General features: G+C 39.8%; 1 protein-coding gene across 3 annotated transcripts; it reads left to right on the plus strand.

Moving 5' to 3' along the window:
• The first annotated feature begins 19,450 nt into the window (after positions 1-19,450).
• LOC122758167 (splicing factor SWAP) lies at positions 19,451-56,782 on the plus strand. 3 transcript variants are annotated; one of them, XM_044012127.1, is made up of 19 exons: positions 19,451-19,813; positions 21,293-21,456; positions 23,080-23,211; positions 24,966-25,042; positions 26,788-27,013; positions 27,184-27,284; positions 27,782-27,938; positions 30,424-30,676; positions 30,962-31,114; positions 31,271-31,364; positions 35,997-36,081; positions 36,869-36,972; positions 37,076-37,205; positions 40,504-40,700; positions 45,066-45,490; positions 46,828-46,953; positions 47,420-47,557; positions 50,290-50,362; positions 56,101-56,782. In XM_044012127.1, exons 1-19 carry the CDS (start codon positions 19,623-19,625, stop codon positions 56,164-56,166), a joined length of 2,892 nt encoding a protein of 963 aa, XP_043868062.1. In that variant the 5' UTR covers positions 19,451-19,622; the 3' UTR covers positions 56,167-56,782. The 3 variants fall into 3 exon arrangements, with proteins under 3 accessions (XP_043868062.1, XP_043868064.1, XP_043868065.1); XM_044012130.1 differs by having other exon boundaries at positions 19,751-20,872; XM_044012129.1 differs by lacking the exon at positions 47,420-47,557.
• The last annotated feature ends 15,307 nt before the right edge of the window (positions 56,783-72,089 follow it).

Consider the following 72,089-nt stretch of genomic DNA (forward strand, 5'->3'; position numbering starts at 1 on the left):
GCACTTTGGAACAGTAAAGCCCTCGGTCAGGCTTGCGTTTCGACTGAGAACAGTACCTTTACTTGGTCGGGGGGTGCGCGCTGTGCCCGATGTCAACGAGATACGTAGCATGACATCGTACTGGTGCGCCGACAACAAACAACGGCATTGAACGCAAAACAGCTTCTCCCGTACCATACAATACCATTACTCTGGTACACAAAGGGAAGGATGTGGTACTGAAGTAATTGTTATTCAGTTAGTTATTGAGGTCTATTCCTAATGGAAACACTCAAAAATACTTATACTGTACCCTACCCAACCGTTCCACTTGGTGGAAATGAGCTATTAGGGTTGATAAGTCTTTGGGGACTCCATTGTCATTTAGTACACACCAAATGGTGTCAATATCAAGGCATTGATTAACATACTGAAGGCTATTTACCAGTGTTTTGATTTTCATGGATAACGGCTAGGCTAGTAGCTATGCTAATGGCTGGGAAAAGAATTTGCGTCAGTGCAGTGCAAGAAAAATTAATTTGCATTTTCACCCCCACCCTTGTATTCTCACTAATGATGATCAGAGCCAAAGCAGATAAAAACCCATGTGCAATTGCAGAGTCATTTGACCCAGGAGTGAATGCAGATTAAAAACATTGTCATTGGTCAAAAACCTGTATTGTTGATTAAGTGTTTTTGCCAGTTTATCTTAAAAGTTGAGTTTGAGTTTTGGATGGTTAATTTATCTTTTCTCTCAGTTGCATGTTTGTCTTCTACCTCCTCGTTGCTCCGTCTGTCTCTCCTTTGTGGCTCCCTTTGAGATTAAATATGGAAAACTCAGTCTCTGCTTGGTTATCCCTTTGCTGTTCCAGGCTTTATTGTGATCTCAAGTGTTTATTAGCAAAAAAGCTTCTGAGGATGCAGACTTCAATAAAAAGCAGAGGTGGTGGAGCAGTCAGATTGAAAGGTAAATCCTCTTCATTGCAGATTTATGAAGTCAACTTGGTGTGACATTTTAATTACTTGGAAGACAAATCAAAGCACCTCATTTGCAAATGACACATATTCAGTGGCTGCAAAACCAATGCACTAGATTTCATGGAAACAGACGTTTCATCTTATTTGAAATCCTCAGTGTAAAATGTATGGTCACACTAATTGACACATCATGTATTTACAAATATATGCATCTAACCAAGATCATGATAGATTCATTCATTTTTCACTATTCACTGATTTGGAGTCAGTTGATTTTTATTTTGAGACAGTTTTTGTTCTGTCCATAGCCCCAGTTCTTCCTCAGTGGACTTAAAGTAGCTTCAAAGTAACATCTTTCCTGACATCCTACCCATACAAACAAAGTAAAACACAAGAGATATTCTCCTCAGTTAAATAAAAAAGCAGGAGCAGTATGTTGGATTACATAGGGGAGTTAGTTAGAGTACTTCTCTAAGACGACAGATGTCATAAAGAAGTCACTAAACAAAGAGTTTGAGACCAGTCTCCCCAATTAATACTGACCTCCTCTGAAGTGTTTGGCATTTTAAATTATACTGACATGTCACTGATGTAAAAAATGCCTTGTAAAAAGTCTCTCATAAACAATTGTCTGCGCAAGGACTGAAACAACCACTGTAAATTATTCAAAACAACAATTACCCTATTAATCTGTCTGTCTGGCTTTAACTCTAGAGATTATCACAGAGTGGTGTATTATAAGCTCACAATTATTCGTAACAGTTAAGCCCAATTGTCTTTGCGTCTGTGAACTTTGCATCATGTTCGCTGTGTCTTGTGTTCAGTATTTGCAAATTGTGGTCCTTCACAGATTCTTGGTCTTTGCTGCATCTGTGAATGATTGCATATCCTTCCACAGTTACGCTGATGACATACCACTTTACGTTCAAATCAAACCACTTCTGATGTTCAATTGTTTGACCGCCATTAAGAGCAGAGTATCTGAAAACTTCACGCAATTTAAGGGTCATAAAACTCCAGGTCATGATCTTGTTTCATCTCAATCTTGTGTAATATTGTTTCCAGAAACACACAATATTTATTCCTTTAGTACTCTTGCCAAAAATATAGAAACCTCTATTACAATTCTGTCATTTAAGGAATGGCAGTCAGCCATAAGAATAATTTATTGACTTTCATCACTTCTGGATACAAATTTGTCAGATCTCTTTACTACTCTCTAAGAGCAGCAACTACTGTGCAATGCTTCGATTCTCGGAGAAAAATAATGTATGTATCCTATTTTTGTCTCAAATTCTTGGCCGTTTCCAAATTTGTTCAACTTTTTAAAGCCACTTCCACATACCCTAAATTGTTGACCATAGCCTACAGAGCCTCACTTTAGGCAACTTCACTTGAAGTAGACTTTTAAAGTTGCCTTCGTCTTACAATTGCACCTTAGCTAAGTCTTTTCCTATTCGTTTTTGGTGAAATACTTTGGTGCTATTAGTACAAGTTTTTATTTTGAAACCATTCCTATATCTGTTGCTTTGTTCTTTTACCTGCACTATTCGTATGTTAAGTTCTATTCTATTGCATAGTTTTCTTCTTGTATACATACTGTATCAGTGGTAATTAACTGTAGTCCATGTACTTCTATTAAAAAATTACAGCCAAGCTGTGCCAGACCTTTGCTGGCACAGCTTGGCAAGATTGGTCCTCTGAAGTGGTAAATTATGGTTTAATACGTCACGGAAGGGACTTAATGATTGTTGCTTGATAGTAGGCCCAATAATTCCGCGCTGGCCAAAGGTAATTTACAAATTAGTCTAAGCTAATTATGTTTCATTTATTTCCACCCGCGATCCTCTTGGCTGTTTTTGGCCAGAACTATGTTTTTGGCCATTGTCTTGCCACTGCCTTGTTGTTTGTTGAACACTTCAAACCTGCCCTACCCCTATCCAGGTCCTCTTGTAAGCTAACAAAATGCTGTGATTGGCAGACTCTTCAATGTAGTTTTCAGATAGCCTAGCATGAGAGCTCGGGTTGTTTCTCTGCATGCTATCATGTAGCTTCCTGGCCGTCATTGCAGCAAGTAGAAAGAATGCTACGAGTCCTCCAACTGAAATGTAGCTATGGGTCTTTTGGCCAACCCATGTGTTGGCAGAGGTAGTTTGCTCAGCGGTCCTGGCGTGTAGCTTACCCAGTAAGTTTGCGTGAGTTAATGTCTAACATGGGAGTCGAAACGAGAAGTACAATGCTGTGTTTTAAGGGAACTGCAGGTGGAAACCTTTAGATGACGACACACCCAAGGTACCAGATTGTGGTTGCTTATACTATCGCTAGGACTGTTCCTGCATATGACCCATAGTTACGTTTCATTGGGGGACAGTCTCCAAGAACCACTTCTTATATGTGGGCAAGCAACATGTAGGGTTTGCAGAATACGACTCAAACTGTAAATACACAATCACTGTCCTCATTGTAGTCCTACGAGAAATAATCAGAAATGGTCCCAAAACAAGCATTCTTTTTAAAGGCGACATAGACCGGAAGCTCCAATTAACGCTGCGTTTGTGTGTGTATCTGCGTCATTACCTCGTTTATGAAACCCTAAAGTTTCAGAACAAACAGTTCAGCCACTGCTGAGAAAATAGGGTTTTATTGTTTTCCTGAGCTCTGCGAAGCGGAATGGCACTTCTGTACGTTCATAGACTTAGACTTAGACTTCCTTTTATTGTCATTGCACAGAAAACACAGCAGTGAAAACTGGCAACGAAATTTCGTTGCTTGGCAGCAGATAAGAAACCAACACATAGCATTGAATTTTGTCACTTATGATGATGATGTCATCAGTAAACCTCACCACTCCACTCACCACCGTAGCGCCTCCTGGTGCGGGCACTAGTCCGGTTGCGTACATTCAACCGCACCGTGCCAGAGGGGGAGCTGTGTATCTGAGAGCTAGCCTACCAATTATGTCACTTCCAGGTACCTGGCCAATCACAGGACAGTGGGAAAGTCTGTAACATCACGTCAGTGAGGAGATATTTTGATCGGCTCGTTTGCAGCGACTAGGAGGTTTTTGACCATGAAAACAAGCTAATACATGTAAGTAGACCTCCATAACTAACATATATGTGCGATACCAGCATTCAATGTCACGTTTAAAAATGATGGCTCGGTTTGACATTTCCATATACAGTACTTGCAGTTGCCACACTAAAACAATAGATAGAAAGTAAGCCTGACAGAGCAGATTGCATGCAATCTAGAACAGACCGACACCCAAACAAGCACCATCATTTTGGAAGCATGGGACAAGGATAAACAATGGCTCAAACACCAGAAGGTGATACTGATGCTGTGCAAACAGATCACACTTAACAGGCAAGACACTGTTACTCAGAGATTTCTTTTCAGAGGGAAACTTTTTGTCCTTATTTTTAATGACACGCATTCTGCCTCATTTTGAAAGTCAACGTTGAAGGCTTTCTAAGTACAAATATTGACTTTTACTGTCCTAAGTGGCCTTTTTAAAAATCCTCCACAAAGCAAGCAAACCCGTTTTGAATGTTTAATGCCATTGCACTTACATCCTGTATGGGACAAAGAGACGTCAATTCCTACTAGATTTATCCAGCTTGAAGCCAATTGACAGATAACTGTCTGAATGTTCCTTTGGATGTATTTCTGCATTCAGTGTTCCAGACAGAAAACCACAAGTGTGTGCAACTACAAATCAAAAGAGTCTGTTGTCTAGGATGTGTATGGTTGAAACTGTCAAAGGATAAAGTTGTGTGGTGTCCTTGTCCTTACCTTGTAAACATCATTTACTGCAACTTTTGAATACATACAGTACAATATTATTGTTTTGGTTTGTGCTGTGCTTTAAAATACTTTTTTTGGTTGGTTGGTTGCTGACAGGGAATTGAACATTTCCTATGTTTTAAAATGATCAATTGATGGATTGATTGATTCATTGTGTGTACATAAACACAATTTGGATTAAATAAACTGGAGTATACCCTTGTCTCTAAAAGAAATGATTTGTGGGCCAATAAACACACTGTAATGTCTGAACCTACCAATATAAAAACATCCAGTGCCTTAATAAACCGCTTATGACAGCACAACAAAGGCCTTGCGATTCAGTTGTGAACAGCGCGATCAGCACAACAAATTCAACATGGGTTGATTAAAAAAGTGCTGGCTTTTTATTAACTGCTATTTGTCCATTATTTTACCATCTCCACACTTTCCCAGAGTTCCAGGAGAATGGTTCTCCTCTGGTTTAATCTTATATTGTGACTGTGAGACTCTCCTCAGCTTTTAGATTCCACATTGTGACACAGATGGCGTCTTACCGCCATCCGTGTTGTTACTGCTGTTTAGTCATTTCAGTAAAGGAGTTAAAACACTTACCATTGCAGTCCAGATGAATCTCAAAGAATGCAACAGCGACAGTTCTGTTTGGAATAAAATCAAACATAGGTCAATCTGAGTTAGTAAGACCATGTGACAGAAAACAAATACAAGTGCGAGCGTTCATAACGGTTGTTCTGCTTAAATGTGTGAATTGAACAGGATGCTAGTGGTGAGTGTGTAGCCAAACAGATGATGAAAGAGCTAAAGCCGCTAAAGCCTTATGCCAGTGTGACACCACTGCTATTCCAGAACTAACCATTTTGGCTGTTTGCTGCTGTTTATGATGTACAATGAAGCTGTGGGAGAAGTTCAGTCTGAAGGACGACATGCTCTCAGTTTCTCGCACTAGTCATGTCCTAGGGGTGTCGATGATGCAGTCAGCTGTTCGTCGGCCTGTCTCATCTGTCCCAGTGGCCTGCAACACGTCTGCCTCATTAGCAAATCATCTCCTTGTTGTCTGTTTAACATGTTTCTGTCTGCCTATTGTTCTCACATCTCCATCACCACCAAGTCTTAAGTCTTCAAAGTCTAATTGTATCACCACCAGTGTCTCAACTTTTGGGGGATTTTTCTATCAAAAATACTCTTATCCTGCTTTAATCTTTAATAAATTTGTTTTTTCTCTTCACTATAGTCTCTGTTGACTCAGTTTTCAGTTGATATTGCACGTGATGTTCACACTTATTGTAACCAGTTATACATGGATGTTCCCCGTATTTAGAGTCAGACTTTCCATTTCTTTTCCAAAGTGAAATGCCTGCATTTTATTTTGTTTACTTCATTAGGTGATAACTGTAACATACACTGGGAGACAGGTAACTGCAGAGAAGGTCCTGTCCAAAATACAGACACTTTATTCAAGAGGGCAGGCAAAGTCATACACAACAAATCAGGCAAGGGTAAGGACAGGAAGTAGGTGTGGACAGGTGGGAAAAAAAACATATAAAGATTATTATTTTGCAGCTCCTGACACGGATTTCTAAATCTATGTAGAGCTGCCACTCACTCTTGTTTGCTAAGGGAAGTGACTCCAGCAGATGCTGCTATCTAACTGTCTCTCACTTATGCGAGTATTCCCCCACCCTTCGATTCCAATAACAGTGGCCGCCGTGTGGGTTGGGGTGTGACTGCTTACGTTTTAGCCTCAAGTATAGTTTGGCATGGGTTATGGGATTTAGAAGTTGTGCAGAGGGGGTTAAGTGGTTTAGAGGTAGCGCCGTGCAGAGTTGACAGTGTCGGTTCTGTGTGTGACATGAATTCAGAAAAGTGTCTGTGAGCATCGATTTGAAAAAAGCATGGGTGGCTGCATCCAGATTTTAATGAAGGAGAATTTGTTTTTGCCTATTACCACACATATCAGCCCACCCATAACTCATGTTATATAACAAGGTAAGAAGTAAACTGTTTTTTCAACATTTCTTGTACCATGTCGCAACTATGACGTTTGCAAAAAGATGAGTGTAAAGATGAGCAGAGGGGGGTTATTTAAAGACCAGCTGGTGTTAATGGTCTTTTATTTGAGTCGTCGAGTATTTTCGCGTCGTCTCAATGGCAACCGCACCGAGATTCCCTTTGCTGTGCACAGTGACTCAAAGTCAGACATTTTCACGAGTTGACAGCCGTCATTTCTCTTCATTTTTCTCTTTCCGCCTTGAGCTGACTTTCTATTCCTTCAGTGTAACTTGAAAGTTACAGCATGCGACCAAGCAAGAGGACCTGAGGGGCGTCACTAATGATGCTTTGCTGCCTCTCCAAGTCTATATCTGTCATAGATGGAATACTCTAGTATTATACATATGGATTCCTCCTAAACCCCCACAACATCAGTCCATTGCTCCACTGATATTGATGTGTCTTGTTTATTCGCTTTGTTACCTAATTTTGAAAAAGTGTGTGGGATGCATAATCTATGTGTGAGTAGAGGAGAGTAGATGGAACACCTTAAGCTGCAACATTTACTTTCAGCCTGTGACAACGCAGAGAAGCAGACACGAAAATCAAACAAGTGTAGTGCGTCTTTAGAGACTTTGTACGTGTGCTATTATAGTTACAGATCCCACAAACACTTGTTCCTTTGGCTGATCAACACCTGCTGCTGCGGTCTCGTCTCTCTGGGTCTCTGGCTTCCACACGGTTGCCTCTTGGCTTCACAAGCACCGTGAGATTTGGCTCTTACAGGGACAGTAATTACAATCTCTGTAATTAGGCAGGTGCATGATTTTTCAGAGAATTTTAATAGCAACACATTTCCCTTTCAATATCTGGAATAAACCTAGGCCATGTTGCCATTCTTGCTGCTGCTGCTGCCGTCCTACTGCAAAATATAAAAAATATGTGTGACTCCCATTCATGAAAAAAAAAAAAAAAAGGGAAACTGAATGTGTTTATTAGACAACTTAATAAACGTGTTTATACAGTAGTACAGCTGCAGAGTCAGGCCTTGAATTGCCTGAGCAGGTGAGTAATCGCTGTGAGCAACAACAAGTTGAATGAATGTTCTGTCACCAAATCATTTTAAGGGCTTTTATGTGAATGGGGATATTTATCTTGTGGTAATTAAAGCCTCACAGTGGTGACATGCATTGAAAGGAGAATTAGATGAACCATGTCACTCGCAGTGACACTTGAAATCACAGCATGAGCAAAACTTTTCTTGGAATACCAATGCACACATGAGCAGATGTAGTAGCACATCAGTGTGTGTGTGTGTGTGTGTTATTCTGTTTCCATGGGAGCAGCCTTGCTGGAATATTTCACTTTGAAATCTTGCCACTCTTAATTTAGGAAGGATGAGCTTTCATGTAGAAAGTATAGTGCAGTTTTGATCAATTCTACCCTTTCGAAGACACACACACACACACACACACACACACACAAAGCAATGACGACAACAACAACACACACATATTTGGAGATCTGTGGTTAAAGCAATGTACATGTAAACAGCTGGCAAGCCTAATAACAAGTATTTGATATGTATTAATAATTCAAAGTGTTTGTGCAATGTCCAATTTTCTTTTATACATTTAAAGGAGCGTTTGGTTTATTGAACATCTCGAGGGCTTCCAAAACTTAAAGAAAAATAATAGTTATCTGCATGGTTTCAGGCTGTTTTTCCACATTTTCTAAAATTACACTAATGCAATATGTGTTATACAGATGTTTCTCACACATTTGCTCATGTCTCTCTTTAGATGATGATCTGATTTTGTTAGCGTGGGTGCACGCGTTCCCGTGCCCTCATTTAGAAAAGCTGTAATTTAAAGCGGTGAATTATTAAGTCTTTCAACTTTTGTCTGAAAAAAACTAAATGTGTAGCAGTAAATAACATTTCCATAACGCCTGGCAAGACGGAGCTGTTTATGAAACTGCTTATGAGACTTAATTACTTGATCATAACCAATTAAAATTCTGCTCTCCATCTCCAGCAAGGAGAGGTGTGTGTGCCTTCCATGAGTTCATTAATGACAACAGAAGGAGCAAATTGACTCATAATTCATCTACTGTTTGTCGGAGGTCTGATATGTCTGGCTTAAAGGAAGATAATGAAACACAACAAGAACAAAACAACAGGACAACAGGAGACACCACACAAGGGCACATTTGTATATATGTCATCATGTTACGAGAGAAATGACAAGTGAGAGGCAGCGAGAGAGAAAAAAAGGAAGATTACATTTTGTACCATGTAATCTCCACATAAGCGTGTTCTGTCACCATTAGTAGACCCTGAGGGCACAAGCTATAAGGCCCAACACTCAGATAGGAACATTTCTCTTCTCTCTCTCTGGGCTCATCTATCAGATCTCATTCTAATGAGGTGTCACATACCACGTTGCTTAATCATCGCGGCCATGTCTTGTTTTCTTTTTTCGTTTTGACAGATAAATGGAAAAAAAAACCCAAAAAGGCAGAACCTTGTTTTTTTTCCAGGTGATTAATTCTGCCACTGCTGCTCACTGTGTAGGGATTTGCTTACTGATTGACTCCCCATAGGCAGCACTGATTATCCAGTGCCGTTTCAATGGTAACTGGTACATTTTTATAGCATACAGCAAATTGTGTGTTTATCACCCTGACTGTAGCAAATAGATGATGCGGGGGGAAAAATCTGGCTGCTCCTTGCACCTCCTGTAGCCCAGAGCAGATGTTACTCCTGCTGCCTGGGACCAGATAATACATCCAGATAGAGCCCGGAGAGAATGTTTGGATTCCCTCAAGCACCCTTGCATTTCCCCGCTCCCCTTCTCTCCTCTCTTCCAAGTCTCATCTGGAGGACTAGTATAATCATATCCACATTGCTGACCAGTTTATATGCGATGCCTTGTCGCATCGCGGCTGATAATTACCCATACACTGTGTAAGGATGGAAAAAGAGAGGGAACCGGGAGCAAGGCAGTGATCTGAGCTTGAGAATGCATGCCTGTCGGAACTGAAGTGAAAAAGTTTTAGTAGCGGGGAAAGCAATCTCAACAATCAGACGTTCAAACATAGTTGCTCTCCATGTCATTTAAAAAGTATAACTTTCGCTGCATCTAAAGAAATACAATTTAAACAATTTAAGGTTTGGTTTTCTGTTGTGTTTATCCGTTTCAATTGTTTTAGCAGTGGTTTCATATGTTTTCTTTATTGGGAAATAAATAAAACCTTCTGCAATTAGCCTAATTACTGCCATCAGTTGGTGGGAGATTCCATGCAGTTGACAGAATTATGAAATCACATGTATAAAAAACGACATTTAGCAAATAGGACAGAAATAATAAAACAGGGCAGCTTCTTATTTTACAATCGCATTAATGACTATCGCTCGATCAGAATGTTATTGGGTGTGCCAGCCAAACCTCCACGGTTATTCAAAATCCAATCAGCGATTTCTGCTGCGTGCATATGATGGATGTACAAACAAATGAATGAATGAAAACAGATTAAATCGTAGTCCCCCGACAAATCCATCTAAGGGACAAACACATTATAGTGACCAAATAAAGACATGATTGTGTATAAAATAAAATGTGATTGCCAGACAGATTGGAGAGAGACGCCAAGCTGGAAGAAGACAAAATGTAAGGAGAAAGGGGAAACAGAGCAATTTGCTTTCTAATTGATTGGATCGGGACGGGGACCTCATTATATTTAAAGTATATGATCAATGTGTGAGAGATACATTGCATCCATCCAATTGTTTCCTTTTAGAATCTTTTACGCCAAAGTACAAAACAAGCTCTCATGCCTGTCACGGGGAGTTGAACCAAATTAATTCTTCAGCTAAATACTCCCTGCAGTAGCAGCTGTGCAAAGACACCATATGCTGACTGCTTAATACAAACAGTGTAATAGAGTGTGGGTAGAAGATAAATCATTTTGTCACTTTCCACAGGTAGGTTATCCAGAGTCATTTGAGGCGGTTTCTTCTTTTCGTCCGTATATTTTGTTCAGTATAGGAGATCAAATTGTTCTGGTGCCTTACACTGTAAAGCTCAATTAGCAAAATCTCAAGTAAATTCACTGGTGGACGTTACCCATGTTTGACTGTAATTAGTTGAGTTTAGTGGTGCACTGTGCAAGATCTTTCTATATTCTCAAGTGCATTAGTGGTCTTTGAATAAACCAAAAGTTGTCCTTCAGCTGATGTTTTAGTTTACATGTAAGCTCACATGCTCTGGCTGGTTTGTCCTTATGGGCTGCAGTAAAATAAAAGAAAGACAAAAAGCAAGACCCTTTGCCTGAAGTGCCGATAAAAGTTAATTCTAATCGTAAAAAACAAACTTTTTTTTATTTCAAAAGAATTATACATTAATACAACATATGCATCTCTAATTTCTGCCAAAAACACACATAAATTGGAATCAATCATTCAGTGTTTGTCTGATAGGACAATGTATGCTGATTGTGTCAACAAATTAGACTGGCACAGCTGTTTTGAACTCAGACTTCCTGTGAAACTTAACTGAATTTAAAAATAAAGCAAGACAACATGACTTAAACAAGTCTGACCTTCTCTACTGTCCACCTTACTTTCAAGACAGCGCTCTTATTACGCTGTAGGCAGCTATGTGTTGGCTCTGTGCACAAGTTTGCAGCATACAAATGAATGGTGATGCTTCCTCTCCTGTTCTCTCTTACACTGGCTGTTGCAGACTTCACCTCAATCACTTTATAACTGTTTCTTTCATTCATTGGATTGAAGTCTCAGCATATGTGGTTTTAGAACACAAAGAAAAGGGATTATTGCAATCATAAAGGTGTCAGAATAAAGATTCAACAAACATGTTGCCTCCTTTCAAGTGCCCCTTGTGTCAGACATTATGCCACTTGTGAGGGCCACGCACACACGGCGTGATCCATAGCTGTCGCCACAGCTAAAAACACGTAGATTGAGATGTAAAGAGAGTGAATGGATTACCGTCTGTGATGTCCAGTGTTTGAAAAATGCCAACCTCCATCCCCTCCGCCGCTCTCGCTGTCACAGACTGTCAGCCCGCCGTTCCATTAGATTCCAAATAGGCCAAAATGAGGTATGAGCTCTTTGCCGTGCCATGACCACAGCTCAGTCAATGCCACTGAGTCATCCTATTCATCTTTTGCACGGAGACTTGCAGTTTCCTCTGGAAATCCTGAACGAGGGGAATTTCACCAGTATCTGTCCACCGCTTTTTTGCTTCGTCCATTTATTGGTTTGTCCCATTTTTCCTTGCATGCAGATAAAGCAAGGCGATAAAGTTTATTTTCTCCTTCATCTTTCAATAATTCAAAAGAAGAAACTAATTTACCATATTTACTGAAGGCGAATAATCAATATTCTACATGTTAATAGTTGGCACTAAATAAAATAATAAACGAAGGCCTTACAATTCTCAACTTGTATCAATTTAATTTAGCACATTAGTGTGCTAACAGTTGCTAAAGTTGCCATTTACAACAGGTGTTTTTTGGGTTTTCTTGCCGTTCTCCTGTCATTACATGAATGTGAAGCATATTGTTATACAGTACATAAACTATAGCAGTACTCTACTAGAAAGAAAGTCACCAATCACCAAAGGTGACCGATTAGCATGTTCGCGCTAGCGGTTAGCACGCTAACCAGCGGCAGGCTAACATGTAATTTTCTGTTGTGTAACACAACAGATAATACACAACTTGTGTTATATTATGTTGGTTAGCTGACATGTTGAATATTATGGCGTGTTTATACTGTTTGGTGTCAAGTCTAACAGGCCAGCTCTCATCAGCTTGCGTTGATTGTGTGTTTGTGCCATGATGCTGTAGTGGTTTTGTCATTGCTGTCACTGTTCCTGATTATTTTTTGTTTATTGTTATTTTCAGACCACATTTATGGTGTATACACACATGCTGAGTTGTAAGTTGCATTAAAGGAAGAACTACTTCATTGGTGTTCTTACTGACACTTACCTGGTCCTCTCAACAGCCACATTATGTATTTGTTCAGTTATTTAACTCAAAACCACAAATGTGCTATCTGATGAACCAAACATTACACAGCAAATATTGACTCTGTGTCTGTCATTAGCGTCACTGAGCGTGCAGTGTTTGCTGTTCTGTTCAGTCACAGATATTTTACATGATTAAATATCTCATGCCTCCAGCTCAGTGAGTTAAATGCCACCGTCTTCAAGGCGTCATGGAAGTCATCTTTATTCTGAAACACTGGTCAGGATAAAATAGGTTTAGCCCTGGACTAATTCAATCCAAGCGTTGCTGTCATGCGGCATTTCAATTACTCATCGGAAAAGGCCATGGACAAAGGTCAATTTACGAGAAGAGGCCTCTCTTGATTACAATATTTGGTCTGTCCTGACCCAAGACGAACTTTAGAGTTGATGATGTTGACCTGCTGTTTTGGATATGAAGCAACTCGTAATATCCAGTCTAGTCTTCATTGTCCCTCTGGGCCTGAATCAGTCAAACCTGGAACCACATCCTGTCAGTCTTCAGTCCATTATAGTAATTACAAATTACTTAACCTTAACACCTGCTGTCTGGTGTGATTTAAGTAGATGCCAAACTACTTGTGTGGATTAAGTCATTGTATTTGGATGACTTTGACTGTGTGAGACATGATAATTCCACACTCGGGCCAGGGACACAAACACCAGACGTCCTCAAGGAAATTATAACTCTTTTATAGCTCTCTATAATTCTCTAAGAGTGTAATTTTAATCAAATAAGAAAATATGACATTGTAGGATGAAGATCATTAACATAGCTTAAGTGTCCTTGCTCAAACTAATGGCCATTGCTTTCCATAACTTAATTGAAGGGCAAATATTGGCTCATAAAAATTAAAATAACTGTATGATAATTATGCCCTTGCAGATTCTATAGCCTCAGACGGGCAGGACTGAGAATCCAGTTAGGTGACAGAAACATCAGTTCATTAACAATTTAACAAACCATTGCGGTGACGATTAATAAGCAAACATACTTTACTCATTAAAAATAACAAATATAAAGTTGGCTGCAAAAGTTAGAGTTGAAAGTGAGAAAACACAAAATTGAAACAGTGGTCCAAGCATGTAGGAAAGGTATGATTATAATGATATTAAAATGAAATAGGGAAAAAAACACATTGGAAGAAACATGTCATATTGAATAGCCATTTTCACACATCCTACGTCTAAATGTGACAATTGTGGCAGAACATGAGGAAAATGATTCAAACAGTCAAATGTTCCCTTCAAGCCACATTAACCTGAAGGCAACAGAAGCCACGTGTGGAACATATTAAACTAGATTAAACAGTGTTTCATGCCTCGACCTGGTGATGACCTAATTCACGTCAGTCTACCGATGACTCATCACTGGAAACTCATTTCAGTTTCATGGCTGCAGTGAGACTTCATGTCATCCTGTGCAGCCACTGAATGTAAATTCTTGATTATGTATTGTAAATAAGGATATGTTTAAAAACAGCGGTGTGTGCATGGGACTTACTGTGAGAACACATGCACTTAATCTTTTATAAATATTGACATAATAGTCTCAACAATCTTCTTATGTGTTGGAGTTAATTGCTTGAGGACAAAAATCACACAAATCACACCTTGAGGAAATCCTTTGGCAGCAAATTCCCAGTGGATTAGCGCAGCCCAGACGCGAGAGAGGGCCATAAATATTCATAAATTAATTTTACACTTTGTTTAACCTCACCTGAAATGTTTCCTCTATGGGAAATAATGAAATAAGCCCAGGGGGTCCCATTGAGCCGCTGACTAATCTCAATAAATCTACTTGCCTCTGCAGTACTTGTCTCACTCCCAAATAACAGTGACAGCTGCAACAAAGGCACATTTCTCCTTGTTGGCTGTTGTCCTGTCCAGCCTGTCAGTCACGGGAAGGATCGCCTGGATTAAATCCACAAGCCTTGTCATGAAAGGCCCATGAGACGCAGGTACTGTATACTGTAGGTGATAAAGAGGCTTTTTTCTAACAGCAGTCAATCATTATATCTAAAAAGAAAACAACCCATGCTCAGTCATAAGGATTTGTTCAGTACACTGCTGGTTTCACTTTGCAGCAGCAGTAAATTCAATTTTCATATTTAGGCAGCGGCGACGTTGATTTTTCCTTACTGCCACCCTTGTGAGTTTTGACATGTTGTGCGAAGCATAACAGGAAAAAAAAAAGCATCTAAATGTGGATAGATTTGCAAATTCTCATCCATGCTGCTGTGTATAGTCGCCTGATGAGGAAAAGAAAAAAGGTTTTGGATTTCACCGAAGGGAAGTGAAAGATTTATGTTATTCTCACAGAAACAAATCTATCTAACGTGACAGTTCAATCCTCACAGAGAAATATTCGCCAGACATCAAAGCAAAGATTTGGAGCTTTCAAAGTTTTTTCTTCATTTCCTGATTGTGAGAGCTGATTGAGCTTTTAAATGTTACTCAATAGACGTCAGCGCTTCTTTTATTTCATGCAAAAGCTCTTTTTGAGAAAATAAGAATAAGTAGGAGGAAGAATACTGTCTTCTTGACCCTCTTTCACTCTTTAGTGAAGAATAATAATAGAGCAACCCTTTTTATTGACCGTTTAAAAAAAAAATTTTCAACCTTTCAAATTTTTGTCATTGAAGCTTTGACCGGCTGAAATGTTCCCATGAATTACAAGTAGTAAAAATACTGAATGACTCGAAACCCTTTTTTTATGTGCCAACAATGACCGACTGTCATTTTTTTTAATGTCCAAATGAATTATGAATTAACCAACAACAAGTAATGCTAATGAGTTGTGCCATTAAACCACCTGTTATCACAATTTGTGATGTCTGTCACTTTTCTCTTATGGCCTTTTACCATTCACTGCTCCTCCCAACTTTCATAAACTACCATAAACAAAGTATATTATTAATAATGATCGGTGTTTTCTTTTTTTGTCTTCTTTTTAAAAAAGACTTAGTAACAGAACATAGTCATCGGTCTGCTCTCTCTTTATCCCAGGACGTTTTACTGCGCTGGACACGTAATTTATGAAGACATCATTAAAAGAGGTTGTTAATTAGCAGTCAGCGCCGACAGCACGATAAATCAGTCATTCCTCGCCGTCATCAGACAGTTTGTTGTCGTGTAGCTTCATGCACATCTTTAATTTTGGCTTATTTTTTATTACACCACAGTGATTAATCTTCGTTAAGTCTGTTTATGCTTTCGCTTGCATATTTTCTGTGAACATTTCCCCCACTCATTTCATGACTTTCATGTTTTATTTAGCGGCAGCCTGTAGTGCAGCACAGTAATGTCCTGCATATTTTATTTCTTTATCCCTGTGCATGTTAACATCTTAACTTCTCTGGTGACTGTTTACATTTAGAATCAGATTCTTTCTGGTGGCTACGGTGCATTTAATGTATATATATATACATATATATACTGTATATATATATATACATACATATATATGTATGTATATATGTATATATATATATATACATATATGTATGTATATATGTATATATATATATATACACATATATATATATATATATATATATATGTTGTTGTATTTGTTGCAAAACCCTAACCCGCTCTGTTCTAGTACTGCACGGTTGCATTAAACAAATAAACCCCCAAAATGAATGTGTAACAGGAAAAAACACAACACAACACAACACTCTCCTTACACTTAATATAAGATGGTGTCGTTACAGCTATTTCATCTCTGACCCACTTGGTACACGCTCTTTCATGAGTGTGTTCGTCTTTGAATCTTTGGAGACTATTTATTTTTACTTTTTTTAATAAAACACATCCAGGGTTTGTAAATAATAAAAGGGGGAGAGAGCAGCTTTGAGGCAACGGGCTACAAAGCTGTTCTTCTGAACCCCTTTTTGTTTCACTGGAGTCAGTGCTGTGTTTCATTAGGCTTAAAGATTGCTCTCATTTCTCATTCTCATTCATTTTCTGTGATGAATAAATGAACATGGTGTTTGTTTGCGCCATAAAGAAATCAAACACACATATACATTGTATGTACTGTACTCACAAAGTCGATATCCTAACATCGGCCTTTAAAAAAGTCATAATTAGTCAAATGTAGTATATATACAGTAGTATAAAGTGGTATTGGTATGAAATGGCTGCAGTCAATTCTTCAATTCTTGACCTATGTTCTTTTTCCTGTTTTATTTTGAAATAATTACCATCTGCTTCCTGTAAAGTTTCCCTCCTCTGTGATTAGCTGATGTGTTTCACCTGTTTATCGTTATCCCTCCACCTGTGTATTTAGCCTGCATGTGTCTGTTGCCAGTAAGTGTCCTTACCCGTACCTAAAGATTAGTTAGCCTTCTGACCTCTTTTGCAGTTTTGTGTCTTTGGAAACCTGATATGTTAGAGACCCAATAAAAGGTGTTTTTTTTTTCCCTGAACGCTGAGACTGTTGTTGAGTTGTGCTTTTGAGTCCACATCCAGTGTTTGTTCAAACTGATACTTTTACATTAGCTAGAGCATTTTTCATGTTTAAAGCTTTTTCTAGTCAAAAAAAAGGGTCAACAGTGTGGTAAAAGTGTGGTAAAGTTATTAAAAAATAATAATAGGAGTCCATTGTCCTGAAAGTACAGTGTAATCACTTGAAAAGCAAAACTATGCCATATAATCCTCTCAAGCAGAGCAAAAAGCTTGAATAATTGAATGAACTTATCAACGATCAACTTACCAATAAAAAATTTGTGTAAAAACCACAGATCATGTTTACACTCATGTCTAAACGTGATTTTGAGTCATATGATTTAAATCAGGGTACTTTTTTAATTGTATTTTATGATATGTGTACAGATTTTACAGCTTTACTTTGTTCCATTTCTCTCTTTACTGTCCCTGTGCGTGAACAAACAGAAAATAAAGTCTCATTAGAAATGTGTGCATCTAAACAGAATGTTTTTTAACTAGCATGGTGCTCATAATTTGGCTGAAGATGTCTAATATATTATCACTCTGTGTCTGAAGTACCACGCCGAGCATGGGAAATAACTAAACTGCTTCCCCTCTTACGATTTTCATGATTCATAGACACTCTGATACTGAAAATGAGATGTCGGTTGGTGACCTTGACAAGGAAAGTACATAATTCTTTAGAGTGAGTGTCCTGGTGTGCTTTTTGAAGCATTACAACAATTAAATGTGATAGTATGAGGTGAACATTGCAGAGAAAAATCTTTTAATAACAATTAAAGGAGGAAAAATGCATAATTAATCAGTAATTGCATGAAAATCATATGAGAGCCTGGCCTGCACAACTCTTCTCTGGTTCTATTCCACCACCTGTGATCCAAATTTAAGAGAATAGTGGTACACAGTGGTATTACCTTTTCTTCACCGCTTCATCACCCACTCATGTCTTTTTTCCTCCAATATGCTTAAATAATCTCCTCCAAAAACAATAGATAAAAGAGTGCTCTTTATTATCTCAAAAACATTTTCAGACATAGAGTAGGCTACATTTAGTTCCATTTAATTACATGGTTTGCAATCCATTGTATTGCCATTTAATGTGCCATAAATATCTGACGTCCATTCAATATTCATAGCATGCATATCTGAACTAATGAAAACAACTTGGATGTTACTGTAAATAGTTTTGCCTGATTAAATTGTCCCTGAATAATAAGTGTTGTATGTGTAGAGATACTGCTGAATTCCACTTTCAATTTACATTTGAATTGGTTGCCCATGATAAACTTTTTGCATGACTAACCATTCATCCATAAATCTTCTACCACTTTATCCTCCATATGAGGGTTGCGGGTGCCAATCCCAGCTGACATAGGATGAAAGACAGGGTCCACCCTGGGGCCACATATACAGACAAAAAAACTGTCCACTCTCACACTCAAATGATGATATTCTCAAATGTCTTATTTTGTCCACAAACCAAAGTTATTTACTTTTAATGAATTCTTTGTTATATGGAGCAAAGAAATCAGAAAATATTCACATGTAAAAAGCTGAAAAATCCTCCATAACTAGCAGGTTTATAAAATCTTTTAATTTGGTTATATACCGCAGCTTAGAACAAAGGCTGTTTAATTAAATGATTACAAAAGAAAAGCCTGGCTTGCATGCAGTGAAAAAGAACCAGAAAGTGGAACACATATTCAAAATCTGAATTAATCTTATATCGTTTGTACATGTTTATCAATTATCTACTAAAGATCTGTATCTATAGGGGACTTTATACAGTATAATGGGCTGCCCCCAAAGTAAGTAAAAATACATGTGAATAATACACCAAAGTTGTTTGAAAAAAAGAAACTTACATGAGCATGCTTATGGATATAATATTCAGTTTCTGCTATTAAACTGTCCTAAATGTTACAGCCTACTCACCTTTCATGCTACAGTAACAGAATAACGTCAAGTAGGGTTAATTCCCCACCAGCACATTCCACACAATCAACGCTTGACCAAACTATAATTCTTATTTCTACTTTTACACTTTGTTCAAATAAATTAAACAAAAATTACACTATAGTGTTAAATACAATGTATATATAATTTTAAATACAAATTTACACTTTGTGGTGGGAAAGAAAATCTGTCGAAAATGCGCACCGGAAAACACAACAGCATTTACCTACTCTCCAACATGGCGGCGGTTTGCACGTAGAATGTTGTGTTTGAGGACAACATAACGGATTATTGCAACGTTTGGACCTCCTGCGAGCAGTTTGGGCTTTCAGAACCGGCCCTGTACCAACATAAACGTTAGATGTTTTAAGATAACCTGGTGACGCGAATATCCTGAAGATGTATCGTCGGGGAGCGCCAAAGAAAAAAAAGCCTGTGAAGAAGGAGCTGAGTGACAGTGATAAATACGCCGACCTCTTGGTGTTCGGATATGCCTGCAAAGTGTTCCGAGACGACGAAAGGGCTCTTTACCACGAACATGGAAAACACCTCATTCCATGGATGGGGGACAAGAGCATCATGATCGATAGGTCGGTTGAACAAACTTAGACCGAAGCATTATGTTAACCATCTATGCTATCCGTTAGCCCCTTTCAAAAATGCAAGGGACCACTTTGGAGTTTGTCTTGCAGAAGCTTGGGAATACCTGCAACTGTCGACAAATGTTTAATCTATGCCTTCCAGTTTGTCTTTGGACGTTCTGAAATGATAACAAATGGTATTTGAAGTTTCTAGTGTAACATGCGAACATGCAAATCCGTGCCAGTCCTAGCTAACAGTAGCCACGATGCTAATCATCGCATTTACAGCTCAATTCAGTGTAACAAATTGCCACACATGCTGAAAATCAGAGGTATAACCTGCTGTATTAAAATGCATTATTTTGTGATGGAGGCCATTTAAACTGGTATCTGAATGTATGTGACAAATTAAGGCCAATAGTTAGCTTTAAGGTGGCTTTGCATCTTTGCATGTTTGCAGAATTTCCTCTGGAAGTTTTTACTCCATGCTCACTTTGTGGTTGAAAATATGGCTGTAAAACCTGATTGTGACGTATTATTTATGAATGACCTGGGATGTTGTAATGCTGTGTGACGTCCAGAGGAAATTCTAACCACGACGAAAGTTACTTTGGTCACAGTGATTCATAATATAGTATGTATGGTGACATATCAATGTCACCCCATCACCATGTTGATGTCAAATTCAATCCGGTCTATTAAAACCTTAAAGGTGTTTTCAGCCTATCTGCAAAGTATTGCTGTTGGTGATTAAGTAATGTTTTATTGCCAATACCCACACAGCTTCTATGTACCAAATGACACACACTTAAAAATAGTACATTTGTCCTTTTTGAATCACCCTGATCTGCAGTGACCTACCTTGTGTTAAATTTGTACAGCTTTGTATGTTTGTCTTTATCACATAACCCAGTTTTTCCCCAGCAAGGTAGGCTAAGGGGTCCTGCCAAACCCCGAATGCCAACCACAGCTCCCCATTTCTTTGTCTTCATGAAGAAACTGCAACTGGGATGTGGCGTAGAGGGATGAACCTTGGAAAATGTCGTCCATTTGGGTTCTTGCGGATAGGTATTTATGTGCTCGGGTTTGTGTGAATGTAACTATCTTTGCAGATGTAGAAGTAATGATGAGTGTACAGGGGGGGGCATTTGAACCCTGTAAGGTAAGAAGCGAGTTGCTTTGTTTGTTTTTCTTTCAAGGTTTGTTGGTTTATAAGAACAAGAGAGAGTTTGCTAGGTATTTAAGAGGACGTTTGACAAGTAAGCCCAGTGACTTATGTAGGGTTGTATTGTTTTTTCAGTATTTTGAGAAATTCTCACAACTTTTAGCTTTATAAATATATTCCCTCGTGACTAGACTAGAGGTAGATCTTTTAATTATTTTACATTTTGGGTTGTAGGTTCCCTTTCATTTGGTAAGTAGGTCCTTGTTGTGTTTAATAAGCTTTGTCAAATTCCCTTCTCTCTAATCCTTTTTATCATTCAACAGATATGATGGGCGGGGTCACTTACATGACCTTTCAGAGTATGACAGCGGATCATGGAATACATCCTACCAGCTGTCGGAAGAAGAGGCCAGGATTGAGGCTCTGTGCGACGAGGAGAGGTACCTTGCTCTGCACTCGGACCTGTTGGAAGAAGAGGCCAGACAAGGTGGGCAGGGTGTCAGTTCTCACTCTTAGCGATGAAAATATTCAAAATTAATTCATATGGGACATCTTTATGTGAATTTGCCCATAATGGGTCCTGCAGATTGATGTTGAACTAAAACTTTTGTTCTTATGTAAACTGTAATCGTAACAGCTCTTCAATCAATTTCATATAAAACAAATGTCTTAAATGACTTGTAGTCAACAAAAAGAATTGGTTAGTCTTGGATGGGTATCAGCAAAGCCCTTATCCACTCATGAGTGCATTAAATATTTGTTGGATGAACAGCAGTCCTAAACCTCATTATTTAATGTCATACTGGTCCTTTAATGCAGCTCTCCCTTACACTTTTTACAGGTTGCAGGGCTGTCAGCATGGTATAGACGCATTGCTGCTTTCAAAATGGAATTCTTCCAAAGTTTATTTCATGAAGTTTATGACTGTCTTTATTACTGATGTTTCATTACACTAACTATTTGAATTATCCAAGTTACCACTTTGTGGTCGCCAGGGTTTCAGGGCAAGTCATGACTAAACATACAGACCACCAGTAATGCTCCTTAACGAATCTGCTGTCAAATTGAACTCCTCTCAAACCACTGACATTGTTGAGTTTATTACCTTTATTACTGATGTCTCATTAAACTAATTAGGTTAATTCCTCAAGTCATAATTTCAGCCTTTGTCTTGCTGTTTTAATGTCACAATGTTCTCAGGCTGTCAGTGTTTGAATTATTGTTCATATAGTTTTTAATATACGATGTGCATCCTGTTTTAATACATGGACTACTATCCAAAGTGCACCAGTACAAATAGCAAAGCTGCAACTTTAGCAGTCACTGCACTTAAAGCTTGGCTTCATCACAAAATCGGATTTTTCAGAGAGACACCTGCTAATTTTCAGCCTCCAACCGTTTTGAAAAGTACTTGCGTTGACTCATATAGTGTAGCTACATCTCAGTCATTTTACTCTGTAATGAAACGGCCTGTTTTGATGACAAAGCACCCTTCAGAAAGACAGACTTAATGGGTTTAATTGAATTAATTACCAGCATTTTAAGTGAAATATGGTGACTTGTGCCCAAACTGACAGCACAGAATGAGCCAGCTAATGATGTGTCATACACACACTGCAGAGGGTTCATCCCCCACCCCAGTTTGCCCTTGAATTTTAGGGCCTGACCCCATTCACTGAAGCTATTACCCATCTGTCCAATCAAGGCACAGCAGGGGAGCATTAGGAACATTAGGAATATTGAGAGTTACAGTGGAAATTTTGTCCTTGCCTCTTTAATAAATATACACTGCAGTTTGCCATGAATTTCAATAGAATATTGGTGGTGTCTGATGCCAAGTCACTATGTATATTTGCATCCGGCAAGTTCTGTTTATGTCTTTTCTGTTAATAAGGGGAAGTCATACAAGTGATTATAGAATGTAATCGAGCACTGAGTGCCAACTTGTGGCCATACATAGTTGGTTTATTAAATTTCTTCCTTTATATACGTATATGTACTTTGATGAACTGCTGTAACTTATCCACGAAAAGAACGTTTTTGACGTCCACTGCAAAAATGACCCTCAACACTGTTAAATTGTTCTGTTGTGTTTTCTTGTTTTGCACAGAGGAGGAGTACAAACGTCTGAGTGAAGCTCTGGCCGATGAAGGCTCCTACACTGCAGTAGGCTACAAATACTGTGCAGACTACTATGACCCGTCTCAGCCTACGGAGGAGGAGGAAGCTAACCGGGAACTTGGTGAGCATTCACAGCTCTTTACAAACTGCAGTCATTTACTGTGTCTTGTACATGTATTTGTCAGTACATTGAATATTAATGAAAATACAGGATGACAAAACACGTAGCACCATTTGTAAGGAATTTTATTGCATTAAGTCATAAAGTGACCATGTTTTTTCATCAGGGATTAAAATTCTGGCTTCACTGAAAACAAAACAAGTCGTTTTATTCACAATTTAAATTGAGTGAATGGAATGGAATCTTCCTCTCCCACTTTTTTATTTCCTGACAAAAAAAAAAATCTATTCAGTCACGTTTCCGCAGCACTGTTAGTCATTGTTAGGTAAATTTAGGGTAACCCTTAAATCGGAAGTCCTTGACATACCCCCTTCTGTCTTTGACACACTGCTTGTGCTGGTCTTTGTGCAAGTTTGAGCTCTTTGACTTTTTTTACTGCTGCAGTCTTCTGTGTCTAATCCATTTCTTCCCTTTTAAACTAATCCATGCAACCATCTGCAGATACACACGCTCCAGTGGGTTACTCGAGTGGAATTTCTGTCTGTAGGGGGGCACACATTGAACCTGTCAGCTATGTTTGAAATTGTACTTCATACCAGAACACCCTTAAATATAATAATATAATATTTAAATATTTGACGTAGACATTGCCGGTGTTTCTAGGTACATTGTAGAACTGAGCCAGGTATATATTTGTCAAACCTTTCAAATGCCAAAAGTAACAAATGCCAAAAGTAAGAGTAACATTTTTAGCCAATTTCAACTGAATCCCTGCTAAAGTTTGGGGTCTTCACTGTCCCTACTTTGAAGGCTTTGACATTATCTCCATCTTCTTCTTTCGGCTTCACCCTTTAAGGGTCACCACAGCGAATCGTCTGCCTTTATCTTGCCCTGTCCCTCCTGTCCTCTCGGCTTTGACATTATCACAAATACCCCAGAACAGTGGACACGGGAGCAAACGATCACAATACCAATCTATTGGCTGTTACTGTTAAGTAGTCAATAGAAAATGAAGACGATGAGAAAATGAACTGATTTCCCACTTAATTTATATTGTCATTGTCAAAAATCCTGAGGAGTCAATTTCTAGTTTCAGGAGATTTTCAATAGCACATGTTAATTAATTTTGAATATATTTGAATAGAGCATAAAGCAAGGCACCTGAACTATTGGTTGACCTTCGCAAACAATCGTGAAGGTTGTCGCCATAACGGGTTGACACCTGGGTTTACATCATATACTGCTTTAAATTAGTCTGCGTTGGCACTAATGCTAATAAATAACTGTACGCATTAAGAGCATGTCTTAGAAATTGCGAATGTATGACACATATTTGAAGTTTAACTTAACATGTCAAAGTGTAAACTAAGAAGTGGAGAAATGTAAAAATGTTCTTTTTCCCTCCATAGACACTGGGTTTTTAATTGAGGTCTCTGCCCCGTGATTACTGCGCAAAGTTCCTATAGTACAATATTAACATTGATTAATAAATGTTAATTTGCTTTTCCACAGTGTGGATTGAGAATAATGTAGCATTCACTCACTGTGATGTATTTATGGGGGGAAATAATTAGCATTTGTGGGTGTTTTTTTTCTCCCTCATTTCAAATTATTTATGAATTAAAAATTAGTCACTGCTCAGCTGGGTCTTTATCCAGCAGGGTTTGTTAACTTTTTCCGTTTCAAATGGCTAGAAGACAGTTTATTGCATCCCTTTTCTTTTTTTTTGTCCCAATGTCTGATCAAATTCATAGAGGAGGCAGAGCCTGAGGAGAATGAGGAACCATTTGTTGCTCCTGCAGGGCTGGCTATCCCCCCTGATGTGGAACTGGTGAGTATTTAAAGTCTTTTCATCCATGCAGTACAGTTGGTTGACAACAGATACCTCCATGTGCAGTTAAACACCTTCTCTTCTTTGGGTTTTATGTTAATCTTCGTAATGAGGAAATGGATTTTAAAACCAGTTTCACTGATCAAGTGCAGCTGGTTAGAAAGTGTGATATTTGTATTAATACAGGTGATTGTTTTGTCTTACCAACAGTACACAGGTATTTAGTTTTCTGTTGTAGAGGACTTATACAACCTTATTAAATATATTTTGTTTGATGATTTTGACGATTCTTTTTTTCTCTGAGGGCGGCAGTGGTAGGGCACACGCTGCTACATTTTTCTCATGATTAATACAGAACGGTGCATTACAGTTGCACCATTTCACCATCTACGAGATGTTCTCTTTATTTCCGTAAGGTGTATTTATTTTTGATAACATTAGCCCACCTCTGAATTAAAAAGAAGCACACGTTTGTTGTGTGTGAAAGGCAGTGCTTTACACTGGCTGAACATCTGACGACAACAAGCAAGTAGTCGTAGATTGAAATATTAAAAATGCATTGCTGTTGCTTTGTTCTGTGTTAGTGATGGTCTTCCCTCAGGATCAAGCCAGTCCACAAACAGAACCCTAAACCACCACCACCACCCACCCTCCCTTCAGCTGGCAATTTTTAATCATGAGTTGAAAGACAAGCTTTTATGTGGTGTGTGTGTGTGAATATTCAGTATATGCCATGCTGTGTGTGAAACAGTCAAAAAAAACCTTGTGCATACATAGCCTGTAGAACATGATAGGCATATTACAGCACTCTCTACTCACTATATCTATATACACACACACATATATATATATATATATATCTATATACACACACACATATATATATATATATATATATATATATATATATATATATATATGTGTGTGTACATTTTATAGATTTCTGTTTTTTTAGTTGAGTTTTGCTTTTGTTTAATAATTAAATTAATTAATTTTTTCTTTTCTTAAAGCAGGAAAATGACTTTTGACGGTCTTTATCCAGAATCTAGCTGGGTCATGACATCATTTTTAATTCAGTTAAGATCATTGTTATGGCATTTGTCTGTACTGTAAACAGTAATCAGATAGCTGTGAAAGATGTTACACGTTATAACTTAGTTAGGATGTTTTATTTGTGTATATCACGTCAATATAAAATGAGTACTGCAAAGCCACTTTCCCCTAATGGCTAAGTTCTTAAAACAGACTCGGGAGTCCTTGTGTGTGTCAGGAAGTCCTTGGCAGCTTAGATAACAATAATGGCCTGTTAGGGTTGGAAGCTGGCATCTTTTTGGCCAGTGTCTTGAAAGTTTGTATTTATTACGACTTTCATCCCAATGAGATATGCGCGTTCCTTTGGAGATTGCTGCACTTCTTTGGACTCTTGGGGTCACAGTGGAGGATTAATCATGGAAAGCGCATGAGGGGAACAATAATGAATGAATAATAGACCATTTTTTGTTCCACTGATTTGCACCCCATGTGTATCTTTAGAATTAATGTCATCACAATGAACATAAGAGTCCTTGGCATACAAATGCTTTTGGGACACAAACCAGATTCTATTCGGGGGAATGTTATGTACGGCAAGCAGTTATTTGTTCATTTCAATGACATATTTCCGTTTTTTGGTTGTTTATTTTTTAAACATCACTGTAAAATATCTGAAATTCTTGACCTTTTTTTTTTTTCTTTTTTGTGTGTAGCCGGCAACGATTAAGACCAATAACATCATCGAGAGGACGGCCAAGTTTGTGTGTCAGCAGGGCATTCAGTTTGAGATTGTGCTGAAAGCTAAGCAGGCTGGTAACTCCCAGTTTGACTTTCTTCGTTTTGACCATTACCTCAACCCTTATTACAAACACATCTTGCGGGCCATGAAGGAAGGTCGATACAACCTTGTCTCGGCCAACAAGAAAGAAGAGTTGCAGGGTGAGTTGTAGGAAGCAGTTAATGAGTTCATGCAGTAGCTCTACTTGACTAAGTAACTCAAGTACAGTAACTACTGTGTAGATATAGAATCTGTAATGCACGAGCAAGGCTACAGTTGGTCACATTAAGAAGTGGCATTAATGATGTTTTTTTGTAAAATGTTTCTGTAGAGTCACAGTCCGATGACTCGGATGACGATGGGGATGGAAGCTACCTCCATCCCAGCCTGTTTGCTCCTAAGAAGTGCTCTCGCCTGGATGAGCTTGTTAAGGTAATTGTAAATAAATGTGCCACCTGATTTATATTTTTACCTTGACGCTGTTGCTGCTTTGTATCACTGTGCTCTAAAAATGGCATGTCTTGAAAACATCACATTTCATTATAAGGATGTGTGTGCACGCTGCATCTGTAATCACCAGGCGCCTTTTATCAAAATCACAGTTACATCCTTTTTGTGCTGCTTGTGTATACCTGCTGTAATAATTATATACCTTGTTTGCAGTTGTTACAGGTGTGTTAAGAGGTCCTTTTTTAATTGAAAGCACATCTTAATGAGCTCTTTTTAATGGCAGAGAAATCCACACTAAGAGATGCCTCATTCAGACTTTATGCACTTTGTTTTCTATGTTGTCACTATGACTATGATTGTCTTCAATATATTGATTATTACGGAATCATTGTATTGGTATCATCGCATATATATTGTGGAGATAAAACTGTAAAGCTGTTTTTGTCGCCTACAACAAAACCTACCTTGTTGCTTTGCAGCCTCTTAAAGTAATGGACCCAGACCATCCACTGGCCGCCCTCGTGCGAAAAGCTCAACAAGAAAGAAATGGTACTGCAGCTGCACCAGTCCCAACCAAACCAGAGGAAGTACCAGATCCGGCTGCATCCAGTACGCAAGTGCACTACACAGCGGACCGTGAGTGACAGCACACCATTAAATCTCTTAATAATTTTTCATCCTATGTCTGGTCGGCATCTTCACTGACCAGCATGAACCTGGATGAATGAGAATGAGTCACTCCCATCTTGACCTTTTATTTTTCTGTCAGCCCAGTACATTTCTTTTTGTTTGTCTACCACTGAGTACAGAAACGGTTTGATCGTTCTGCCACTGCTTGTTGTTCAGTTAATCTCCCCCACTATTTAAAGCTCACTACAGTATGCAATTGAATTGAAAGCATTTCCCAAGTCTTTCTGTAAAGTAATTTTGAGGTTAGTGTTCTGGAACAGACTGCAAAACTAGCAGAACTAATGACCTATTCTAGACATATAGATATGGAGAGAGAGAGAGAGAGAGAGACAATTGCAAAATTGCACTCTCACCTGTTTTGACAAATGTGAACCTTAAAGATGCACCAAATCGTAGAGGCATGTAAAGCAAAACAAGTGCTCCTAACAAAAAACTTACAAGGCAGATATCACCCTTTTGTGTAGTTTAAATATATTTATGTATAATCTTCACTGAAAATATTGATGCACCTTTCTCCCATCATCTCTGTTGAAGTCATATTGGAAAAAAAATAAAATAATAAATCATATTTGTAAAGCGATTCTTTTGAAAGCTTTCCACGTCTAAGGGCACCCATTTTTTTTTTCTCAATTGGATAATGACAGAAAATGTGCCTCAACTTAATAACTTACCTAAACAAGCATTTGATCCACACGTACCTGTTTGCTGCTATTGTGACACAGATAATCTGTGTTATTATGAGTGACTTGAAAAAAGAAAAATCACCCAATGTGACTAACATCATTGAGGCTAATGTGATACCTTGGTAGTATAAATGAAGCATTTATTTTAGGGATGAAAAGTCCTGGATGAAATCTTTGCTATCGGATGAAAATGGCATCTTAAGAATTAATTTAAAAAAAGAAAAGCTTCAGTTTAATTAAAAAAATTCTCATGTGCATATGCTGTATACAAGGTCATCTGGGTATCCAACTATTCTAGGTCCTATCCACCCCTGCTTCACATTTAGTCACTGCACTGCTGCTCCCTACCATGTATGTGTTCATATTCCCCTGAAACAGTAGTTTAAATAAAACCCCTGGTTGCTGGTGGCTATTGACCCATGAGAGTTTACTTGTCCATTACTGTAATTTATTCATCTGAGAGACAGCATTGGAGGGTGCCCTTTGATCTGATCCTTCCTGCCGACGTAAAGAAGCCGTTAATGTTAGTAAATTGGTTGTGGATGAGTAAGCTATTTAATGCAGTCGATAAGCACTGTTGCTGAGAACAGGCAATTAATACGTCCGTCCATGAAGCCGTGCTTGGCTTTGTGCATTCAAGAAGCCTTCTCTTGTGTTTTTAATACTTTTTTTTATCTGCTACCAATGATGTAGCGCTGGCATAATAAGTTGCTTCATTTCCTCTTTTGCGCTGGATTGCTGCCCCGAGGGTTTCCGTATGTAGACATTGCCCCTGACCTTAATGGATGCTGTGAAAGACAAGTATGCTTAAGAACTAACTCATCAGCCAACTTCAACTTTAAAGTTAATTTATGAACTATATCAAGTGATCTGACATCCATTTATCCATTGAATTGAAAACCAAAAAATATTCTTTTTGGCAGTTCGTTCCACTTATGTTTCAACCCTGGCGAGTTTGTAAATGTCACGTTGACTAGATGTGTTGATTAAGTCAACCAGCTTAGTGACTCACCTAACCATTTATTTATGTTGTCCTTGTCCCTGTACTACTTGCTCCTGCTCACTCACAAGGGAAGATGATTTTTTTTTTTTTTACTGGACAAATTTATTTAGACTTTCTCGCGATTCAAATGAATTACTGCGGTGAACATTTAAACAGAACATTAAGGCAAGCTTGTCACGCCACAGTACATAATGCAGCTCAAACATGAATCAAGCCTTGGAGAAACAGAAGGTCTGTCAGAGCTTTATAATAATAAACACCTGCTGCTCACACTCGAATGCAGCGGCTTACGTTTTGTCTACACTTCTGTTATTGACACAGTCTAAAGTGCTTGTAAGAGCAGGAAATCTAAAGGCATCGATTGAACACAACTACATTAACTCAGTGCGAGTAAGATTTGTTTCCTCTTGCGATGTGATGATGTATTCCTGTTTGTGTAAAAAAAAAAGGAATACACTGGGCTTAACTTAGTACCTCTAAGTGCTTTTGACAAGGTTGCTGTTGTAGATTATTTCTTCCTGCCGTGTTGGATGCTTGTCATCAAGTGTAAGAGAGAGAATGACAAGAGACATAAGATAAAAAAATTATTAAAATCTCCCAGATGCACAGCTGTGTATTCATCTGTATACCCCATATGACATAACACAAATCTCTGTCCTTCATCTGGTTCAGTGGAAGCATTTATGAATAGCAATCCATTTTTTTCACGTTTCCCCCCTCCATTTGTTTACATGTCATCCCTCAGCAATGTACTATGGGTACTACATGCTTCCTGATGGAACATACTGCATGGCCCCGCCACCCCCGGGGATAGATGCAACCTCCTACTACAACAGCGTGCCCTCGAGTGCAGCGACGGCTCCCCCTACGTCTTCTGGGGCTTTGCCTAATGTGGGAACAACACTTACCTCTCCTGAAACTGTAACCATGGCACCACCAGCTTCAGCCCCCTCTCAGGCCAACAGCTCTGCCGCTCCAGCAAGTGCACCAGAAACCAGGCAAGATTTTATTGTGTTCTCATCGAAAAGGTGTTAATGGTGTAATTATAGTCGAGAGATTTAATTAAGTGTCAATGAATGTATTATTGTCACGTTAGCCTAGTGAAAATAATGAAACCATAAAAGCTTATTAATTATAGGTTCCTTTTTTTGTCGAATCTCTCTGATTGTTTTCTAAGGTGTAGCATATTAGGATTTATCACTTTAATTAATTTTTTTTTTTTTTTAATGGAATAATTGACTCAAGAGGCCACACTTAAAATGTTAAATGTCTTCCAACAACAGCTCAAAAGACAAAGCTCAAGTTTCCACACCAGCAGCACCAGCCATCATCCCGCCACCACCTGATATCCAGCCTGTCATCGACAAGCTGGCCGAGTATGTCGCAAGGAACGGTCTGAAGTTTGAGGCCAGTGTCCGTGCCAAGAATGATCCACGGTAAAGTGTTCTCGCCAGAAATAAAACTGTTCATCATGTCAAGGTTCAGACTAATGAACTCATAACAGCATTTTTGTTTTTCTCTTCGGATGCTGCACAAACTCTTTCCTGATCATCTGCAGTCATCTAATACAGTGTGTGTTCTGTCTCTTGAAGGTTTGACTTTCTTCAGACCTGGAATCAGTACAACCCCTATTACGAGTTTAAGAAGAATTACTTCTTGCAGAAGGAAGGAAAAAGCATATTAGAGGTACTTTTATTCTTCATATATTTGTTTCTGGTTGGTGTGGTTTTTATCCGTCAATAAAAGACTGTTCGACTGCTCGACTAGTTCCGAAGTAAACTATCAGAATTGAGCACAATTAAAGTATCGCAGGGTCTGCAGTTAAATAATGGCATATTGGTTTGCAGAGTGTGGCTATTGCTGGCAATTTCAGCAATCTTCTTTCTTTTTAGATTAATCACCATGTGCCTTCGCTGAATTTGATTATTCATTGCTCTATTCAAGTCGTTACATGCTGGTTTATTCTGACTCACCTCACCTTACAGCCAACCCTTTTTTCTTTTTCTTTTATTTTTTTCATAAAAAATACTGCCAAAATGGTCTGGTTTTTACGAGACGCCATCTGTTCCACTTTCCTCCTTGCTTGTTTGCAGCATCTGGGAATAAGCATGTAAAGATAGATGAAAGGCTGCCGTTTGCCGGCGGGCACCTGTGTAAGGCTTTAGCTGCAACATTTAACATGCGGTGTACATCAACAACAAAATATAAATTTTTCATTCAGTATCACTTTATTTTTGGTGCTTACTCACCATGCACTGTCAGTGAATTTACAGTTATATCTGCTACAGAATCATCCATGATCAGAAAACTCATTAATCCTTAAATCTCTCGAGATAAAGCTGTGCCAAATGGTACATGAATAATACCATTGCCACTATGAATGCTGATAAAGGGGAACTGTGTCACCTTTAAGAAAGAAAGGTCATTATTATTGTTATTACAAATAGATTCATATCAGTCAAGCGAGAACACCTTAAATCCTGCCATGACACTCACAGGCTTCAACCCACACACACACTGAGCTGAACAAAATAAATGGTAGCAAATAGAGCACCGTGTGCATACTGTGTTGGCGCAGTTGTTGGAAAACCAACAAGTGTATACAAAGTCAACATTGTTTGTTTCACAAATAAGTGCCGCAGTGAGAGCAAACATCAGTAAAATCATTACTATACAAGTAAGAGAAAAACAGTTTCCTTGCGTCAACAAACTCTGTTTTCCCCTTAAACAGGATGTATATAAGCAATTGTCACACTTGCAGCTAACCTGAAATAAGGTGTTTTTTTGATGCCGATGTGCATCGACCTTGTGTGTCTGGATTGTCTGGATCAAATAATATTAAAATCAAAATGGAGATGCAGTGAAAACGACTAAATTGCAGTATTGTCAATAGGTAGATGCAGCTCTATTACTGGAACAATATCCTGCAGAGGACAGTGCACTGAAGACAGAAAATCCACCCGTTTAAGGTTTCAAATCATCCTACAGTTTTATTGTCCACCATTAATACTTTCAAGGCTCAAAGTTTCACCACTGATATCTTTGTTCCCAGTACTGCCTCTATTATCTTAGTGTTACCATCTTGAAACAAACCAAATGGCTGCACTATGAAAACCCAATTCCTAAACAACTTTTTCTGCAGATATTTAACTAAGGTGGGATGCTTCTATATCTACTATCCATCACTGTCTTTCTGCCTACAGTCTCACTGGTTCTTCAGACTTGTCGTGTATCTATAGTGACACATGCTATAGATGCTGTATTACTACTGGTTTACTATCACTCACAAGGACATGGAAAAGTTTGTCACCTTCCCTTACATTAAAATCACACCCGGAAGGATCTATTTACAGTTTTGCAACCAAATCCACTTTAAATATACATACGTTTCTTCGTGTCAGAGTCTTTTCTTTTCCAAGAGAGGACGAGAGAGTTATGTAATCGTGGCACTAGTAATACATTTTGAATGCTGCACGAAATGAGAGCAATTATGAGCTGAATCACTCCATCACTGTGACCTGCTAACCTGCCAAGGTCCCTTTTGAATATGATTTGATGACACCCAGAAGTTGCGCTTTTTGAATTGCGGGACGTTTTCTCCAAGTTATTAACCAACAACAACCAAGGTTACTTGAGCATCAATAAATATACAATTTATTGTTGCTCAATATCTCTGGAAATAAAAACAGAAATACAGAGCTCTTTCTCTCTGATTCCTGCACTTTTGTCGTTATTCATGTTTTATGTGTAGTGCTTATAAAGTCACAGGAGCCAATATAAAGCCATCATCCCTCACAGATAAGGGAATTATGTGATATGAAAAGTCAAATAGCTCGGGGAGTTGACACGTGGAGCAATGCTTTTTTTTTTACGTGTGTCCAATCAGATAGCATTCAGATATTATTAATGTTTAAAACTATTTATGAAAGACACGATTTGAACCCAATCGAACCTCTCAAGATTGGACTCTTAAAGGTCCAACAAAGGTCCCCATCCATGCTGACGGAGCTTGAAAGGATTTGCAGAGAAAAAAGTGATAGAAAATCCCCAAAATCCAAATCAAACCGCAGATTTGTGCATGTTATCAAAGCCGAATATGCTTCATCTAAGCTCTGAGTAAGGGCTCTGAATAGTGTCTGAATGCACTGGACGTATGTGCACTTATATTCTGGGTGTGTTGAGCTCGCTCGGTGCCGAAATGAAATATGAAAAAGTGAGAAGTGTGTGCGCGAGAGAAAGTTTTGCAAGGAGCAATCTGTCTTCTGACGAATCAAATCCATTAGCTTGTCACAGTGCAGGGAAGTGTGGCCCATTATAACACAGCTGATGCTGCTCCAAGAAACAGCTGCTCTGTTTTTTTATCAACCCCCCCGCCCTTTTTGTTTTTGGTGTTTGCTATGCATAATGGGACGCAGATGTCACTGCTTTTATTTGTAGGTGCACAGTCGATGAAAAGAAAAATGTGAGGAGGTTTGTTAAAATCCGCCAGACAGCAGTTCAGAGTGCGACTGCTGTTTTGTATTAAACTAACGATAAAATCTTTATAGACCGTTGCACTTTAGGGTCTTTTTAAATAACGTATTTATTTGAATAAATTCATATGCAAAGTGTAGCATGTGCTTTGAGTAGCTAAATTTTTTTCTATAGTTTGCTACCCTGCTATGAAACGTGGCAGGTTCCCATTCAGAGTTGACCTCTTCTGGGCTTTGCTAATGTATCACTTGGGAATTGCCTTTTCCAATTATTCTAAACACTAAGCTAACATATGTGTAGCCACCTTCGAATTTCAGCATATTCTTTGCTGTGTTCTTCCCAGAATAGTTTGATATTAGTGTTTTTGGGAGTTTTTTTTGTTTTTGGGGGAGTTCTATTCTCTGGGGTCTCTGTAAAGACCTTTCAACGAAGCTGTTGAAAGCTCTCTTCGGTTGCAGCAGAATAGTGGGAATCTGCCTTTGAAGTATTCTTCAAGCTTGGTAAAATGAAACCTCAAGAGAGTTAGGGTTTTTTCCCCCTCTTGTGGAATTGGCTCCATCACTATGTTTCCCTCTCATTCTGACAGCGGTTTATTTTTGGGATAGGAACTATCAACTTGTCCAGTATGGAAACATTGCAATATCAATATCAATGAACGTTAGACAGAGTGTGTGTGTGGCATCTTGAAATACACATTTGCTTTTTTAGTTGTTGTTTTTTTGGGATTGGAACTATAGAAGGTTTCTGCCCCGTGGACACGAGCCACTAATAACAGCTATGTGAAGATCCTTTGCTGATGTGAGTAGTAACAGACCATTTAGTGGCATATTAGAAAGTCAATTAAGACACTTACAGCTATTTAAACAGCTAATTATACTTGAGCATTGCCAAATCCCCTTTAACGAAATAGTGGTCCTATTTATATGCTAAAATTACATCTCAAATCTGTTACAACGTGAATAAGGATTATTTTGCTAATGCATGGCCAATGCTTATTATTTTCAACTGCACACTGACAGTTTTAGTTCAAACTAAATGTTGTATTCATTTACATGGCCAATATATTATTAAAATGTGTTGGGGGGTTTTTCCAGTAACAATCTGGTGAACGGTGTCCTAAATTGACCTTTCAGTCATATTGTATGTCGCACAGCCAACCTAAAATGCACAGTAATAAAAGCAGAAATATGACCTTGCCTTAAGAGATAACCGCTACACACAAGTTAATGAATTCTCTTACTTTTACACACTGTGCCATTATAACAGGAGTTGAATGTTCCTCGGCTTTTTTCCATCTCATAATATTGTCTCTCGACCCTTAAAGGTTTCCTCTACTTCTGTGAATCCTTTCATGAACTTTCCTTTTCTACTCATCACCTCCACATGCCACCACTGCAGAGTAGTATTGAGGAATATACATTTGGCCAAAGACTGCTGATTTGTTTTGCCCCCGCATATTTGGTTTTTAGTTAAGTAACAACATTTTCTGTAGCACCACAGGGAGCCATCATCAGGCATGTAAACTTTGACCGTGGATCGCACAGTGCAGATGAGAAATTGCATTAATTGAATGTAACGGTGATGCGGGCGAGTTAAAGGGGTGACTCATCCAAACATTTTATCTCTATGTCTTTATTTATATCTAATTTACAGACGTATACACAGCCAGCATTTCCAAATACTTGTTTGAAAATGTCTTTTATCAATGTCCTACTGTTTTACCGTAATATTACACAACCAGAGAGTCAAGTGAGAATTATACTGGTTTCTACCTAGGACATTGGATCAAATACGTTTTAAACACATCATTTCCCCTTTTCTCTCTCTATTCACACCTTCATCCAGATTGGGACAGCAGATGATGGTGAAGATGATGATGAGGATGTGCTCCAGTCAGACAATTCAGTCGACCAATCAATGCTGGCCAAAGGTAGGGTGCAAACATTGCTCCTTTCATTTCCTCTCCTTTAATAGACTCATTAAATGAGATGGAAAACATGTATATAGGATTATGATTGCACATATTTACTCTAATGTGTGTCTGAGTCTGTGTATGCGCCATTTAGAGTATTTGGGCCTTGTGCACAGCTGCCTGCGAGTCTCTGCACTGTAGGTATTTATGCTAGCAATTTCATTTTGTGATCATGCTGAAAACATCTATGTGGAGATGAAAGAGCCTGTTTACCACCACACAGGCGGGAGCCATAAACAGGCGCATATATGCAAATATAGGCATGCATTCACTCAAACTGGAAGCAACAGGTCATGGAACACGCCTGTGAAAACTGACAATCAGTGCACAAGTAAACTATAGAGTCTTCCACAGTGAGAATCGAGGTATATGAAGGTTCTATCTTTAGGTAACGAGCCACGCTGTTAGCTCTTGCATCTCTTTTGGAGGCAGTGTATTTAATTACAATATGAAACACTATTGCCACTTCATATCAAATAGCTTTGTGCGGACAGCTCTCTGTTAGCCTGTGTGTCCGACTGTTTCTCTGTCAATATTGTATTTGGCATCACGTCCAGTCTGTTTGTCTTCCAGTGTGTTTATGTCTACATTTGTTTTACACAAAGTTTTCCATATTCTGTTAAGTCTTTGTCCATTCCTCTCCAACCCCCTCCTTCAGTCTTTCCTTTTCTGATTGAGCCTGTTTTTTTAATACTTTTTTATACAACAAAGAATCTTTATCATTTGTTTATTCCTTCCGTTACAGCCTCGTTTGCCCCCATCTGTTTTGCCATTAAGGCGAAGGAGAATGATTGGCTACCACTGGAGAAGAACAGAGTCCGGTTAGACGATGACTCGGATGACGACAAGGTCTAGTTCGTGTTTCTTTTTGGCGTTGATATGAAACTGACCTGTAACACATTTTATCACCACTCAAACAAACATAGTCACTAATTTATATATCTGATTAAAGGTGTTGGAGGGGGAAGGACCGGAAGCTGTGATGGGTGGAGCTGAGTTGACTGACAGGGATCTGCTGTCAGTCAGTGCGCCAGAGGAGAAGAGACCCACCCTCAGTTTGGAGGAGTTGGAGGCAAAACAAGGTAACATTATCTAATCATACGAAAGGATTGTTAGTAATACTTTCTATGACTACGTTATTATCTTACATGATCTACTATCTATATTAAGACTCTTCTCTCCCTATTTCCGTCTGTCACTCATCTGCCTTTCAAGCTTTCAAGTTGACAGAACGTTAATATGCCCTGACATCTGTCGATCGTTACGACAGAGCCTATTTCTGTCCCTCTGTTCCAGCTGCTCTATTTTTCCTCCTGTCTTTTTTTTTTCCTCGGGTAGCTTTAATGTAGGTTGGCTAAAATTGCATTGTGTGTCTCAGCATCAGCAAATACGTGCGGGACGAGACATCATCTGTCACACCTATTGGCTGCTGTTACTTTGTTACTTTGTGAAAGGGCAGGAAATGGAGCAAAAACAAAAGACTGAAGAGATAAGATGAATAAATCCACTGTCTGAATTATGCATTTCTCCACCATGCAGTAAATGTTCAGGCAGTGTAGTACAATAAACCACAGTCATACATCTCTCCAAAGGCTTAATGGAGACGTATTCTCTCTGTCTCCTGCTTTTGTCCTGTCATGGACATAGAATATTACACACTGGGTCTTTTTTTGTTTTTCTTCAAGTAAAACCAAAAAAAGTACAAATGCATACACAGACAAATATACACACCCTGCAAGAAGTTTACCATTCATAGTGATGCCATTGAAAATCTGACACAAATATCCCTTTAAAGAGATGGAGAAAAAAATTGTTTTTTCAAGGTTTCAAGAGTATTTCTTTTAATTATTTATATATTCCTTTGTAATACTGGCTATTCATTTCAAAATCAATAAGCTTTCTTTTCTACTTGCTGGAAGCTTCTATATTTGAAGATGATTGATTGCATCTTGTTGTACAACATGCTCCGAACCATGCAGCTGCTCCCCGTGGAGAGCTCCACCGTCCTCTTCCACGCCTCTTTGAGCGACATTTTTCCACATCTCTTTTCACTTCACCGACATTAAGCAAATGCCATTGTAATTTGGAAATACCAATAGTTCCACTGGACTCTACCCAAGACATTATCCATCTGCTGTTCATCGAATAAATGAAAACCAATAGCTTTATTTTCGTCTCTGTCATCTGCTTCCGTTGCTTAAAAGAATTATCGCTGTCTGTGAAATGATCAGTGCTAATGAGTCATTGATTACGCTCCCTTTCACTCGGTGATGAAATTTTCTTTGGCATCATAATCCAAAACAAACAAACAAACAAATGAATTAAGTATAATTTAACCATTTTGCTCTTCAATTAATACATTTGGTGCCAGAAATTGTTGATGTATCACATACATCTGTGAAAACTCCATGTGGATTGCTTTGTCTGACAGGTCTCATGTAGTGTACTACATAAATGTGATTCACTTTGCTGAAATTATCTGAAGCTCTCAGTAGCTGCTGAACTGGACATTTAAGTAAATTCACCCTCATTGTATTAAAGCTGCAGTGTCTAAACCTAGGTCATTTTTGTTGTTGTTGTTATTCTGCCTCTCTTTGGTCTGTGTGATGGATGGAATCAACCTCTGAAACTTCTCATGGGCACTTCTTTGTGTTTTCAGCCATAACCCACCCCCACTAAACCCTCCATGTAATCAGCATTGTGTGAACTCATTTGACAGTGGTTTTGAAAGTAATGGCAATCGAGGTCTTGACTTTGAATAAGAAATGATTATGTATTTTTAATAACAGTTAAAAGTGGGGTGTTTGTGCTATGTTTTTGAAAGGTTTCCTCTCCAATTTCTCCCGGCTTTTGGTTGAAGCTGTGATATTTTCTACTTGGAGTTAGGAGACTACGCTTGTCGCTCTTGGTTAAGCTTGTAGGCTTTTAAATAATTTAAATTTCAGTATTTGATGAGGTCTTGAAGGACGGATCAAAGGTGCAGTATTCTCATTTAAAGTCCAGAAAGCTGGCTCTAAATTGGAGCCTAAAAAGATGGACAGACAAGACAGACATGACAAATATGCTACTCCCCAGCAACAAGAAGCCTGACTGGTTTGGTTGAGGTCCAGTGGAAGCGTCTCAGAGTATAATGGTGTCTCTCAGCCTTAAGAAATGGCCAGAGAAAGAGGCTGAAAAGGCCTAATAAATAGCAGACTGAATTGGCTTTGCTGTGTGGCTAAGTGGTTGTCAGTCAGCAGGCCTACTCTGATCAGATAGCTGGAGAATCAGTGGCACACAGCAGAGCCATAATCTGCACTGATGGGCTGGAAAACAGCCACACTTGGTTAATAAGGTTTCCAGCAATATGTACACGAATAGTTGAGACTGCAAACATTTCCTTGTAGCAGTTTAGTAATAGTGCATCAAGACTGTTTCTATATATGTGGAGATGATATGTAGTGGGACTTTTTTGCTGGATTAATCATGAATATTTTCAGTTTATCTCTGTGTCATGTTGTTGTTGTGCAAAAATGCAAACCAGCTGGTTGCACTTAACACAAACAAAATAACACATTCTTTTAAAATGTCAACTTTAAACCCACAGGACATAAAATTGCATTAGAATTGTCCCACACAGATGGATCTATGTCCAATCTGTCTGTACACTGGGTCTCAGACGGTGTAGGACTGTATTATCCCACTGTCTGGGATACAATTTGCTTCTGCTCCACTTGACTGTTCTCCTCACTTTACCCAAATATGATTTGCCTTGGGATCCGGGCAGTTTTTATCCCTGAAAAGATAACAGTATCCCTAGTGGTTGCATAACTTAAACTTGCATGTTTTCCAAAAGCATTTGCTTTATTATTGTCTTGTCTTTTCTTTCGCTGTCTCACTTGTTCTATTATTCTCTATGCCCCGACGCATTCCTGGGCTCTCCTAACCCATCAACTCCAACCCTTCTCTGTCATGTCACATCTTTTTCTCATCGCTCAAAAACTCTGCAAATCTTCCACCCCCACTGACACGAAACTGTCTGTCTCTTTTTGTCTACGTACGTTTCCTCCATCTTTGCTTTTTCTCAATGTCATGTAGTAGCAAAGACTCATTCAGGCCTTGACATTTAGGGCATGAAATTGTAGCAGGTGGAAACACAGGAAAAATACCAGTCATCACCGTATTTTGGTGTGACAGTGAGTACAGAAATGGCTGTGATCATCATGTAATCCTTCCTTATTTTTCACTTTTTGTCCTTTTTCTTTTCTTGACTCCTCTGTGTCCCTCTGTCTCTAAATGTCTTTTTTTTTTGTTCCTTCCTGACTTCCATTGACTATGAAATTGACATTGAGTGCCCTTTATTTCCTATTCATCCAACCATCTCTTTCTTGTTGTCCCCAGCCAAGCAGAAACTGGAGGATCGCCTAGCAGCTGCAGCCAGAGAGAAGCTGGCCCAGGCGTCTAAGGAGTCAAAAGAGAAACAGCTACAGGCTGAGAGAAAGAGGAAGGCGGCACTATTCCTTCAGACCCTTCGTAGCCCCTCAGCAGAAGACCCTGAGGCCAAGAGACTTGAGCTGGACCCGTCTGTACAGCTTGAGGTAAATGATTGGTTGATAATTGTCATCGCAAAGTTGGTGCAAAGTTTTCCTTCATTATTATTATTAATACTTTTAGATATGCATGCTCTTGTGTATGTGACAGTGAAATCATGTGCCTCCAATATCACTGAAGTCCAGCTGTGAGTCTGTGTCATCTGAAATCAGGTCCCAGAGTGTCGTTCCCCCGTGTGTTGTAAGGATACAAATTTAATTAGCAGTTGACACCATAGGGAAGATATTGTGTCCTTAAGATGTGCATTTGCCAAAGGTCAGGCGAAGCGCAAATTATAATGTAAATGCCACCGCATTATCTGGATTGTAGACGATGATTGTGCTATTTTGTGCCATGTAATTTAAGTTCACCTCACAAGGACCCCATCTTTGCATTCTTTGACTGTGTAGTTTCAATCAAGGAAAACACTTTGTTGTTTAGCCAGCATTAATGACTAAGTCTAAGCAAGCATATTTGAACTAACATAAGTCCCCGATGACACCTCACTTGCATATGTTATTATTATTGAGCTACTGCTGTCTTTATTTAACTCTGTGCAATGCTCAGTTCAGCCCAAAGAAGTTAAGTGTTTGTGTATCTTAACACAGCTGTTTCCAACAAGACCAGCCAAGCAATTTGTGGTGGTAGAGGACAATCTTCCTAATATGATTTGAAATTGTCTGTTGCCTTTCAGTGATTATTATAATACAATACCATGCACCCCCCAGACTATTTTGACAACTATATTTACACGGTAAAATGCTCAGAGCGAAATGTGGGCATGGAAAACTAACTGCCAAATCAACCCGTGTTATCAAGGCAGTTAAAAACTGAATCACAGAAGAAAAATGAGATTTTCCCCTCACCAACTCCATTGTTAACAGAAGATAATTCAGTTTCTCCCAATTTTACTATTCTTCTTCTCATGGAGCCGTTGTAATAATGCAATTTTTTAAAAGCCCTTGAGAACAAACAATGCAGAAATACCTCAAAGTGTAGACTTCATGATCATTTGATATGTAGATCTTATCGCCATTTGATGGCTCTTGTTTATCAGATGCTCCTCATGTAAAGTATGTGGAACTGGACTACTGCCTGTTGGGCTTGGTTGCAGTCGGCAGCCTTCCTTTATTATTGCACCAGTTCTGTTGCTCTTCTCTAGATATTTATAGGAGTTTAAGTAAAGTAGGACGTTGTTAACTCAAAATTAGTTTTAACAATGGGGAACTGACGCTATGAAGGGACTATGATCAGCTCAGTTTTATAACACAATATCACCCACCACCAGCTAGGTTGCAAATATAACATATATATGTGTGTGTATCTGACCTGTTAGAGAACATACAGTTGTGAGTGTACGATTCCAGAAATTTGCATATAGCAATTGAAATAAGTCGATTTTTTTGAGTTAGTTTGAAAGTTTCCAGAGGTCAGGTTGAGATATGAGAAGCTCAGTGGGTAGTGACTTAATGAGAATTCTGCTATCGGAGGGCATGAAGGGGTATGGAATCAAAGTACAAGTCGGATAAATAGGACAGTGCGAGTCTGTGTAATGATTTGTTCTTTCAAAGAAACACTTTGAAGAACACATGTTACCTGAAGTTGTAAGCGAGTGAAGGGAGCTCAGAAAAGACTTCCGTTGATTAAAAGGTTTTGTATTTTTGTTGGTGTAGTTTTAGTGAATATTCTGGTATTCTACTTTTAGAGTTGTTTGATGTGCAGGCATGAATACTAGCTATACGTCTTTGTAGAGTTGTCAAAATGAGCTGACATTTGTCGGACATTGGGGTCTCTACATAAATATTCTTCAGGGAAATGGCAGTACAGTTACAGAGAGGGCTACAGTGCTCAGGAGTGGTTAGTGCCACTGCTGAGAGCAACAGTTGACTGAGTAGTAATTATGTGAAGTAGTTTAAAAGAGTGTTTTCACAGAGGCCATCACTGATGGACTTTACAAAAATGAATTGCTGTAGAACCAGTAATCGATATCCTTTTGAGCACGAGGCAGCCTCACCAGTTATGTGTTTTATATTGGACATTTAATGCAGCGTTGGACTGCCTCCAGGAAACTTAATTTGAGCTGCATGGTGTATGGAACAGCAGCAGCGGTGATTGGCACATGCAGGCGCTTGGTCAGGCAGCTCTTGAGGGGGCTGTGATTGTGATTAAAAGACGATTGCGAAATCCGGCTGAATGTCCAGATTTATTTTTAGCAGTATAATCTACTTTTTCGTTGACGCTTTTCATGGGGCCTTTACTCGTGCTGTGTGCTTCTTCCACCTTGCCTGCGCACCAGAATGTCTCAACATACTGGGAAACACAGAGACAGGAACTTTCTTTGATCATAATTATTGACACTTAAGTCCTTTTCCCCCCCCCATGTCCCTTTCAGAAATTCAAAGATGTTTGACTTTGTGTTTGGGGAGTGTTATGTCTTCTGTCTGTGTATATATACAGTTCTTTTGCACAATGTAGGAAGTTGACATACAACCTGAGACCAACCTGTTGAATTTCATCACATTTATAGCACGACAAACTCTATATAGTGTGTATATATAGTAGTCTGCTCGGGCTTTAGACTAACACTTTTGTGCTTGCAGCTTTATCACTGCAATGGATTTTTCTCCCTCCTCTCTTCCTCCTCCTCCTCCTCCTCTCTTTACCCTGGGAATGTAACTTTTTGTTGTCACTGTCCAGACTTCCATATCTTAGCAGAACAGGTGTGAGGGGGCACCAGTTTTCTGGGCCCATTGTTGGAAAAGCTTCCCATATGGCAGTCCTTATTTTAATCCAAACCTCTCTCCCCATCATTTCATTATCTCTGCCTGAGCCCAGACACCAGATAGTGTGCAAACAGAAAGGTGTAATAAATATTCGTCCTTTCTCTACTTCCCTGCCTGTCTTAACAAACATATTGTCTTCTCCTATGAGCACTTTGTCTTGCCCATTTCATGCCTCTTAAGTCTTTACTTCATCTGCCTCCTTCTTTCATCATCATACTTAAACTCATTAGTATCGTGTCCTTCCATCTCTCCTTTTATGCTCCACTCATTTTGTATAAACCTTAGCAGATCGTTTGAGAGTGGGAGTTATTGATTGGCGGACACTGAAGTGTTGGAGAGGTAAATTGAGTTTAAACTTGATTATGACAGTTACAAACCCCTCATTTCCTTCCACGGCGTCCCCGGTCATCACCATTACCATTTATGTCAATATTAGCTTTTAAGTGAGGCCATTTGATTGCTCAAAGTACCGTGAATGCCAACACACATAATGCATCGTGTGTGGCCCAGAGAGCAAGCTAAGGCCTAGTCCTGGAAGATGGCATGTGACCTTGAAAGATTTAGCATCATATATAATCCCCTGATGGACCATGGCTCCATCTTTTCAATGTGAATCAAGCAGCAGACCAATCTAATATAAGCAGAGAGACCCTCACTGGAGTAATTAGAGGCACTTTGCAGCTGACAGTTGTAACTCAGTATGTAGCCAGATGGCTGAACTGTGTCGTATAACTCACACCATCTTCTAATCAGCTGAGTAAGGGAAGAATATGTGTAATCATTTCCCAAGAGATTGAAGGACTTTCCCTGAGCCATCTACTTATAATTTATAAGAAAAAGATCTTATTTACTGTTGCTCCAACCCAAATTGGAGGTACATCTTTATTTTGTTAATATCCAGAATGAATCAAATATGGATAATGGTTTATTTGTGATGATAAATGTTTGCGGTTTTAAAAGTGGGTAGGGTCGGGTCACGCTTATGCTGTTTGGCGCAGTGCTGCTTCGCTTCCGCTTGCCTGTGGTTCCGTTCGTGCTGAGTAGTTCAGTAGTGATGACCTCTCATGGAGTTCGCTCTCTTTTGAATATCCTTGTGTTCTCTGAGCACTGAGTTGTACATGTACATGTTTGTATACCAGCAGACGACCTGGTATAACCTCAAGCAACCACCCAGAGATATTTACTGTCTTTTTTTTTTTTGCTGTAAATGGGACAATTGACAACATTTACATCACATGAAAGGGCTGCCTGGGACATTAAAGTCACATGCTGTTTATTCTTTCAACCACATCAAGCAAATTCAGTATTGGTATTATTATTTTATTTTTGGGTAGCTTTTATTTATTGCACGGTCAATCTTGTGCCTCCGCTGCCTCTCCTTATTGATTGTCCAAAAATGCACTTACATATATTTAGTATTTGGGAAATTGTGCAATGTTCCTGATGTCAGACCAAGACTTGACTGTTTAAAAAAGCTGCTCAGTTTATTTCTTTCCAAAAAGAAAGTGTCCTGCATCCAAATGTAAAAAAATGTGGCATTCACTGATTTATGTGTCCTCTGTGTTGTCTTCATTATACTTTTGTCTCTAGATGCAAGAAGCCCTTTCTGTTCTCTCTGACCTTGTGCCGTCCCAGATGTCCTCTGCACCACCGGCATATGTTCAAGATCAAAAGTCCTCCACGGAGAACCAAGGGTCCTATCGCAGCAGGGAGGCCCCATCCTCCTCATCCTCTCACAGAAGAGCAGAGCGAGACAGAGACAGGGACAGAGACAGAGACAGGGATAGAGATAGGGATAGAGATAGGGATAGAGACAGAGATAGAGATAGAGACAGGGATAGGGAAAAAGAAAGAGATAGGGACAGAGACAGAGATAAAGATAGAGATAGGAACAAAGGAAGGGACAAAGAGAAAAAGAAGAAAAAACACAAGAGGAGGTCCAGGTCAAGGTCAAAGTCAAAGTCTAAGAGCAAACACTCCCTTCCCAGTGCCTACAGGAGATCACGCAGGTCCCGGTAAGTTATTGTTCCCCGTCTGTCATTTTTAATTCATGTGCTTTTTTTTATGTGTGAAAGAAAACAACAAAAAATTACTTTTGTGTGAAACTACAGCTTTGAAATGAAGACGGCGGGTTGTAAATCTATTTTATAACAGAGATGAGAGAGACAAAATGTCTACAGTGTTAGTTTCTCCTGTTTGACACGTGTACATCAATTAACAATTTAGCTTTTTATGAAAAAATAAAACCATTTCAGGTCTTTTATGGGATCATTGAATGTGCATGTCTGTATTTATGCAAGTTATGAAGAAAATGACAACTTGCAGGCAGTGTAGCAAGTAAATCTAACTTTACCTTGTTTTATTCAACATCACCGCTGACTCACTAACTTGATATAGTTGTCATTCCATTACTTATGAAAATTGAGATTTCTACTCCCATTCTCTTCACAAACAATATAAATGGCCTGCTACTGGTATTAGTTAAATAATGTGATAGGCTGAAAATGCAATGATTATTTGGCCAGTGCACAAAAGCACTTGAAAAGAAAATAATAAGAAGGACATGTACTTGCTTATTCATCCGTTTATGCCTATAAGTTATGTTTTCTCTAACTTTTCCTGCCTTTTTTAAAATGGTAAGTGAGATTATATTGGGAGAGATAAAAATAAATGAGAAAATCAAATGTTGAAATTTGACTGCATCAGGCTGAACTAAACAATATTGACCAGACATCTCTGCTTTGCCACCGCTGCATGGGCCGACATCACCTTGACTGCCCTTTACTTGCCGGGTCTATTTCATGTTTATAAATTACTGCACATGGTCTGCATAGGAACCAGTGTGAGAAAACAAATTTAGCCCTTTGTGACAAAGACATTTGAGGAGTGCATTAACTTCTAAATTATCACTAATATTTTATGCCGCTTTCTATTTAGGGCCATTTGTGTAATCAGTGTTTATGCATTATAAGCCCTTATGGTGTTATGTTCAAAGTAATTCACAGAGTGCTGATTCATGTTTTTGTCCTGTGGCTCTACATATATACCCTCTTATGTATTATTCTAATAGTATGCCTTAATGTAGAATATGTGACATTCTCGGTTGTTATGGTTAATGTGATGTTCTTCAGACTTTGCTTAAGGCCTCATTGGCTTTTCTTTGTTTTAAACTGAAACTCCATGACTCACTCGCTCACCTTCACATTAGCTCTCCGTCATTGTCTTATCGCTCTCTTTTCACACTCCCCTGCTCTTGTTGTTCATTTCAAATGCATCGGCTCATCTTTCAATTCAGCAATTTAATGGCTTCTTCCCACCTCGCACTTCTCTCGGTCTTCCCATGTCTGACCAGATCCCGCTCACACTCCCCGGGGAGAAGAGACAGGAGGAGTAGCTCATCAGAGAGGAGACGCGGAGAGAGGGAGCGGGACTGTTATCACCCCAGCAGCAGTGCGCCCGGGGGGCATTCGAGATCCAGGTAAGTCTAACAGCAGGTGGCATCGGCAGCCTGTGATCAGAGGAAGGAGTCATGGGTCTTCATATAGTACAACTGCATTCATTTCACCTCTGAAAACATCAATTATTACCCGTTCAACAAAGAGAGCACTCACACTGCCACAGTAGGGTGCTGAGAATTTTTTTTTCATATTTTTCATTTGGTTGTTACTACCATACAGTATATTATGTATATCTAATATTAATGTAATCATGTTTTACACTACCATTAATTCTGCCTTTAGTCAGCATACCTATATGAAACACACTTAATCCCCAAATGACCACTGAGGGAAACTGTAATGGACAGCTTCTTGCATAAATTTCAATTCAATTAGGGTTTTGCTGAACATACAACCCTGGCCTTCACGGAATATTACTCTGAAGTGTTACTGTCTGAATAGGAAATCTCAGACTTCTTCTGTTCCCCGTTTGCCTCTGACTCCCAGGTCTCCTAAAGACAAAAAGAGGAGCGCCTTGTCTTCAGGACAGATGCACACTGTTGGTGCTTCTGTCTCTCCGTATTCTTCACCCGGCAGAGTTCTGTCTCGATCAGCTAGTCCTGCCTCCAGCCTGGCCCATTCCAGGTAACCCACCACAAACGGTTTAGAGTGCGTTCCCTGGTACAACTGCAAAATCTCCTCCCTCAAGAAACAAAGAGTCACGAGTAAAGCTTTGCTGTAAAACTTGACAAATGACAAGACAGTTTACAATGATGGGTCTTATTTTCAGCAATAGATTTCTGCCCCAAAGTCTGTAAATATTACATCTTTCAGTATCCAAACAGTGCTTCAGCAGCCGATTCAAACGAAAACAACTATGTCCTGTCGCTTGCTTTCTTGTGTTTGAAAGCTTCTGACAAAATCAAACCATGTTTTTTCCGTTATTTTGTCATGGAGTGTAAAGAATTCACACTATCCGTCATCAGGACAGAACACAGACCCCCTCCTCAGCTGCCATTCTCTAACCACCTGTCGTTGTACAGTATTTTAAATATATAGTAATAAAAAAAGAGCTTTTATTCAGTGGAGCTCATCTTTTCTCCTTTTCCTCCCTCCCTCTCTGTCACTTGTTATCACACACGCCTCCACTGTGACCCGGTCTTAAGCCTTTGATTGATCCAAATTGCAGTCTGTGTTCTTGAGACTGCAGTAACACCAGTATAAGATTAAAAAGCATGTAAATGTTTTTTTAAATTATATTTTTGTCTGTTCTTACTTGAATGCCAGCTGTCAAGCTTGCAATTCACAGAGAGCGAGAGACTATGAACCCAACATGGAATATTACTTCTAAAGCCAAGAAACATTTCATTGTTTTATTTTATAAACTTTAGAGTCATCATTTTTCTTTCGTTTAGTATGACCCCACTTGTAAGTCACTTCTTGGTGCCATTGTGTCGTATGCCGTGTATCCATCATGCTACGGCACAGTTTGGCTTGGGTCAGGCTTGCGTTTCGTCTGAACCATACCTTTACTTAGTCGGTGTGGCGTGGGCTGCGCCCGATGACTCGCAAGGGAGTGACATTTTTCTTGTCGTACCATACCATTTTACTCTAGGTCCCCAAGGGATTTGGGGTTGGTTTAAACTCCAAACGTACTACATGGTAATATTTCCCTGTCGCATTAACCCCTAAAGTGAAATATAGTGATTGGAAAACATACTATTTATGTTACTAAATGAAAATCAAAGAGTGGCAGTTATTGTTGCCCGTGTGCCATGAGAAAAAACTGCAGTATCATCCAAAACTTGTCAAAGAAACAGCCGTAATACCAGCTTTGTTAATATGAAAGTGGATAAAACAAAGCTTGAGCCTTGCCCACAGTGTCTGAGGAATTCTAAATCCGCTATGAATGGAAAATACACGAAGCATTAAATCTAAAGAGTCAATAATATATTGGCTTAGAGCCAATATCTTTTAGCTTCGGGGTCCTGAAGTGAAATGGCATTCATAGCGAGAACATAATCTCCTCCGGTGTCAGGCCGTCGCCAGTTGCAGTTTAAAATGATATCCGACAAAGTAACAAAGCGGTATACGTTTACGGTTGAACGCTACGGGGCAAAATGTGGAGTCGCATGGAAATTAACTCGCAGCTGAACCTCTCCCGTCTCCGTCTGTCCTCAAATAAAATGTACGTCTATTGTACCACAGTGGCTAAAGCGGGACAAGCCCCTTTTAAAGTTTTCCTCTGTACCTATCGACAGATAAAGCGCAATCATTACGGCAGACATAACAAACAAAAAGCACCTACTGTACTTCACTGAACCAGATTAGCTGGAATTCATTTGTGGCAAGAGCCAATCCGAGCTGATATTAGATGAGAGGCAGGTGCAAATTTAAAACGCTTTAAATTTAGTTGGAACGGGTTACAAGAAAATACAGAAAGTCCATCAATAAAGGAAAGAAGTTCGAAGAGGATGCCTTAAACATGTCGTCCCTTGAGTAGTGACACTACTGATTGGATGGACGTCAAATGGCAAAAAGTCATCATTTTGTATCAAATTTTCACTTCACTGTGAAGTCAGGGCCATCATTCAGAGCCAAAACTCAGAAAAGAAGTAGTCTACAATTGCAATCTTTCACATTTCTAGACGTGCTGTTTTTCGATCAGCCACAAAATGAGAATCATTCTCAGTGGAGATTAATTTTGTCACTGTAATTAAAAGAGGTTTTTCATTGTTTCACAGGCAGCCCTCCAATAAACAGACTGAAAACTTGCGCTACTTAAATCAGAATATAACACATCATGTACTATTTATGGTCTTAAGTAGTGCTGCTTCGTGACAGTTTTGTTTTTTTGTGTTACGTGATCAGTGACGCTCCATTTGCTTTACACAATAATCCCAAATTATTACAATAAACGAGGTGTGACACCCAAGATTTACTGATTTACAGAGGCACACGCGTTTCCCCCAGTAGACTGAAACCTGAACACGATGTTTCCTTTCACCTGTTCAATCAGCTTTATGAACACTTTTTGCTTTTTCTTTCTATTTTAAAAGTCCTTTGATAGATTATGAAATGTAAAATAGAGGAGACATTAAAAGCTTTATACATCGTCGTGGGAGTTGAATTTGAGGCCTGCTCTTTTTTTGTTTGTCTGCATGATTAAACACTTGGCTGCTTTTGACAGGATGTTTTGGTTCAGTTATAAATGTTCACAGTTCAGATTTCTTCTCAGTCTTTTCCCACTCCCCTCCTCTGTCCTCCCCTGCACTTAATGCGTGTCCAGCTTTGAACTTTTCAGATTGTATAAATATTGTATACTGTATTCACTCATGTTAACACGACTGGCTCTTCTCTCTCGCTCATCTCCACAGGGGCGGTTCTCAGGAGAAAGACAAGGCGGTGTCCTCATCCATAGTATCCTCTGTTCAGTCCAAAATAACTCAGGTATTGTTCTACACTTTTATCCCAGATTTGACCTCTGTTGACCTTTAACAGCCTGTCAAGTACGTCACTGACTTAACTCTCACTTCAACCTTCAAAGGTCTGACATAAAAATGGTGTTTACGTTCACACAGAACATACCGCCGATCAATCTATGATCTAGATAAAGCAAGTGTTGTGGTGTCACAATGTACCTCAAAGAGCTCATTATGGCCCAAACCTTGTGAAGCAGTCATAAAAAAAATATATATAACTACCTACTTTTTGCCTATATAGTGCTTTGTTTTGTTATGTAATCACAAGGTTGCGTGTGACAATTTAAATGTGCTTTTCGTGGAAGTATGGAACACTTTATTCCTTTTAACGTGAGCTCCTAACAACCAGATGGGAACAGAGTGTCTGAATAAACGGTACACACTCATTAGTCTCAATGTAACCTTTCTCGCACCTCGCCAATAAAGTACAACCTCGGTACACTTACTCGCTGCTTTACCATCTGTAATATGCAATTTATCACGGCGCTTTCGGGAGTGCACTAGATTTTAATGCCTGCTCGCATACACGTACGCATTCTGTACGAAAAGTGCACACAGTACAATTTGCCCCCCAAAAAAAATAAAGAAAAGGCTTGAGACTTAATGGACTGATGAAAGGAGAAACATGTGAGATTACTAGATCACTGGGTTCCTTGTGAGAGAACAGAACACAGAACAAACCAACAAAAAGCTCCAAATATGTAATGTTTTCCGCTGCAGTTCAATGAGTTCTCAATCTCAACTCTGTACCTTATGAAAATATATTTGGTTCTTATATTTCTATTATTTTACATTTATGTCATTTTTTTGTTTGTCTCTTGTGAATGGGCTCTACGTGCCTTAAATTGCCTCCTCAGGGACAAATACATTTCTAAGAATCTTGAATGAGTAATTGTTAAGGTAAAAAATAATTAGAAATGTTTAATTGTACCTCGTTATTTTTTTATTTATTGCAACTGGAAACAATCCCAGACAAGTTTCAAAATCGGTAACCTTGACGCAAGCCAACATGCTTCTGTCTCAGTGTTGTTATATATATATATATATATATACTCTAAATTGTCTGTAGGTGAGAGAGAGATATTTGTAAAGATGTCTGCTTTTCACGGCGTTAAATGATGTATTTACAACTTTTATTTTGTAAGAACCAGGACGCAAGTGTAAGCTTTCATTTTAAAGATCCCACAAATCCTACAAAGAAAATGCAGTATAGGAGCAGTTATCTTTACAAGAAAACGAGTGTTACACTTGATTTCGGAAGAAGCTGCGGCGTGAGCCAGAATGTGAGAAGCAACTGGGACTGCAGCTAATGGAGGTCAGCAGAGTGTGAATGCAGAAGCAACACTCGCTGTTACTGTGAACAGTGGTACAACTTATACTGAGATTCAACGAGTTTGGATCCTATTCTCTCTTTGGCCTTTGTCAGCTGTGTGTGTGTGTGTGTGGGAGAGAGAGAGTGTGACTGTGCGCTTCAGAATGAGTTTCTGCGACACACGTCTCGATGCTTCTCTCAAGGAAACAAAAGCTCTCTCTTCTTTCCCATTATCTCGGCTCTTTTCCTGCCTTCATCTTTCCACACGTTAACAAAAGTGGGGTCCTAAAAACACTCTGTTAGCAACACGCACAGATTCACCACCTCTGAATATTTATACCCCCCCATCTGTGATGTTTTACGCACACATCGTGAATAATTCAGCACATCCTCATCTGCCTAATGTTCTTATCTTTCCTGAGGGCGCTGTGTTGCTATTTGCCTCATCCTGTCTCTTATTTTTTCCTAATGTTTGTCTTTGTTCCTGTGTCATCTGTCTCCTTCGCTCCTCCGCTTTATACGTTTGAAGTAGTTGGCTGTGTTCGGTGTGTACTCCGTGCACTCTGGGATAGATTAGATTTCAGACCTGTGACGATGTCTTAAAAAGAGACAAGTGAGCAAATATGTGTGCGGTTTTCAGATGGGGAAATAAAGCTCCTGGTGGTGTTGGATGTTGTCGTGTTGTGTAATCTCTCGGCTGTACATCGTTATCAACTGATATTCACCTTATTTACCGTCCCAAAGCCTATCGGCAAATAAGATGGTGTGATGCAGATAATTACCTGGGTTGTGTACGCTGAAAAACATTCTTTTAATTGAATAAGTAGTCAAATAAAGCGGCTCCAAAAGTGTTGTTTTTCTGGGGCAAATGAAGTGTGCATGATTGGTTTGTGATGTAAACATCTGAGAGACTTTAAAGTAGTGTGTCATTGCCCTGGAAGAACAGCATTAGCACTGGTCCCGAAGGTGCCACATTAATAACTGTTGAATGTTTGAGTGTGGGTGTGTGAAACCGTAATATTAGATAGTTTTAGCTTTGACAACGTAAGTCAAATGTACAAGTTAAGAAAAGGGCACAAATCAATCATGGGGTTAATTGGGGTTTTCTTTTCAGGCCGTCACTGCTGTCTGGGTCTCTGTGATAAGCCTTTGTTTTTTTTTCTTTTCCCACTGAATCTTTTCTCTGAGAAAAAAAAAAATCTCCAGCGTATCATCTCTTCAGTGCAACAGTTGCAACAGACTTAAAGTAGTCGAGGAGAGTGAGGTGGACTGAGAGTTGCCGTAAAACAGCCTCCAATTTTAATGTCCTTTTAAGATGGAGGCGTAACATTAAGCACATTTAGCTTTACAGGAAATCCACCAGTGAAGTTCACCACAATAGATTTAAATGCAGAGGTTGGTTGGTTTTATGTTTTTTTACAAAAAGTTTGAATAATATGCTCTAAGTCTATATTAGGTATCCCTATTAATTTGAGTGTTTTTACCATGTAGTTCCAGATAGAGAGTTCAGTGTGTTTGTACCTGACAGATGCTACAACTGTGTCACAGCGAAAGAGATAAATATAGAGTGTTTGTGCTAACGGCAGAGCTAACGGAGATCCTGTGAAGTTTGAAAACTATTATAAGTATGGAAAACTGATGGGATATCATAATGAAACTGTGTCAGGACAAAATTAAACGAGGACACGCCGCTCAACAGCAGCAGCAGTTTACAGGAGGAGATTCATGTACCGTTTAAGGCTGCAATGATTTATCGATTACTTTCTTAAAAGTGAATATTACCTGAACGAAGACATCATTAAGACTTGAGTCATTTCCATTTGTGGACAAAACAAGACATTCGAAAAACACTCTTGTTGACTCTCTGGCATTTTACGGACCAAACGTTCACTCGATTAATTGAGGAAATATTCGCAGATTAATTGGTTGCAGCCCGAGTACGGTTGGACGTTTAATTCACGAGCTGTTGTGAAGATTAGTCAGCAGAAATAAAATGCTGAAGCACAACCAGGTATCTTCAGCACTTTTAAAAATGGTGAGTGCAGCAATTGCTTCTGACCCTGTCGGTAATATACGGCTGCAAGCTCCACCCCAATTATCCCTCAACTATCCGGAGGTACTGCACCAAGAGCAGGGCCCTAAATACAGCCCTGTTCCTCCGTTTAGTTTCTAGTTAGAAACACACATAGCTCCTGGGAAAGACGCTAGTTCCTGTGGTGGAAACATGTCTTAAAATAACTCTTCAACTCTTCAACTGTTCCAGGTGTGACGGCTTTGTGATATAATCTGCGCTGTTATTCTGTGACAATAATTCAAGTGCATTTGAGCCTTTATCCACTGAGTCGACAATAATCTGAAGCGGTATTTGTCACTTTCTGTGAACGCACAGTGTAAGGGGAAAATGGCCTCTGAGTGATTTGATGTGACGGCTCCTTCCCTCTGTGATTACCGCCGTTAATTTGTCTCATCTGTCAGGAAAGCTCAAGGGGGTCGGTATTTGTCCGTGTGCGTTTGAATCACTCTCGGTATGCAAATCAACGCTTCCCATTCAGCTATACGGGCATTTGCCCCCTCGTCAGCAAACATCTGCATTTTTACCCAGAGAAGGAGGGAGGGAGAGAGAGAGAGAGAGAGAGGGAGAGAGAGCTAACAATTGTACTTTGGAAGCTCACCATTATATTCTTTCTGAACTCCACTTTTTTTTGTAACTTCAGCCTTCTTTTCTCCCCCTCATCATTAATTACTTACATAATGGATCTTATGTTTGCTACTGAGCAGGTCAGCGGCTAAAAGTACGGAGTCACCACCTGTAGATACTTCTCATGTGTGAACTTTCTAAATGTATGCGTGTTCCTAACATTTCCTGCAAGTCCCCCCCCCAATGAAACTTCTGTTTAAATCAGCTGACCAAACTGCAGGCTTCAAATCTTCTACATTAAATTTGGTTTTCAGCTGTTTTTTCCAGTTTCTTCCAGACATTTATTGCTACTTCAGTATTGTCAAATAAGGAAGAAGCATCAATATATTTCTGCTTCTTGAAACCCATCTCTACTGTTTGATACAGAACTCATGCTGTTTTTACTCCTTTACCTCCATACGTCATGTGCTTTGAGTGGCACTTGCGGACCGCCATATTTTCTGTGTTGCTATGAGTGGCACTGCATGACCTCCATACGGTCGTCAGCCTCTGATTACCTGCACTTGAGGGTTGTCTTCAAGAGCCTGAGCCAAGCCCCGCCCTCTTTCTCTCTCTCTCTCAACTAGCAGTGACAACTCCCTTCCTTTAAATGAACATTCAAAGATTATTTCTAACAATAGTATAGATTATTGTACCGATTTTGACACTTGGGACTCCTGTATGTTGCTTTCCCTGAGCCAGGGTTGTAATATATTGGGGGCTAAAGATAAAGGAGTGGTGCCTGCAATGGTACATACATGTCATCCTCACATAATACAGGTCAAACAACATATTAGAATGGATCGGATGCCTGATTTTCTTTCTGTGGACATGAAAAACAGAAAACTTTTACAAATGTCTCCTTACTTTCCCTTGGCGGCGATGCAGTCGTTGGGAGAAAAGCAAAACGGCACAAAACAAAAGTAAAAGCATCCAGTAACGAAATTAAATCACATTCAAAGCAAGGTTACCAACAGGTGTTTGAGACTCTTAATTTGATTAAATGTGACAGACGTCCTGTTTAATTAAGCTGTGACAAACTGGGAATAAGAAAAAATACAGCATTAACCAAATCACTTTCAGAAATTACCTGAAAAGAAATTAAATCATTTGCTTGTAGCTTTTCCCCTCAGTAATTCTAATGCACCGCGTTAGTCCCCGGCACAGATGTGAATTTTAGATCAACTAGCCTTTTTTTCTTTCATAGCAGTTTTTTATTTGAGGAGTTGAATCCAAAGTTGCAACTTTTCAATGTAAACAAATGCCTGTTACTATTGTCAAATGGGTTCACACTTGACTCTCTGTTTCTCAGTAACGCAGCATTGTTTTTGCGTCTGTGGTGACACGGAGAGACAGCTACGCTCGTCATGTGAGACTACAGCGAACTTTAGGTCAAGGAATTCATCCCAGTTCTCTGAAACCTGAGCAAGGTTGTGAGATATGAACGTTGAAAGATTACATTTGAAATATGGACCTAGAATTGTCCTTTCTGAAAGCTTTGCTGTGAGGCAAGTCTAGTCGGGTAGTGACACTAGCAGTGATTCGGACCTTCGTCACCTTGGCAGCTGCTTTTCTCCCACTGCAATTTGCAAGTTTGTCACCACTGCCAGTGTTATCAGTCGTTACCCACAATGCATCGGTAAGACTGGGCTCTCAGTTAAATTGTTCAGGCCGTGCATTCTTACCGGTTAATCACCTGTCTCTCCTCTCTTTTCAGGATCTTATGGCCAAAGTGAGAGCCATGCTCGCCACCTCCAAGACCTTCCAGCCTCCCCAGTCATAAAAAAAAGGACACAGTGTTGTCTTTCTTCGTCACGACAGCCTCAGCCAATCAGTGAGCCTCGTTCTCCAATTTTCCTGGAGATGTAACGTGTTCTGGATCCCGTTTCCTCCTGTGGTCATTTGATTGACTACCTTTTCATCTGCATTTGAACAACGACAGGTTGAGTTTGGCCGCTGTAGGTCTCCCGAAGCAGGAACACCCGGCCTGAGACATTGAGTCAGCCCGTTGACGTATTTTAGTGCAGCGAGACTTAAATAATCAATTATATTTTGCATCATGTTTGGAGCCGCTGTCCCACAGCCGTTCTCTTCAGCATTACGTAAAGCTGCCGGAGGTCTGTATTCTCCCCTTCTATGAAGGGTTGCGTTGTTTTGAACATTTAATTTCCTCCCCCTCCGTCTGCTGTTTTCTTCCCTTTTTATTTCCTCCACCCACCCGCCTCCTCTCTTCTGCGCCTCATGCAGCCGCTCGGAAAGCCATTTTAAATTTTTATTCTGCCCCTCAAACTCTAAATGCGTGGCCTTTTTTGTTGTCGTCTCTGGTTTGTACTGTAATAGCTCTAATGTGGAAGTACTTTCTACTCCAAAATGGTAAATAAAATTTCAATTATGATTTACTTGTGGCTACGACTTTTACATTTATCAAGGACATTTTGGTTTTTCCGGACTATTTTCTCCATTTCGATGGACTGTGTGTTGTAATGAAGTTTGAATCTCGACAACAGACTCAACCACTCGATATGTCTTCCCGTCTCATCGCTGTCCTTAATTTTCTGTACACTGATAAGATGAAGTTTTGTTTACCCCAAGCCTTCACCTCCATTTACTGTGCCAGGTTTAGTGTTCCAGTAGCAGCACTGCTGATAATCTCAACAAATATAACATTTGATCAGCTGATATCCTCTGGTCGTCTGCTGCTGCTCCTTCACTGAGGTATAGAAATTGTTAAGTCGACCTCAGGCAGAGTACAAGCTCATAAGAGATTAAATGTTCAGACAGATAACCCTTTTAAAGCCATACAGAACCTTTAAGCAATCAATAAATTGTCAAAATCAATTCTGAAGTAAACAAGCAGCCAATGAAAGAAGACTCTAAAGTAGGTGAAATACTAAAATTATTTTCTGAGAAGCAAAAAACAAGCAAGCAGAACAGAAATTAAGATACAGACAAAATGGAGAGAGGAAACCTGGCTGACAGTCAAGAAATCTCCTTGCCAACCTGACTTCACACACTTACTAACTGCTTATTCTCTGTAATAAAAAGCCCAGTGTGGTCTTTTCTCCATCTTCTTTTTGTTTTTTTTTGTTTTAAAAACCATCAAAAACACTCTTGACTGCTCTGTTGACCCGGAGCATGGTCCAAACCTCCTCTCACTACAGCAATAGTCAGATCTCCTTTTCACCATCAGGGAAACTGCGCGAGAACATTGCACACATCAACAGAGTTAAGAACTGCTCCGAGCCTCGGGCCATGAAGATGCTGAATATTTCTTTCCCTCTAACAAACATAAGCAGCTGACACAAACACTGGCTGCAGCTGATGTTGTTCTTATTTTTCCCAACAATATATCGCCTCACTCTTCATGAGCTATATGGCAAAAGTCACAGTATCATCTTATAGATACGGCAGCAAAACACATTCTGGTCGTTTTTTTGGGTCAAAGTGATTGTATTAGGACATAAAATGAACCTGACTGGAAATCAAGGAAACATGTTAAATGAAATACTGGCTGATTTAAAGGTAAAGAAGTCAAAGGGTTTGCACTTGTACCTTCCAGATTATTAGGTACAGAGGATGTCTTCTATGTTTAGTGCATTCAGAGATGGTATTCACATTCTCTACAACTGCCATTCTCTGTAAATAGAGATGGTTTTGTGTGAAAATCACAGACGACCAGCAGTTTCTGAAAATATCAGACAAGCCCGTCTGGCACCAAAAACCATCACCCATCCCAAGTCTCCGTTTGACGGTAGCTCATTGGTAGAAAGAGTCATCTTTCACCTCAAATGTTGTGGTTTCAGTTCCTGGCTCTGCTCGTCTACATACCCGATGTGTCCTTGGGTAAGACATTTAACCCCATGCTGTTCCTGACAGCTGCCTGCGAATAGGTATAAAAGAGGAGAGAATACAAAGTAAGATTGTAGTGTAAAGCAGCTTTGAGTCATTAAAAACTACCACTTAATACAAACCATTTACCATTTCTTTCACATTCTGTATGCCTGAATGCATAGTGTTGCTGCCATGTGATTGGCTGATCAGTGTAGTTAAGACTAAAACATACAGCGGAGCATGTTTGAAGCACTGCAGGTGCTCTTTGCCATTTAGTGCCAGACCTGCTGAAGCCCATGACATACTCTACAATAGTGATTTTTTTCTGTTATTGCATTCCTCCTCTTTTCTTCTTACCTTTTGAGCAAAAGGGCTGAATCTGAGGGTGAAAAGCAAGGTATAGGAAGGTATAGCATAGCGAGTTATAGGAATGCTGGCGCAAGCCAACAACAGCCTAACATCTGACAGCACTTTCATTTATACCTGGTTTCTTTGAGGGGCGACCTGTGAGACTCTATTGATTCCACACACTGGCCTGTTAGATAAGTGCAGAGCCTTTTCAGTGTGTTTTTCAAGTGTTGGATCCAAGTAAACAACTAAAGTCAGAAATAGAGCAGAGTCATGGACAGAGATACGAGTCTCCACTTTTTACTCTTATGAGATGTGGTAACATGTAACCAGGGGCGGCTGGTCCATAGTAGGTGACAGTGCACCGCCCTCCTTAAGCCACACGAAAGAATGAGACAAAAAACAGTTTATTTTGCCGGTCTAAGTCTTAATAATATTGTCCAATCAGCAGCCTGAATATCGCTGGGACGTTCAGCATCCTGAGTTCCCCCCCAAAAAAAAAAAAAGCCGCGCAGGCAGAGATTCTTTTTTTCAAATTTTGGACCCTACAATTCATTTCAATGGGCTCCGGGAGGGCTCGCCCCAACGTGATTTCGTCATACGCACTGACGCATCACGGAGACCTCTCGACCTCCCACGGCCGAGCGGAAATGGCCTAATGCCGGCGGAAACGGAAATGCCTCCGTTCGCTTCTCTGTAAGTTGTGCTAACTTTACCAGCGCTTAATTGCCGATTTCATCATGGAAGAAAAACTATAAACAACTTTCTGTCACTGAAAAAAAAGCCGTTTCATAGAAGAAAAGCTTCGGCTTATATAACTCGGACCTGACCAGCCGAACGTCGCCATAAAACAGCAAATGAAGGACAGGAGCTGGTATGAGAAGGAGTGGCTAACTGGTTGCACTCAGACCAGTGCCATGTTTGGTTTTCCCTGCCTCCTCTTTCAGATGCTGGACACTGAACAAGCCTGGATTCAGACAGGTAATACAGACTTAAAACATTTCTCTGAATAATAATAATGAACACAAACAGGGATACAAGGATAAATAAATGCTATGCTAACAAAGGAGTGATATAGAAGGCAAAATTCAAATGCCTGAAAACACAGAAAAAAACTTTTTGTTCATAAAACAGAAGATGGGACAGTTGTGTATTTGGATGTGTCTGTGCATAAACAAAGTATAACCATTCACATGTTTTATTTTATTTTATTTTATTTAACCTTTATTTAACAGGGGCTCTGGCAGGCTTCAGGTGGTGTGAAGACGATGACAGTTGAATCCTCCACGACTGGCAAAAAGAGGTAAGGTGTGATTGGAACAAAACTCTGCGCAATGCAAATGTTCACTTATTCGGTCGGACGCTGTAGTATAACAAGCCTGTATGTCCACTTACTCATCCATGATCGGGTCTCGGCTTAGCTAAGACCAATTTACTGCAGAAAAAAATCCACTGCATACAATAAGATGTGCAAGATAGAGTAGCAGTTACAAATAATTCCCTTGTTATCCCCAAAAAGACAAATATCACTCATTCAATCACACACGTACAGACAGAGAAACGTTGGATAGCCTTGAAAAGTATTGGATAGTAGAGACCATTTAAAATGCTAAAGATCACTGTTGTAAGCCATTGTCAGCAATGTTGCTTTTGCATCACCCTATGAATTCACATTTTCTGCTAGATTTACAGACTGCTGAGATTGAGTGGCGTACAAAGCTTTGCCTGGTGTTTCATTGTGGTATAATGTGGTTCCAAGGACCACATTATACCAGATTCATAAGCAGGTTGTTGTTATCCTGCGAGCAAAATATCTGCTTTATCATCACAGATTATGGATATGATTATGCAACAACCTTGAACATTTCAGCTGAGAATAAATTGGCGAGCGTGCGAACTGTCCCACATTCTTTATCACATTTAATGAGCCTCTCTGAGGAGCCTGGACTTTTCTGTGTTAAGGTTCCCTGCATGACTGTGAATAATTCCTTTTGCACGACGTGGTCATTTAATAAGTGTTCTCGCGTTTTTCATAGATGGATCATTTTAATACGCTTGTGCAAAGACCATGAATAATACATTTCTTTTAATTCCTGCTGCACGTGGAAAGGCATCAATCACAGAAATGATGAAGAGCTCCGTGTTTGACAAAAGGGGTGCAGATAAATGAGGAATCTGTGATCCATTCATTTATAAAATGTCAGACTAAGCCACAGTGTCTGGAGTTCAGTCGAGTCTCAACTGTACGGCGGTGCACAATAGGGTTTTTGTGGTATACGGCCGCGTCCAGACTTTGACAAGGGAAACGCATCATCTGTTCACGCACTGATAAATGAAATACATCAGATATTTTGGCATTTCTCCCTCTTATCTGCAAGTGCCTTGCTCCGATACCATTGCGAAACAAAGGTCAAAAATGCAAAATGCAAGTGGTTCATCAGGCCGGAGTAGAGTGAACACAAAGACACTTATTTTATTACTTTTGCCCTTTATCTGTCGGTACAGCTGCACTGGCTTTGATAAGGCGGGCGAGTGATGCCTTATGCAGCATTTTTCATTGGGAAATTGTGTGCTACCACTGAGGAAATAAATAAGTGTGAGTCAAACTGTGTCGGGAAGAAGATTTATACAAGGGGATGAGCCTAGCTCTGTGTCCCTTGATTAGCAAAGTAGATCATACTTTGAAATTCAGTTTCTTTTGGCTGAATCTATCTGTAAATGCACAGAGCATCTGTCTGACTGTTAATCGCACACAACATTTTATCCAAAGCCACAAAAGAGGAAAAAGCTACATGGAAGAAGTCTTGGAAAGAAATCCACGAGATGGGAACAGTGGACTGACAGAGCGTGAGAGTGCAGAAGGGCACGGGGTAAGGTAACTAGGACAGAAGATGCTCTTGGAAAAGCTGGGTCTTCAAGAGCTTCTTGAAGATAGACAGGGACGCCCCTGTTCTGGTAGCGCTCCGTAGGTCCTTCTACCTGTGTGGACACAAGAAAAGAGTGGGGTATTAGCACCGCCAGATGACAATCCTTTGATGAACGGAGTAGTTGAGGGGTAACATAAGCCTTTATGAGAGCATTTAAGTAGGTGGGAGCAGACCCATGAAGCACTTTGTAGGCTAGCAGGAGTGACATGTGCCTTTAAGGCTGATTGACCAGGTGCGCCACCGCGTCCTGGACCATCTGTAGCGGCTTCACAGCACAGGTTGGGAGGCCTGTTAGCAGGGCGTTGCAGTTGTCAAGGTGGGAGATGCCTGTGCTAGGAGCTGGAAAGCCTCCGCATATCTCAACCTTTTAAATCATTTTATATGTTTAGCATCATAGTTGCCAAATGGCGCAGCACTGATTATTTTCTTGTAACTGTCGCAATGAATCACGCATAGGGCCCGCAAGGTTAAAAACATGCTTGTAGAGTTGATTGTAATATGTTGGCACCAAGATGTAGAAAGTGAGGAGAGCAGCACTGAGTGATGGACAAACAAGGACGTCCTGACCTGTTTTCTTTAAATCCTGTGACGGTGTTAAAGCCGCAGAAAGTTTTCAGCGTTGTTTTTTTTAACAACAGCAGCCACTTTGAACCACTTTCACTCTCAACGGGGAGGTTGCCGGACTGCATTTGGTTGTCTGCTGCTTCACTTTTACTCTCATGTTTGGCAGAAGTTGAGAAATGTTTCCTTCTTGGAGGCGGCGCCAGCACAGGCCAATCTAATCACATTATGCAAATATCCCAGCAGAGGCACTGGCCAATCAAATCTTATTTATATGTTTAAGCGGTAGACCAAAGTGGACCGAGTCTTTCAGTTTGCCAGTTGAAAGTAATCAGGAAGTAAGGCTATATTACACTACTGCAAAAATGAGCCTTCTCTCCTGATTTATAGTATCAGTAAACATTTTCCTGAGGAGTTAACAGTCTCAATCTCTAGTTTCATGTCTTCTGAAACAAGATGATGTCAATTTTGAAAGTCATCTTCCCATTTAGAAGAAATTAGACAATTAAGTATGAGTGGTCACCGCTTTAATTGACAGCTGGATACATTCCATGTCTGAAATTATGGCTGCATAACCTCAAAATGATGATGACGCTTATTGCTTGTATATCCGAGGCTTCAAAATGGGAGTTCAGACATCACGACCGGTTGCCCGTTTGGTTTAAACTTGAACAATACAACATTTAAACAACACATTTCCCTCTGTTGTTGTTTTTCTGGGGGTTTTGTACCTATCAATGGCGGACTGAATCTGCTCTGCTAACTTTAGGTTCAGATTCAGTGAGTCAGACAACTTTATTGATTCCCTCAGGGCAAACAGATTGACAGACAATGAGGTAATGGGAGAAGTCAGAAGTCATGGAAACAGTGAACCAAAAATAAATACATTAGAGCATAGGACAATCGATAAAATGATATATAAGTGCATGACAGGTTTAAAATGCACTTTTGGGACAAACTGGTGAATATATACTGTTCTCGCCTTATCTTGAAATAGTCTTTTAATCACATCAATCGGGGGCCAGACACGGTTTCAGATGAGAGCCAATGCTTCCTGTTGCATGTGGAAATAAGCAACTGTTAAGAACTTACCATGGCAAACCTACAAGTATAAAGCCTAGACGTGGTTTGTGTAGCTTGTGACTGGTTACAGGAGGAGGAAAATCACAGGTGTAAATATGAAAATGATGATGTTCAGTCAAAGAATCACCTCTTCAAGTTAAACAAGAACCCATTTAATTGAAGCATTTGAATGTGACGTCCTGGGAGTGACGTGTTGCCTTATCTTCCTTTTCTTTCTATTTCTTTCTTTTAAAGACACTTATCACACATTATCACACACTGAAATACTGAAAGCATTCATCAAAAGCACCAGACTCACTCACTCACTCACTGCTCATGTGAACCTGACGCCGATTAAACATCAAACACCTGAAATGAATCCAGACATTCTTGCGTTTAACGTGAGCCTTGACATCCATAATCTGCCACAATATCGAAACATTTAATCTTGTTACTAGAAGTTTGAAAGCGTTGTTGGACCAAAACATGGGGAAAACACCCAAAAATGGAGTTTAAATGCTGCATACAATAAACCCTTATTAGTTCTAGGAGTCATTAAAAAGCAAATATGTCATGTGAATGGCCACTTCCATAACCCCCTCCCCCTCCCCCTTCAATAGATGCTGTAATAACCTCAAGGCCCCAGCCAAACATTAAATCACAATTTTATATGTAATCAAATCGAGCTCATCACATCTGCACTGATTGATTCCAGACTAAATTGCTGCCTGGCATTTGCAATTTCATTAACTCATGCTGGCAGGGACAGATTGTGTGTGTGTCTGTGAGTGCGAGTGAGACACAGAGACACTGAGAGTGTGTGGGGCAGCAGAAAGTGACTCAGGGAAGTAGGTAGAGAGAAACATGAGGGCAGGGGAGTGATTTGTTTGGTTTGCGGGGACTTGAATGCGCCGTAATTCAGCGAGACATGTGAGGCGGGATGAAAGAAATGGCGTATAAAGAGGACGGGTTCCATTCCACGACACAATTCATGTTTATTAAAAATAATAAGGCCTTAGTTTTATGGCTTTATAGCACAACATTAAAATGATTAACTCCTCAGACTAATGTTATTGTGAGTAAGTGTTACGCGTATGCACCGTGGAGTCCATGATGTAGCATTTAACGTGACATCTGATCGACCATGGGATCGCCACCTCCTTGTGCATTTTTTGTGTCCTTATGTAGAAATACTACTTGTGTTTCAACGGATTCAAGGTTCACAGTGTCACTTTGTTTCATGGCGCGCTGCCGTGGCTTTGATAGATGTGGTTGGACTGCCGGCGCGTGGAGCAGGAGCTGCTGCTGCTGCTGCTGCTGCACGTGGGGACTCGGGGCACCTTGGCCTCACACACAGACAAAGATGCACGGGTCTAATTACGACATGTGGCGAGAGGAGGAGTCCTGGAGGTGAGCAGAGCTACTGATGAGACAGTCGAGACAAGCTGCTCAAGTTCAAAGTGGTGATTTAATACCTATGACTACTAGCATACTGGAAATTAGACATTTTTACCATACAGTTTTAGAGAAATGTTCTTTTTACAATGTGGGACTTTTACCTTTCAAATTTCTTCATAACTGTTTAGTAAAAATGGCTAATTTCTAGTAGGTTAGTAGGCATAGGTGTCCTGAAACCAACCTAGTCAGTCCTGTCCAGAACATATGCAAAGTTTAGATTTTATTGCATCTCAAATTTCACAATTCTGTCAATAAAAAAGTGCCAGTATGGGACTTTTAACTTGAAATTTCTCAAAAACTGTACAGTATAAATGTCTTATTTCCATGCTATGCTAGTAGTCATAGATGTCCTGAACACAAACAACAGAAGAAGAACACAACAGGTGCCATGTCATTCCACCAACATTGACTTTTTTAGTGCAGAAACATTTTTTTCTATGTTATCAACAGGTATAGTTATATATAGTAGTTGGGGGTTTAGAGCCACACATGGTTTAAGGGGGTTGTGCTTAGTCTCTTTTTTCAATTATGGCTGTGTTTTGGGCATCTGTTTGCACCTTGTCAGATTGATAATTACTTCATTTGACAGTGGGTTATTTCATCTTCACTTATTTAATCTTCCAATTTAATCGTCATCACTGGAGTTGCTTGCAGTCTGTCCAGTCTAATTCTTCTGTCCATCACCTTCTTCTTTCAAGTTTGTTTGTTTGCCTGTTGTTTTTCCTGTTATGATTGACTGAGGATTGAGAAACTTGCGGTTCTGCAGAGAAACCGACTTGTTATTTAACGTGTAGCTCCTGATTTTGTGTTTTTGCGATGCTGGCGTCAAGGTCTAATTTACGAACGGCATATGAAACATACCTTCAGACGCTTTCTGTTGACAAACTGCTACGCCTTTTCCTCCGGTCTGGACTACAGATCTTTGTTGAACCTGTCTTTTCTTGTTACTGTGACACTTTTTTTGTGAACACAAACAAACAAATGAATAAATAAAACTCATCCCGATAAGAATACCAGCAAAGTCAAACATGTGCAATTGCTTTTGCACGCTTTGTCGACCACTTTGGGTGGAATTTGTCAGAAATGAAATGACACGAGTTTAGAAATGGCTCACTCACAGATCGGCGGAGCCACAGACAGATTTTTTGTATTCCACTGCAGCGGCGAGACTAACAATTACAATCACCTGTCGATCTGTTTGTATTCAGTCACCGCACATCCCTTTCTCCCTGTAACAATAACCAGATAATAGTTACTCGGATCCAAACAGTCAACACATCTTTTCTTGTTTTCCTTTTAGATTGAAGGAGGACAAATAAAGGAGTGTTTGCCAAGAATCTAAGTCAACAATCGTTCTTGTGTTTGGGAAAGAAGACTGTCATCACTGACACTTGATTGAACCGTCTAATTACTGCGAGTTCATTCAAATCGCGAGTCTTACTATCTAATCTTGGCTGCATTGGTGCTGTACAGTTTAGCAGACTCTGTCAGAAGTGACAACTCCTGTTGTTACAACTCCCTTTGTGTTGTCTTCCCACCAGGCAAAGCAAAGCTCGAGCCGTCGCCAGCGGCGTGTCATCGTCGGCATTTTGGGAGCACGGCAAATTATAATGTGCCGTTTTATTGCAGGCAAGTGACACTTTAAAAAGGGCACGTTAAAGCTGTAGTGTGTCACGTTTAAACATAAACAAATGTCTGGCACATTCAAAGTGTTTGTCAAGAGTTCACACAGTGGTGATTAAGCCCATATCAGCGTGTGTGTGTGCAGCAGTGGTACCCCAGGATGCTAAGTGGGAGTTCACAGTCATATCAAAATTTTAAGTTCGCATGAATGTTACTGTCAGAAAAACAAAGGCCCGGCTGCCTGCATGTGTCAGTCTGTCTACACATCACATCACTACATTTTCTGGATGCAGTTTGGACACAAAACAATACAGCTGAAGACAGAGGAACAACAAATGAAGTACTGAGGTACTGGAGAAAATGCTAATGTCAATCTTTCTCTCTTCTCTTTCTATGTTTCTGTGTGTGCATATGTGCAACTATGGAAGACGACACGTTTGCGCAAGCACACTTTGCATTGCCGTAATTACACAATGCTTTGTGCTATCAGAAAAGTTCCAACGGTTTCTAACAAATGTTATTTTAAATATCTTTTACACTGTTCACATTTCAAAATTTAACACAGAAAATCTGGTGTTCATGTACAACTACTGTACAATAAAACTTGTAGTTGTGTGAATAACTGCCATATATTGAAAGTCGTTGTGGTAAAATGGGCAAAAGCACTTTTCTGGCCCATTTATGGTTGAAATAAGCAAAAGGCTTTGGTTTTAAAGGGTTAGGTCATATTGCATGTTTCCACCAAGCGAAACAGTTCAGCACATTATGGTTCACATTTTTTTGCAATTCTATTTAGAGTAGTACTATAATAACCAGCCCCAACCGTTCCATTTTTCGGTTCCCTTCCAGCTAGACCGACAGAAAAGCGCCACTTCCTTGCGACTGGTGTTTCTTCAAAGCTTGACGTCTTGTTGAGACAAACCCAAGCTGAAAGAAAAGAGCTGCTGGATGTCCTCCTTTGTTATCCAATGTGTTGTGTCACGTTCGACGTCACAGCGGTACAAGGTTACACTACGTATCTTGCTGACACGGCCATCAGGGCACAGCGCATACCCAGCCTGTAATTACTCAGAAGTCCACAGGGGGCAATAGTGTTTCCGCACTGGAGCTTTAAACATGGTAAACAAGTACGTGGCTATGGATGCTTTGTATACAGATGTTGTTTTCTATAAGAACAGCATGGTTATTTGAATAATGGGAATGATTCTATAGCCTAAAATAAGCCTGCTGTTGTTATTCACATTCAGTGGCCAAATCATAACGTCTGATAAGACAAGTGGCCACATCTTGTTTTGTCGTGTATTCAACCCTCTTCCTCTGCTGGTCCCCAAGTCTTCCACTGGGAGAGGCAATCTCTTGGTTATGCAAATGTTGAGTAGCACAGCTGCTGCACAACATCACGGTGCATGCTCTCTCAGGCCCCGCACTAAACTTCACTGCACAAGCAGTATAATCCAAAAGCAAAAAAAAAAAAAAAGTCATTAGTATGCCTATAAACAGTAGCTATGCATCATCCCTGCGCTGCTTTCTAATAACCTATCCACTACACGTTGCTGCTGCAGTGATAACTCGTCAATTAATTCAAACAATTCAGCCCTGCGGAAACAAAATCTCAATATGTTCTTTATCGTTATGTATCCAGAGGATTGGTGTGGTCTCTCATTACTCCTTCAGACCTGGAAGCTGCATCATAAAAGTTTAGGATTGTTGAGAAGTTGAATTGTGGTGAGATTGCTTTCCCCGACTATGTTTTCAAAGTACATATATATAATGAACTTTCAATCACAACTTCTACGTGTTCAGAGAAGTGGACATTTTGAGCAGCTCCAATTCTACAGGACAAACTCTATCTCCTGATAAAAAGGAGTCCTGGAACAACCTGTTATATAGTCTTAAAGGTCCAGTGTTGAAGAATGAGTGACATCTATGATAATGAACAGCTCACCCCTCCCTCTCCCAAGCAAGTCGGGGAAACACTGGACTTCCAAGTGATCCATCCAAAACATTCATTCGTCATCTACCACTTAATCCTCCACATCCGCTCTCCTCTTGGATCGCCACCTTACCGTGGTGGAGAGCCTTGCGTGTTCCAATGAACTTGAGAGTGGCTCCTGGTAGGGTCACCCATGGCGGCTAGGTCGAAGGAGAGGTTCCAGACTAAGAGCGATCCAAAGAAGACCCTCAACGGCAGAGTGGGCGGATGATGGTGGTGGCTGAGGACCTCCATCAAGGTCACAAAGGCGGAAGAAGACTGCAGTAAAGAGAGGTGCCCCCAATTGTCTTGGTGTCCATGGCATTTAAGGACAGCTTGGTGGCTGCCCCACTCCCACGCACCGCTAGAAAATGTGTGTCTAAAAAGTTGGATTAACTGATTGTTCCACATGGAGAACACGCCAATGGACACTACTTATAGAAAGGCCTTAGTTGAACCAAGGCTCCTCTTGCTGTGAGGCACTGGTGATAACTACTGTAACAAGTCTTAGAAGACAGATACGAGACATTTTTGTCTCTGCTGGTCAACAATCGATCCCCATCTGCCCGAGGAAAACTAAAACTTGAAGAGAGACATGAGGGAATTTCAGTCCCATTCACAACCAACGGAAAAACAGTGAAGCTTGTTGTGCTTTCGCAACGGCATGGAGAACGGGGTAGAGAGTGGAAGCAAATTATGGTCTACTCTTCCTGCTGCCCGTTGCTGTTGAAGGAAGCTGTCAATGAACAGAAGAGGCGTTAGGTAAGATTAGTAATGACTTTAGTCTGCTATGTGGAGGTTGAGGATAGTAAAGTAAAAGTGGAACCAGTTCGGTCGAGTTCTTATTTCCTTGCTGTGACTGTGATTGAAATGATGTTATTACAGGTCGTTTACTTTGGTTTGTGCTTTACATTCATGCAGACTTCAGTGTTTGACTACCTCTCAGATCTATGCTCTGATTTATGCACATATCCACATTATAACTTCAGAACTCGTATTGTTTTGTAATATTTCTCCGCTTACAATGAAACCCCTAACTGTGTGACTTCAATCCTTTTCAACAACATGGAAAAGAATAGAGTATCAGCTTGATTCATTCCAGTGTCCATTTTCTGTCCAATTGCAGGACGGATCCCTGATTGTGATCCAGAGTGGCATCATATGAAAGCACTGAAAACCAGAAAGAGATGGAGGGTATGGATATGGGATTGATGGAGAGGGGGGATGTGTGACATAGAGGGAAAATAAATCCCTCATTAGTGCTGTGGGTTTGGCTCATACACTGAAACTTAATGTCCGGCAAAAGTACAGTAATTTGTCTTGATGTCAGTGCCGCAGTGACGTTAATCTTAAGGTCAGTGAGTCAGTCGAGGCTTCCAGGGAGAAAGCAGCAGTGCTTCATTCACGCTTTAGTGTGCATTTATACATTTTGCAGCATAACGCTAATCCATTACAACAACACAAAGAACGGAATCCTTGGATTAACAGAGTAAACTGAACTCTGCAAGAAGGATTTGTTGCTGTGATAATGTAATTGGACTGGAGTCCAACGCCCAGATTAATACTGGAAGTGAGTTACATGGACATCATTCCCACTGGTTCAAATACCTGATTAATCCCTGATTTAAAGGGGTTGTGTTTTTTATCAGAGGGATTGTGTTTAATTGGCATTCACTACCAAATCAAACAACTCTGCAATGCATGTGGGTTCTTTGGGGTTTGAAAACACAAATTTATTCTTTGTCTACTCCAAGTTTTGCATGTAATTCACCATATTCAGTGTTACAGTACGTATTCCTCTTCTGGCTGTTAGCATAGGCATTACATTTAATGTTTGTATCGATCATTACTTTTTTTAAAAAGTGGTTATTTCGCCAGGTGTATCGTCTAAGAGAGACAAGAAAGTAAAATATACAAGAACAGTGACAACTGCAATATAATTTTCTTCCACCAGCTCGTTTGGTTTCATCACTCCGCTGTTCCATCCCTCTTTTATATTCATTTACGCTGCGGGTTTTACGAGGATGGAGCCGTTCCTCTTTGTACAAGCAGTAAAAATCCACTTCAAAACACTAAAGTGCTAGAAAAATCACAGTTGTACAAGATGGTAATCTATGCAAAGCAACGCCCCTTCCGTGAAGTACATATAAAAGGCTTATTCCAAGGCTATTAAAACGAAATAATTTTTATTTTTATTTTTAAGCAGTTAGTACAAACGTACTTATCAGTAAACTGTGTGCAATTTCTGCCAACTGTGCAAACCCTCAGTGGATTTGACCTTGACTGCGTTACCTTTTCCTCTGAACAACATTTTGGTTTACATGTCTTAACTAAAGCAGCCTTGAAACCACAGCGCAGTATAAAGCGCTGTGGAACCCCCTTCCCCTTTGCCAAGGCTTGGCATCTTCACCTGCGTTCACTTTGAATCGTCTCAGCTCTATTTCCCGCTCCTGCTCACATGCTGCCAAATTACCACAGCGAACGTATCGACGGTGAAGTGGTGTTGACACAGCTGCCTGCAGACATACAACACGTTGTGTCACGGTTCACACAAAAACAAGGCACCCCGAGAGCGCGGCTCGGGAGGCAGATGCAAAAATAAACTGCCTCTGTCTCTTATTTCAAAACATGTAAACAATGTGCAGAGGAGTCAAATCCTACAAAAGCACAACGAGACGCGGAAAAACCAACAGTGTGGTGATGCAACTGATATTACTGAGATAATGAGGACACAGGTCATGTGGTTCCACTGGTGGGACATAAAGCGACGACAATGATTTAAAGGGAATGGATGTGCAGAATGATGTTTAAACCACGATATATAGAAGTAAATCAATGTTGGTCTGCAATAACAATATCACTATGGAGTCATATTTTAAAGCTGAAGTCAGCAGAATGTGTTCTAAGTGCCATTAAGTCATTAAATACTAAACATGAGCACTTCATATGACAGCTGTTCATTGCTCTAAAGATGTTTTTTTTCCCCAAATTTTTCATCTGTGTTGTAGAGTCGGTGTTGCAACAGCTAAAAGACGTGCATGTGCTGCTGCTGCTGCTGAGCAGAACAGCCGTCTTTTCTTTCTCTGCACGGTCCAGTGATTTGCCAGATTTGTCAGATTTCCCGAAGCCTGATAACGGAGGAAAGAGGATGTACAGAAGCCGCGCGCTCACATCGCATTATTTTAAATGACACCAGAAGGAGGTTACAAATTAATTATTGACCGATAACAACAAGCAAATTTGAGTTCATATAATACAACCTTCTGTCATTGTCAGTATAGTAGTACTGACAATTTAGGTCTTGTGTCACATCTTGGTGACATTCCCACACTAAACACAGGAAGTGATTCAGTTTAGGTCAAGATAGCAACATTGTGCCAGTAAAGCAAGATGGCTGCAAGTAAGTTAATAAGAGTATAGAATAAATACACAGAGAAGTGTCCATGAAAAGTTAATTATTCTGCTCAAAAAACCCGCTCATTGAGTAGTTTGACTGGATAAAGGCGTCTTGTCCCCACTAGGTCCTGACATCCCTCAGTCAGGTCAGATAGTTTTGCTTGACTCTTTTTTTTTTTTAAGTACCTGCTCTGGTAATGGTTCCAAGTGAGCTGAGGCGATACTAAAATGTGATGTTGACAGACTGTCGGCCACTGATTGAGTGTCAGAGAGTGTTGTCACTGGATGAGTCATGAGAGTGACGTCCGACGCGGGAATCAAACCAAACAATGTCGAACTGTAGATCAGTTAAAAAGATTTAAAAATCCCTGAAAGCGTGCGTTAATCTCCAACATTTAGCAAAGCAAATGTCTAAAATCTCAATATTTAACAGAGTAGTCTGATGTATTTAGCGACAGCTCTGCTGAAAGCCGGCGATCGTCAGCTAAATCAGAATCAGCCAGTCTTGTTTTAGTTCACTGACCGTGG

Source organism: Solea senegalensis, linkage group LG21, assembly GCF_019176455.1.
Source record: "Solea senegalensis isolate Sse05_10M linkage group LG21, IFAPA_SoseM_1, whole genome shotgun sequence".
In the NCBI taxonomy this organism is placed as follows: domain Eukaryota; kingdom Metazoa; phylum Chordata; class Actinopteri; order Pleuronectiformes; family Soleidae; genus Solea; species Solea senegalensis.

Coding starts and splice junctions, on each gene's coding strand:
- LOC122758167 (XM_044012127.1), top strand. CDS start 19,623: ATGTATCGTCGGGGAGCGCCAAAGAAAAAAAAGCCTGTGAAGAAGGAG. Junction 31,115..31,270: donor CGTGCCAAGAATGATCCACG/GTAAAGTGTTCT, acceptor TGTCTCTTGAAG/GTTTGACTTTCTTCAGACCT. Junction 40,701..45,065: donor ACCCGTCTGTACAGCTTGAG/GTAAATGATTGG, acceptor TTTTGTCTCTAG/ATGCAAGAAGCCCTTTCTGT.